The sequence below is a fragment of the Xenia sp. Carnegie-2017 genome, unplaced genomic scaffold, assembly GCF_021976095.1.
Source record: "Xenia sp. Carnegie-2017 unplaced genomic scaffold, XeniaSp_v1 HiC_scaffold_4, whole genome shotgun sequence".
In the NCBI taxonomy this organism is placed as follows: Eukaryota; Metazoa; Cnidaria; class Anthozoa; order Malacalcyonacea; family Xeniidae; genus Xenia; species Xenia sp. Carnegie-2017.
In genome coordinates, this window is record NW_025813504.1 from 2,261,242 (window position 1) to 2,333,330 (window position 72,089).

General features: G+C 34.1%; 1 long non-coding RNA gene across 1 annotated transcript; it reads left to right on the forward strand.

The window, feature by feature from the left end:
* Positions 1-23,360: 23,360 nt before the first annotated feature.
* LOC124455647 lies at positions 23,361-43,852 on the forward strand. Its single transcript, XR_006951957.1, has 3 exons — positions 23,361-23,590; positions 35,552-35,556; positions 43,842-43,852. It is a non-coding gene; the product is annotated as an uncharacterized LOC124455647 (long non-coding RNA).
* Positions 43,853-72,089: the final 28,237 nt, after the last annotated feature.

A 72,089-nucleotide genomic window follows, 5' to 3' on the forward strand; every position in this document is an offset into this window, starting at 1 on the left:
TTTATATTTCTGCTAAAAAACAAGGTTTGTTTTTTTGCAATAAGTTATTTCAAATTAAAATTCACTATATCAATTTGTAAAACAACAGCATACACATTACAAAACGCTTTCTCAGTTATTTGCATCCAAATTATACTTTGTTGAAACAAAGTATTACCTAAAGTCATTAACTTAACGTATGTTTTTAATTAGTGCATAACTCTTAAAACGTCTGCCATTTTACAAACGCACATAATTACATTTATTGATAACAAAGGCAAAGTTAAGTAAAAGTAAATGTTTGTGATAAACATTTAAGACAAAGCCACGCCATTTTTAATTTTAGTCTAAAAGGAAATTTGCGGAAGATGATTTCTTTGTCAGGAGGAAAAACGTACATAAAAATTCATAAGTTGTATCACTAAATTATGCAACTACAACGGTACAGTATTATTATTGCTGTCTTATATTATATATTGTATGCTTATTAGCCACATTGCTTCGTATACTTAGCCTGTAGTCTGCCAGCTGTTGATTCTTAAGTTGCTTTATAGACTTAAAAGACAGTTTTACCCTAACTTACGCATAAATTGGATGTGTTTCTTTTACGTCCATCAAATTTTAAAAAATATCACGTTACTTCAGTGTACTAAGCAAAGAAATTGGACAGAATATAAAAATTTATAAATACTGCGGTGCCCTTGTACTCAAGCATGCATAATTTTTCAGCTTGAACAAAAAAAAAATTGAGTATCTCTTACTCAAAGAAAAATTTAGGACAACACGAAGTGACAAAGAGAAAATGGCCAGCGGTAAAAAAGACCCATGTCTAAAATTTGTAAAAATTTTGTCACACCAACATTTAAATTGATTCTATGTGAGAAAAGATAAACTATCACATTTAAAAACACAAGTGTTTTTAAAATAAAGGTGAAATGAGCATTGCAACCACTGACTTTTAAAAGATGCAATGAGAATATATGACGTGTGAACGTGTTTCAAAACATTGAATGTGTTAATAAAATCTCATATTTTAGCGAACAAAGGTTTCAATTTTGCTAGCAAACCAAAATGCTTTCAAAATCTCAAAAACAGCATCATACACATTGGAAACATTTTCCTGAGTATAGTGTTATTAAACAATACGTCGTTGTACACAAAATATTACGTAAAAGTCATAAAGTTTGCCTATCTTTCTAAATATGGTAATGACTCTTATAACGTTTGTCTTTTTTCCAACGGATAGAAATTAAGTTAAATTTTAACAACAACAAAGTTAAGTAAAAGTAAATATTTGTGATAAAAATTTAAAAGAAATCCAAGCCATGTTTCAATTTTGTTTTAATAAAAATGTACGATAAACGACTTCTTTTGCTGGAAGAAGAACATACCGATACAAATTTAACGTTTTATCACTGAAACATGTTTATAAGCAACTTGCGCTTACATTACACGGCACTAATATGGCATATCATAATTATTGTTAAACTATCTGTCACGCTCATTGCCTACATTACTTTGTATAGTTAGCCCAGCTGTGTCGGCTGTTCTCGCTTATATTTTGACATTTTTAACTTAAATGAAAGCTTTATTCAAACGTATAGGCATAAGATATGTAACGCATTTTTCTTCGCATTCTTAAATCTCAAAAGTATAAGATATATATCAAGTACACACGTCAAGCTTCATATATACTTAATTGCAAGCAGATAAATATATTTTGTAAATGAAAACATTAAGAATCTTCCAAAATGGTGTCTTTTTACAAAAGCATTTCTTATCTCCGAACTCAAACAAAACAAAATCTGCATAACACTCACTCAAACAGAATATATTAAAAGACATTAATTAAAAAACAAAATAACGCTGAGCTATAAAGTGTCTCATCTTGACATGTCTAAACATACCTTATCTTTTGAAATATTCTTTAATCTTCAATTACAATTTACGCATTATTGTCGACAGTGACAAACGATGATAGTAAAAATATAGCTACAGTATTTTAATAAAACAATGGTGAAACTGGAAAGGATTTGAGGTAAACAATCATAATAGAGATCACATTTCCTTTAGATTTCATGTGAAATGAAAAATGTGAAATTTTACAAATCATACAAAAATGCATAATGAATTTATTCAAGTAAATATAGTCTTAACAATAATTTAAAACGTTTCGGTAAGAATAACACATAACTGTTCTACACCGCATATTTTCTCAGCTGTCTTTAGTTCTTTAGCGCTTTTATTTGCTCAAGTCCTTGAAAAGAAAAAACTACTCTTCCCATATCGTGACGCTGAGTTCTTAGCACACACACATCTTGTTTTTAAGTATCGATGCTTTATTGTTGTTGATCGTATAAATAAACCCGAGCTGCACAATAAACGTAATTGTCAACGCTCGACATAGAAGTAGCTACATTGGCGACTGGAAACACGAAGAACACGTTTCTCTTCTTTTGGTTGAAAATATGAAAGTTATTTCAAAAACTGTCACTCTTTTGCTTTTGTTTTGTGTATTTTCGTCTTGCTCTGGAAAACCAAAGTGGTTGTGGATGGATGATGCATTTGTTGAAGAAAAAAACATGTCCGAAATGGAAAAGAAAAAGCAAGACACTAAAGATCTTCTTCAGCCAAAAGGATGTATCCATTCAGACCTTCATCTATGCAAGGACTGAAACTTCCTCAAGTAAAACTATGACCAAAATAATTCTTAAATGATCTAATTTCTGTATGAAAACTTATTAAAATAATATAATAAGATCGAAGTATTGACAAACTATCTTTGTGTGTTGAAGGAGCTCCCGTACATATTGTATGTCATTTTGTGTATACAATAGCGTTTGTCTGAAGCAGTTCGAGCAGTATTACTTTCCAACTTTTGCCTTTTATATCTATTTTAAAATGAAACACTTATTTACAGTCTACATTATATGTGTATTTTCGAGTTTACGATTATCGTTGTTCGTTTAAAGCTTGATAAATGCAATACATTGATGCCGTTGAGCACAAAGAACTTGTTTATATGTTTTGTGATGGAAATGGTGGGGCGGTGAAATGTAATGCATGAAAATATTTTCTTAAACCATATCAGACTCTTTTCTGATTCTTTAATTCTTTTCTGTGTGTTTTCGTCTTGCTGGGCAAAACCAAAATTGTCGAGTGTTGATGATGAATTTGTAGAAGAAGAAAACAGAGCCGATGAGAACCAGTAGCTACTGCGGATTTGTTGTATTTATAAAGTGGAAAAGTAACCACGCAGGGCGCAATTTGATTACCAAGTCTTTTCATTTCGTAAAATATTTATTTTCAATAATACTTTTCATTATTCTGACTTTACCTCATTTTTGGTTGTAAGTTGGCATTTTTCGAAAATATGAGTTCTATGACGTGCAAAACTCTATGTATGAAGCTATTTTCGAAGCAATGATAAATGCAAACAAACTTTAAAATACTACAACTATATGACAAATACAACTTGTATACATGTAATATATGTCATATAATTTAACCTGAAGGCTACTCTCTGCCAAAATTTGTTGCCAGCAATCAAACTATTCGTAGTCTTTCCACGCGCGGCTGAAAAAAGTTCATTTACGACAATAAACACAATGATGTTTGTTGACAAGACAAACATGTGTTTCCTGCGTGGGTCACACGACTGTTCACGAACTCTGATCTATATACTTCTGAACAACAACAAAGTACGAAGACAAAGACGACTCGTTGTAAGATCCGTACTATAACGGAAATTGGGGATAGGGTGTTAATTTAGTTGTGCTCGACTGATTTCGTATGAAAGTGAAGATAAACATCCCCAAATTAACGTTCTAATACACTATTGAGTAGAGTTTTCAAAAAATTAAGGGAATGTTTGAAAAGAAAAGCCAATTTTTGAAGTTATCAGTTCGAATAAAACATATTGTCTCAAACAACGATAACTGGTAAACCTGAGCGCTTTACAACTGAATGGCAAGCAAAATTCAGCAAAACATTGAGCTCGTAGTATTCTCGTGGACTCTTTAAACTGGATTATATATAGCAAGTGCCAAGCGTCACTTTCAGCAAAATGGGGCGCTTTGATTATCTCATTAACATTTTTGGCGGCAAACATTCCCCCGTAGCTAATTGATGGGCGTTCCAATCATTTGCAGTAACAGCGTAAACAAACTTGTGAAGCAAAATGAAAAAAAAAACAAAGACCCATATTCTTGACTTGAAATTCAGCCATGTTTGTGGTATGATACAAAAGAATATTTTATCAGCGCCATTGTCGGCACCAGCTGACGTTGAGAGCAAAACTGTTTGATAAATCTCAAGAGAATGGTTGCAAGTCAACAATACGAATGTGAGACGAAGGAAAACACTAGGAAAGTGTTTTAAATTATTCAGACAACACAATTTATGACGATGTATTTTTTATTGACGAAAACTAAAGAAGCGAAAGTCATCCTCTATACAAAAAAGCGAGGATGAAAAGGAAAGAAAGCCTTGTTTCAAATTAAGTTATGCCACATAATAAAATTAAATCTATTCACCTCTCTTTTTCCGAGTCTTTAGTGAAAAATCTCGGGCTTCTGTTATTGTCACAGATCGAGAACGTTCTCGTAAAGACCTCAAGCTCGGTTATTAATAACTTATAATACATTTATCAAAAAGTCATATTTGTGTATTTAAGATACTCTCGTACATCTTATTACAGCAGATTTTAAGATAACTTTTACTCCTATTCCTACTAGTTACGATTAAATTCCTCATTTTAGTCCGTATATTATGATCGAAGTTTTGTGTTTCAATTCTCAACAAATTAAAATCCTTATTCATTTTATTTACAACATTCTCGTCTTACAAGAAATACATGTGGGCATATTACTTTTAGAAATTGGAAAGCATTTAAACAATGATTTAAGACTGTTACGATAAAGCGTAAGCCTTTGTGCGTATACGATTGGATTGAGAGCAAAATTCAGCAAAGCAACTGGTTCGTAGTGCTCTGCAAAACGTTTTGCATTACTGCCTTGTATTTTCTCTAATCTCTCGATTAATTCCACTTGTTTGGTGAGAAAATGTGGAAAAGCAGTTACGAATAAAAGAACATTCAGAATGACGATTGTCTTTGCAATTTCGAAGTGTTTACTGTTATGTTGTTTCCCATTTATATTTGCATTTCGTCGACTTAGCATTACTTCCTTGATGATAAAACACTTCATGATAATCTGGAGGAAAACAGCAAATTCTAAAACGGCATATTCCTTTATATAGATATGCATCAACTGCTCGAACGAAAGATCGAAAATTTCGTGTGAAATTTCTCCTAAAGCCAGGCTACCAGCCACAAACCATATAGTAACGCACAATATGATAATTTTCTTAGTAGATAATATCTGTCGACTGTGGTGTATTTCTGCTATGTAAGTGATGTCAAAAGATAAAATGATCCTGCCGCTTCAAGCATCCACAAGTAAAAACAGGAAGACATTATTTCATTTGGCACTGTGATTTTAAAGGCACAACCTAAATCAAGACTTAAGAACTTTGAAAGAGAAGTATTAAAATCGGCTATATCTAAATTGAAAATGGTTGCCCATGGTCCACGTCTTATAATAAGGGAAGATCCAAAACAATCACAACGATAAGAAGACTGTTGCTAAGAACGTCAATCGTGGACACTGCCATTGATGTGTACGTTGCCGCCTGACATTCTTTATTACATAACATCCCCTATGATAAAATGTCCAAATATCTAAGCAAATCTTATATATTAATTACAACGTTTTAAAGGAAAAGGCTTGTCTTTGAATATAGATTTATGAACTAGAAGTTAGTATCACAAGGGGAATTGCTGCAAAAAATCATTATTTCATAAATATATATTTCCTAGGTGAAAGTGTGTCAAAAAGCGCTCAAATACTGGCAAATCGCATCGACAAAATATCTATAACAAATTCAACTAAAACATACAAATGAATGTAGTATGAAAGTAAAATACCTTTTCAGCATTTAAATCCATTAAATGGTTGCCCCAAAGTCCACACAAATACAAGGAAAAATAAACGCAAACATCAATGTATTGAAGAAATTGTGTTGTTTCTCATTTGTTGACCAGAAAATAGTCGTATGTCACTCGTATGTACTCGTATGTTACTCGTATGTACTTGTATGTTACTCGTATGTACTCGTATGTCACTCGTATGTACTCGTATGTTACTCGTATGTACTCGTATGTACTCGTGTGGTGTTTTAGTCACGATCATTTAGATACTTATAGTCGTTTGAACAGCCATTTGTGTCATCCAGTACATTTATTGATGTTTTAAATTTGTTCTTCTTAATACTTCTATATATTTCAGGTTTGTCGGTGAAAAGATTCGTCAGGCAAAATTTGGCTAATTGATCCTCTCAAGCTTTTCTGCATGCAGAATATCATCAGCTACATCGCCTACAACATAATACTTTTAAAAAAGCCATCACAATAATAAAATAGAGAAGGATTTATTAATTACGTTTCGTCTTTAACTTAAGACATCTTCAGATTAATGAGTTAATATATATACACGAGGTTTTAAATACAAGCATATAATATGGGGTGTTAAATTACATGTGAGAGGAGTAGGAAGTTTAGATGACGCCTTCTTATATCTAAACTTAAACCCTCTCTTAACACCCAAGGTAACTCAATCCTCTTTCACCTTCTTTAATATACCGCCATTCTCATTTAATTCCGTCATCTAAACTTCCTACTCCTCTCACATGTAATTCAACACCCCATATTATATGCTTGTATTTAAAACCTCGTGTATATATATTAACTCATTAATCTGAAGATGTCTTAAGTTAAAGACGAAACGTAATTAATAAATCCTTCTCTATTTTATTATTGTGATGGCTTTTTTAAAAGTCTTATGTTGGGCTATTATGTTCATATTGAAAATTCGCTTTCCGCCTGGCAAATCTCTGGCCACGATTTTAAATATTTATGAGTTCTACTTGATCCCCATCAATGGATTTGCCATACTTGAAATTGTGCTTGTCACATTATAGACAGATTTCTCATGCCGTTCACATTTACTTACATCCAGATCTTTTCTTTTCATAGCAAGACACGATAAAAGGCACATGAAAACCATTTGATCCCTGGATTTCAAAACAAAAATTAAAAATTGTCAAATTTAAAGCTGTGACCCTACAGATATTTACAATTGATAGCAGACATTGATTTGCAATGTTGGGTAATTGCTGCTCTTTCCGATTGTGAAAGCAGCCATCTATGCACTGCTGCATGGTTCATTGAGAAGCCAGTTGCAGATTAAATGTGGCGGGTAAACTGAAGTAGATTCACACTTTTAAAAGTAGATGTTCCTAGAAAAAAGTTTACTTATGCCGAATTCTCGGAGGTTCGTTTATTTCTGTATATGCACATTTAAATGTGCTCTAGGAATCAACATTCTCTGCTGTTACCACAAAAATATATTCTTAGCGCTGTGAAAATTAATGATTTGCGTTTGCTATACATATATCTTTACCCTAAAGTTCTGTAATTAGCAACCGTCGTATATAGTTCTATAGTTGTCTGCAGTCTGTGAACTCAATTAGCCATTCAATAACTATTTGGACATAACTACATATGTTTTTAACTTGCCACTTACAAGATATTATTGTATAATTTGGTTGAAGAGCGCTGTCTATTGTAAAAAGTATTTGAAAATGACATACTTGAAGTTTGTAAGTTATATTTTGCAATACACCCAGTTGGTCAAAACGTACAATAATAGGCAGCAACTTTGGATTAGCACTTACTGTCAGAATTAAGATATTAGATCAAGTTATGGGTATTTTTATAGAGTAAAGTAATCCGCCAGTATCGTTGAAATTATAATATTCGACTGTTATCATAAATGAAAGAAATACGATGTTAATATAACGAATTATTATTAGCTTAGAGGGCATAAATTTTCAAGCGCTAGAAAATGTAAAGATCCAGTTTATAAATTACAAGACATGCACGTTAAGATAATATACGTAACTTACACTTTCCAACGATCGTAAAGTTGCTTTTCTCCAGTAACCAAGTGTCATAGAAACACAGTCTCGTACAATGTGCGTACATATATTCACAGACATTAACAAATATCAACCATTCAAGATTTCTTTGGACACAACTAATGTATATTTGAATTAAACTATATGTTTCATTTCCACAAATATTATATTAAAATACCTATAACTTGATCGAATATCTTAATTTTGACAGTGAGTGCTGATTCAACAACAATCAACTTTGCAGTTGCTGCCTATTATTGTAGGAACCGACCGACTGTGTACATCATATAGTATAACTTACAATTTCTTACTATTGGAAATGTAAGTATTTCATTTTCAAATGCTTTGGGGAATTTTTACAATAGACAATGCTCTTCAATCTAATCATATCTTGTTTCTGTCAAATTAACAACATCTCCGGTTGTGTCCGAATATTTATTAAATGGTTAATTAAGTTTGCTTGATAACTGTAAGGGTTGGTAAGTATAAAAATATAGGGTTGATGATTATAAAACTAAAGGTTTAGATTGTATGAGAATAAAACTATACCCTGAAACCTGTTAAGCGGTCACCTTTGGGAATTTCTCGTGTGACCTCTTAATACAGGTTGACCGTATAATACATTTCTTTAGTGAGTTAGGTAAATCACCGGACGGACTACGTGTAATTATTTAATACAACTGAAGTTGAACAAATCGCTATTGTTCCTCAGCATACATACCAAGTAACCTGAAACAACACTATCTAAAGCAATTTTTTATTAGTTTAAACTAAAAAATAAAAGAAAGTATTCATAGAAACAATACGGTTGAAACTGCTGAAAATTAATCAATGGCAAGCGTATCAACATAGACGGTGGTTAGAACTTATAAATTCCGTGCGTTTATCCATTTCTTGGAGATACTTTTCCTTGCCAACGGCTTCAAGGACGTAAGAAAAATTCAAATTTCTAAGTTCACACAAACAGAAAATATTGTCGACACTTTCGAGTGATTACGGAAGATATATACACTATAAAGACATGTATACAATATATTTGACATGACCAGAATAAATATTTAAGTACATATTTTATTATGTGGTGTATTTATATTACCTGACCGTTTACTACAGTTTTAAAACAATGAAAAATTAGGTTTGGGACATTGGAAAAGGTGACAGCGTCCGCTTAATGGATTGACCAATTAAAAAAAGTCACTTTTATAGAATTTATACTATGAAATTTTCGGGATTTGCCATATGACCGCTTAACACAGGATGACCTGCTTAATACGGTGCCGCTTCATACAGGCTCTATAAAAATATATTTTAGTGTTAACAGTTGATTCCAAGAGCACATTCAAGTGTGCATGTACAGAAATAAATGAATCCCCGAGAATTCAGCGTAAGTAAACATTTTTTTCTACGAACATCTACTTTTAAAAGTGCGAATCTACTTCACTTTACCCTGCACATTTAACCAGCAACTTGCGACATTATATAGACACGTTTCTGGGTGATGTTTTAAAAATATTTAGGTTTTACTTTCATATAATTTGGCACATGGAACAATTTAAACAAAAGCACACAATGTTGATGCAAAATGCTTTCATGTTAATTTTGGTAAAACTGCCACTTGAAATAGAATAAAATTTCTAAGAAGATCCTTGTTTTACCCCCACATCCGTGTGTTATCCCCTCATCCATGTTTCATACCCTCATCCGTATCCGTATCCGTGCCATCCGCATCCGCGTTTTATCCCAAACAAAACGTGAGTACGCGGTGCACACTTGAGTGGGCTTTATATATAATTTTTATTATTTGCGAATGTCAAATTTGAAAGAGCATGTACTTATAAATTGGCTATAGACAGCAAATCTATTCAAACAAAAAATTTTCAGCAGCTCTAACATGCTAAATACTCAATTTTAAGGTCTGACATTGTTAAATACGAGTGTTGATACCACGTCGTCACAACAGATTATTATATATGTAGACAGCGAAACACAAACATATACTGTGGTAACTAATTCAGACTAATGTCGTTTGATCTTTTCTGTGTTATTTTAACTCATAGAAAATTCCTTAACGTACCTTAGAAGCGCAATGTGAAATGCCAAGCAGCCATAACAATCCGCCCGAATAAACACGTAAGGTCAAGAACCACTCAAACAAAAGTTCCAAATATGATTAGTAGAGGTGTAAACTTTCCATTTCGGCCGTTTTGATTTTTGTGAAAAATCCAGCAATACGATAATTTTATTCTAAGGTACGGAGGGTTGAGTTCATTTCAACCACAAATCACAGCACACAGACGACGTCATGTGAAATTGAACATTTTGAGGATAGAGCTGTATGGTCTGATACAGAAAGCACGTCGACGATGAGCAATAGCAACAATGGATCAGACTCCCCATGTTCAAATGAGTTAAGCGAAAATGAAGAATCCAACAAAGACAATGCGACGTTAGTACCAACTATCCAGTCACCTGACTATTCTTTACATTGCTTTTCTCTGTTATGTTTCTCAGAACGTTACGTTTATCTCTCCCTGATTCTGATGGTGATTTTTATGTTATAGGGAAGACGTTCAAAATGAGAGAAAATACATAGTGTTTGATAGTTGCCTGAAACAGTGAGTCAATGCCCATGTTGTGGTGAAAGTTGTTCCATTGTGACCAAAACGACTGGTAGTATGGTTAACGTACTAGCAAAATGTCATTGTGGTTATGTTCGAGACTGGAATAGCCAACCTCTGCATGGGCGAATGCCTTTGGGTAACTTGGTCCTTGCTGCCAGCATCTTGTTTAGTGGTAGTAGCCCCAGCAAAGTTCTTCAATTCCTTCGTCACTCAGGCATACAATTTCTGTCAGAGCGTACATATAGCTATATTCAAACAGCGTATTTGATACCCAATGTTTCAAATGTTTGGCTTATGCACCAAAAGCATCTTCTAGAATCAATCAGAGAAAGGAGCATTAACCTTGGAGGACATGGAAGATGTGATTCGCCTGGATATTGTGCCAAGTATGGGTCATATAGCTGCATGGATTTGGAATCTAACAACATTTTAGACACACAACTTGTTCAGGTAACAATTCTTCAACAACTGTACATAAAACATGGTTAGAATACTCACATAATTATGTTACACAGTCCAATGAAGCGACGAACTCTGGAGCAATGGAACTTGAAGGATTAAAAAGATGTCTTGCAAAGTTTGATGAAAGTGGGATGAAGGTGAAGTCAATGACCACAGACAGACATGCTCAAATCAAATCCTACATGTCAAAACAAAGACCAAAAATCAAGCACTACTTTGATGTATGGCATGTAGCAAAAGGTATAGATTGTCATAACAAACCAACCTTTTACACATTTTATCAATAATCGAATCCCCACAGGAATCAACAAGAAAATTTTGGCAGCATCAAAAAAAGTGGTTGCAAATTATTGTCAGATTGGGCCCAATCAATTTCCAACCATGTATACTGGTGTGCTGCTTCCAGCAATGGTGATGAATAACTTGTGAAGGCAAAGTGGTTGTCAGTTCTCAACCATATATGTGAGATCCATGAGGGACATAGTGATGTATTCCCAAAATGTGAACATGATATGTTAGAGCCTAGAATTCGGATAAAAAAAGGTATTGTAAGCGAATAAAATTCAAAGTAACATCAACATTCTTTTTTTTTGTTAACTAACTTCTGATCTTAGGTTCAAAAGCTTATGTTGAGCTGTCTTCGATTGTTGAGTCCAAGTATCTCACAAAAGATATTGGAAAACTCAGTTATCAGAAGCAGACTTCATCCATCGAAGGTTTCCACCGAGTGGTTAATTTTTTTTGCACCAAAACATACCCAATTTTTCTACAGATCAATGGAGGCAAGGTAATATAATTATGACTTGTGTATGATTACTTAAAAAAGTCATCATTGCAAAAGCAATAAGTTGCAATAGTTGTAAACATAAACTTAACATTCATTTGTAGATTGTTTATTGCCACTCTTCATTTCAATGAGAATGGAAACAAAGCTCAGAAAACGAAGAATGGTGGCAAACAGAAGAGGCATTGATTTGGAGAGTGGCTTGTTCAAAGTCAAAAGATGGACAAGAGGTCATCAAACCAGTGAAAGTTGACAGCACTTGTGGTTAGCACAGAAAAGTAAACTTACCTTTTCTCAAAGTGCAATGCAAAGCCAACATTAATAATGATTTTCTTTTCAGGATATGCTAAGGACTTGATGAAAGAAGTTTTGTACTGCAGACGCATTAATGCAACACTGTCCAAAGCTCTTGATGTCGCTGGAGTGAAAGAAATACCTGTCCAATTGACTCGCCACAAATCAAAAATCAGCAAAGCTGTAACCATTAAGCAACATAAATCTCGATTTAATAAATAAAATGCAACTAACCATTCAACATTTCCAATTCTGTGAATGTATTCATCTTCGCTTTTCGATGACGAAGAATTGTCATCATTATGACCACCTTGCGCGTTGGCCAAAGGCTCAAACATGTAAGGTTGTACCACATTGTTATTGATGACAATTTTATAATCGGCTTCTTCAGAAGAAGAATCCATTAATTTTTAATAAATAAAAACAATAACTAGCAAACTACCTTAATAGCAAACTACCGAAAGTCGTGCAAGTCGTAGAACGATATAAGAACGATGCTTGTTTATGTCAACTAATACGTCACTCCTTCCCAGTTCCCAGACTTAAACAATCTCACGGCGTTTTAGCAATGGTCATCGAATATCGTGTTTTTACCGATTATAACCCCAAATATCTTTTGAAATATTTTGCGGACGACTTTGAAACTTGGTACGTCTTATTTTCACGCTATAGGCATTACAATAAAATAAAGTTGTCTTCTAGCTTACATGTTTCCTTTAAGAGGTCACACGAGAAATTCCCAAAGGTGACCGCTTAACAGGTTTCCCGGTTTAGTTTTATTCTCATACAACCTAAACCTTTAGTTTTATAATCATCAACCCTATATTTTTATACTTACCAACCCTTACAGTTATCAAGCAAACTCAATTAACCATTCAATAAATATTCGGACACAACCGGAGATGTTGTTAATTTGACACTAACCAGATATGATTAGATTGAAGAGCATTGTCTATTGTATAAATTCCCCAAAGCATTTGAAAATGAGATACTTACATTTCCAATAGTAAGAAATTGTAAGTTATACGATATGATGTACACAGTTTGTCAGTTCCTACAATAATAGGCAGCAACTGCAAGGTTGATTCTTGTTGAATCAGCGCTCACTGTCAAAATTAAGGTATTAGATAAAGTTATGGTATTTTAATATTATATTTGTGGAAATAAAACATATAGTTTAATTCAAATATACATTAGTTGTGTCCAAAGAAATCTTGAATGGTGAATATTTGTTATGTCTGTGAATATATGTACGCACATTGTACGAGACTGTGTATCTATGACACTTAGTTACTGGAGAAAAGCAACTTTACGATCGTTGGAAAGTGTAAGTTACGTATATTATCTTACCATGCATGTCTTGTAATTTATAAACTGGATCTTTACATTTTCTAGGGCTTGAAAATTTTATGCCCTCTAAGCGAATAATAATTCGTTATATTAACATCGTATTTCTTTCATTTATGATAACAGTCAAATATTATAATTTCAACGATACTGGCGGATTACTTTACTCAATAAAAATACCCATAACTTGATCTAATATCTTAATTTTGACAGTAAGCGCTAATCTAAACTTGCTGCCTATTATTGTACGATTTGACCAACTGGGTGTATCGAGAGTTAACTTTATGGCAACTCCAGCGCAAGACTAGGTCGTGACTAAAACACCACACGAGTACATAGGAGTACGTACGAGTACTTACAAGTACATACGACTGACATACGAGTACATACGACTGACAAACGAGTACATACAAGTGACATACGTCTATACATGGTTAGGGTTAGGGTTAGGGTTATATATATATATATATATATATATATATATATACAAAGTGTATAACAATGTGCCCTCCCGGCTATCACCATAGTAAAATGGTGACTCCTGCACTTGGGACACAGGACGTACGGTTACACATTGTATGGATTGTATTGTAGAGTCACCAGAGCGCTCAAACCTATATAGGTGAGCATTGCATATATATATATATATATATAAAAGATATATATATATATATATATATATATATATATAAAAGATAACAGATATAAAAGATATATATATATAAAGATATATATATATATATATATATATATACATATATATATATATAAAGATAACAGTTTCTCTGGATTTTAATTGATTTTTTATTGAGCTTTCGACTCGTTGCTTCGAGCCTTCATCAGAATGAGGATATTTATTTACACGTGCTTTTTAGCTTGGAGACGTTTAGAGCGTCTAATTGGATTAGTGGGTGGATTAATGTGATTGGATGGGGTGAAATGCGTTGCCATGGGTTTTGGTGTGTTGTTAATATGATTGGTGTTAGTAATATTAGAGTGTAGTGTTTTAGTTTTGGTGTTGTTTGTAGTTTTTTTGTCCTTTTTCTTTAGTTGTGAGTATATGATGGGTCTACTCATCTATATGTGTATGGGTCTACTCATCTAGTTGTGAGTATATGATGGGTCTACTCATCTATATGTTTTTGTCCTTTTTCTTTAGTTATGAGTATATGATGGGTCTACTCATCTATATGTATATGTGAGTATATGATGGGTCTACTCTACTTTTTTGTCCTTTTTCTTTAGCTGTGAGTATATGATGGGTCCACTAATCCAATTAGACGCTCTAAACGTCTCCAAGCTAAAAAGCACGTGTAAATAAATATCCTCATTCTGATGAAGGCTCGAAGAAACGAGTCGAAAGCTCAATAAAAAATCAATTAAAATCCGAGAAACTGTTATCTTTTATATATATATATATATATATAATTGAAAATAAAATAAACCACGAATTACTTCATCGAAATTTATTCACTACAGAGCAGTTTAGTATGGCAGTTGTTTAACTTGCCACACTCGTCAGGAGAATAAATATAGCACAATAGCACAACGGAACTTATACACTAAGATGAATAATTAAGTGTTTAGGTGATATAGTATTACATTAATGACGTTAGTAAGTGTTTAATACGATGGCGGCATGCGGAAATGAGTTCGTTTCGTTATTGAGCGAGCTGAGTTCTGGGTGGAAGATGATGAAGAATTTCTCCGAGAGGCATAAATTACAGCGTTTGGTTTTGTTTGAGTAAGGTTGTGATTTCTTTACAATTTTCCAGTTCATGGTGTATGGCGTGTTAGAGTCTTTTAGTTTCCATATGTGTTTGCTAAGTTCTGTGGAGTGTTGTTTTGATTTATTTCGGAATGAGCTGGTGTGGTTCAAGTAGCGTGTTTTAAAAGTATTCTCCGTTAGACCGATGTAGGTTTCTTTGTGTTTGGTTGGTGTGTTGGTGACTGTGGCTTGGTAGACTACCCCTTTGGTTTGGCATTCTCCTTTTAGTGGGCATTCCTCTTTTTTCCGGCAGTTGCATTTTCTGTCTGTGGTGGCGTTTATCATCGTTTCTTCTTTGGTTAAAACGGTCTTATTGTGTGTAGAAATTATCGTATCGATGTTTGGCAGGCAACTGTAACTTAGCTTAAGTGTGTTTCGGTTGAAGATTTTGCTGAGTGGATGGTTTTCACCTAAAAACTTAATTATTCATCTTAGTGTATAAATTCCGTTGTGCTATAGTGCTATATTTATTCTCCTGACGAGTGTGGCAAGTTAAACAACTGCCATACGAAACAGCTCTGTAGTGAATAAATTTCGATGAAGTAATTCGTGGTTTATTATTTTATTTTCAATTATACCGCTCTGCCGTGGCATTGAGCACTCTATCCGTACGATTTTGTTTGCGATAGTTTCTATCACAAAATCCCATTATATTTCGCTCCTTTATTGTTGAGCATTCTACATATCGATATGGAACCCACAAACCTTGGATACTCGACGAAGAACATCCCTATAGCACAGCCAGACGCATACCTGAGATGCCTGATTGAAAAAACTCAAAACTTCCTACAACGCATGAGATGGAAGGCATATCATTTCCTCAACCCAAACGTCGCACCGACGCAAAAAGAGACTTTCGGATTTAAGACCACAAAATCACCACCACCAATTAACGAACTGCGCGGTTCGAAGAAAGAATGTTAACACTTGTTCAGAATACTAACTCCAACCAACCTCACAAAATCTATAAGATATGAACAAAATCAGAAAGACAATATACTATTGTATAATAATCCGAAACAAAAATCCGTTCCTGCTCAACAAAGTCAAAATGCTCAAAACCAAAACCTGAACCATCGAAGTCGATGGGAGAATCAATATGAAAAGACCGATAAACAGAATCGACATCTCCAGGAGAAAATTCGCCATCAAAATAAACCAAACCAACAACAATCGACATCCATCAATCAACAAAATCCGAGATTTTATCATCAGTAGAAAGATCTCGAGGATCAATCAAAATCACTGGCGTAAAGTAATGGCAAACAGCGACTCAGTGATTGAATGGTTCAAAGCATCCCAACAAACGCTCCCAGTCATTCATCAGCTTTGCGTCGTTGATTTCTACCCTCGATATCAAACGACCTTCTACACAAAGCCCTGGAATTTTCTGTTGAAGATTTGTAGAAATCACAGAGAAGACAAGCGTATAATCACACAAGCTAAGAATTCCTATTATTCAACAGATCTGAGCATGGTGCAGAAAGGCAGCATCTCAAATTTCGACGTAACAATGGGTAGCTTGTGGAGCGGAAACATGGCAGTTGGTAGGCTCATTTCTACTCACAACTTCCTACAGACTACAAATAACATTGGTTTATATCGCGACGATGGCCTCCAGTGCATTCAATGCTGCCCCCAAAGACGATAGAAAAATCAAAGATCTACTGTGCCAGATATTCCAGAAAACAACCTGAAATTAACCATTAAAAACAAATGAAAATCCGTGAACTTCTCCAGCATAACCTTTGATTACGATCATCCTTCAAGCCACTGACCGACAACCTGAAACATTCCTCAATACATAAACATTCACAGCAACCATCCTCCATCTATCCTACTACAGAATCCGGAAACCATCAACCAGCGGCTCTCAAGAATCTCATCCAACAAGCAATCATTCAGCTCAAGCATACACCTTGCACTAACAAAAAGCTTTAACTACAAATTACAAATACAGCCCACAAACCACACGAAAGTCAAAAACAGAAACATAAATAGAAACATCACTGGTACAACCCACCATACAACTCAATGTCACACGGGACATCGGACACAAGTTCCTTAGTATAATCAGGTCCTTTCCAAAAACCATCCATTCAGCAAAATCTTCAAGAAACACACTAAGCTAAGTTACAGTTGCCTGCCAAACATCGATACGATAATTTCTACACACAATAAGACCGTTTTAACCAAAGAAGAAACATGATTAAAACCACCACAGACAGAAAATGCAGCTGCCGGAAAGAGGAATGCCCACTAAAAGGAGAATGCCAAACCAAAGGGAGTGAATACAAACCACAGACCAACACACTTAAACACAAAGAAACCATCAGTCTAACAGGAGAATACTTTTAAAACACGCTAATCAGACCACACCAGCTCATTCCGAAATAAATCAAAACAACACTCCACAGAACTTAAACACATATGGAAACTAAAGAAAAGACTTCTAACACGCCATACACACCATGAACTGGAAAATTGTAAAGAAATCACAACCTCAAACAAAACCAAACCTTGTAATTATGCCTCTCGGAGAATTCTTCATCATCTTCCACCCAGAACTCAGCTCGCTCAATAAAACGAAACGAACTCATTTCCGCATGCCGCCATCGTATTAAACACTTACTAACGTCATTAATGTATACTATATCACCTAAACCTTAAACATTAGTGTATAAGTTCCGAACATGCTAAGTATATATTTATTCTCTGACAAAGTGTGACAAGTTAAACAACTGCCATACAATAAACAGCTCTATAGTGAATAAATTCGATGAAATGAATTTGTGGTTTATTTTATTATCAATTATACTTCGCTCTGCCGTGGCATTAGGCACTCTATCCGTGCGATTTTGTTTAAGTTAGTTTATCGCAAACACAAACAGATTAATATATATATATATATATACAAAGTGTATATGAATAATGTTTGTATATACTAAATTATATATATATATATATATAACCCTAACCCTAACAATAACCTAACCTAACCTAACCCTAACCTAACTTCTACCCTATATAGTCGTATGTCATTCGTATGTACTCGTATGTATACTCGTATGTACTCGTGTGGTGTTTTAGTCACGATCCGCAAGACTATCGTCGTTGATACATTTAAACCGTTTAATAGATTAAGACATTGGGCACAACAGACACAAAATTTAACTGAAACATACAAATGAATGTAGTTTGCATATAAAATACCTTTTTAGCATTTAAATTCATCAAATAGTTGCCCCAGAGTCCAGACAAATACAAGAAAATGTGCATGCAAATACAATGTATTATTGAAGAAATTATGCTATCTCTCATTTGTGACCAGGATACAGTCGTATGTCACTCGTATGTACTCGTATGTACTAGTGTGGTGTTTTAGTCACGATCATCTTTTCACCGACAACCCTGATATATTTAGAAGTATTAAGAAGAACAAACTGAGAACATTTTCGTCTCACAAAGTGACGGTAACGAAACGGCATGAGCCGTCAAAGCATTGTTAAGACAAATAGGAATCTTTTTGCTCGATTTCTGGTCATTTCGAAATCTTGAGAGATTAATATAAAAGAGTTATTATCTTACAGTCTAAATGACTATCCACTTTCCATCGCTTTTCTGACAGGAGGACTTGTGAAGACAACGAAAGCCAAGATGTTGCACATCTTAGAGGAAGCAGCCAACATTCCAACTGTAGATATTGCAAACATTGGTGATAATAATGCACTAATGGTTGATGCAATGGCAGTATTGCAAGCTGCATAATAGAGAATAGAGAACATTTGGTGAATTTGCAGATCAAATATTTGATTATTTGGTAAAGCTTGCAGAGCAATGCAAGGCTACTAGACTAGACTTTGTTGCTGACAGATATCCAGCAATAAGTATTGGGAATTCAAAAATGTTCTAAAAGAAATAGTGGAAACAAAACTACAGTTGTATAATGTTGTCTGTTTCTACGTATGTAAACATGCAATTGATTTATCGGTTGAGTGAACAAAGTATCATACTCAATAGACAATATGCTGGAGATATAAACATCTTATCAAAAAATTGTTTTAATTCGAAATTTTAATGAATTTACCTTTAAAATTATTTTTGAAATGTGAAATGAAATAAGATGTAAAGCACGGAAGATATTTTTGCCGGAAATCAACCGTCGGCTTTCAGAGCGCGTGCCTTTGTTTGAACTTACTCCATATAAGGTCAACAGTGCATTGCGTGTGGCACGTTGATTAAAGCCCGCTCACACGATCCGATTTTGTTGGATCCTTAAATCGGCTTGTGTGAACACATATAAAGTTAGCCACCTAATGTCGGATCTGTCAATCTAAAAAATCCGATTGGAAATAGAACTGCGCTGTTTTCATTCGACAACATCAAAGGAAGCCGACCAGTCACATTACATATATTTGAAAAAGACTTGGAAAAAAGAACGAAAATACGAAAAATGTGTCAATAAATATACTGGATAACACAAATGGCTGTTCAAACGACTATAAATATCTAAATGAATATAAATATCAACAAAATTATCGGACTGGTGTGATCAAGCAATCAAGACGGAACCAAAGCAATCGGATCGTGTGAACTGGCCTTATGATAAAAAGAAAGCTCTAAGCATGACGAAATATATCTAGCAAACGCAATGTTAAAAGTTAAAGACCCACATGTAGAATTTCTTTTCTATCATTAAAATCACCTAATCATAACGTACGTATGAAAGCACCTAAATTGCTGTATACGAAGAGGGTTCTAAGGGTGCGACTGTACCGTGCAATTTTTGCCGACAAGGGGACTGGGCAGCAATTCCCCTTGCGACTTCTAGTTCATAAATCTATATTCAAAGACAAGCATTTTCCTTTAAAATGTTGTAATTAATATATAAGTTTTGCTTAGATATTTGAACATTTTATCATAGGGATGTTATGTGATAAAGGATGTCAGGCGGCAACATACACATCAATGGCAGTGTCCGTGATTGGCGTTCTTAGCAACAGTCTTCTTATCGTTGTTATTGTTTTGGATCCTCTGCTTATTATAAGACGTGGACCATGGATAACTATTTTAATTTAGCCATAGCCGATTTTATTGCTTGTCTTTCAATGTTCTTAATTCTTTGTTTGGGATTTGCCTTTAAAATCACAGTGCCAAATGAAATAATGTTTTCCTGTTTTTACTTGTGGATGCTTGGAGCGGCAGGATCATTTTTTCTTTTGACATCACTTACATGGAAGACATACAACACTGCCAAACATCCTATGCACAGTCGACAGATATTATCTACTAAGAAAATTACCATATTGTGCGTTACAATATGGTTTGTGGCTGGTAGCCTGGCTTTAGGAGAAATTTCACATGAAATTATCGATATTTCGTTCGAGCAGGTTAAGCAATATCTATATAACCGAATATGCCGTCTTAGAATTTGCTGTTTTCCTCCAGATTATGATGAAGTGTTTTATCATAAAGGAAGTAATGCTAAGTCGACGAAATGCAAATATGAATGGGCAACAACAGAACAGTAAACACATCGAAATTGCAAAGACAATCGTCATTCTGAATATAGTTTTATTTGTAACTGCCTTTTCATATTTCGTCGCCAAACAAGTGGAAAGCATCGAGAGATTAGGGAAAATACAGAGCAGCTATGCTAGACATTTTGCAGAGCACTATGAACCAGTTGCTTTGTTGAATTTTGCTCTCAATCCAATCTTATACGCGCTTAGGCTTACGAATTATCGTAACAGTCTTAAATCATTGTTTAAATGCTTTCCAATTTCTAAAGGTAATATGCACACAGGTATTTCTTGTAAGACGACAATGTTGTAAATAAAATGAATAATTCAATTTGATTTGTTGAGAATTGAAACACAAAACCTCGATCATAATATACGGACTAAAATGAGGAGTTTAATCGTAACTAGTAGAAATATGAGTGAAAGTTATCTTAAAATCTGTTCTGATAAGATGTACAAGAGTATCTCAATTACACAATTATGACTTTTTGATAAATGTATTATAAGTTCTTAATAACAAGCGTGAGGTCTTTACGAGAACGTTCTCAATCCGTGAAAATAACAGAGGCCCGAGATTTTTCATTAAAGACTCGGAAAAAGAGAGGCGAATAAATTTAATTTTATTATGTGGCCTAACTTAATTGAAACAAGGCTTTCTTTCCTTTTCATCTTCCCTTTTTGTATAGAGGATGGCTTTTGCTTCTTTAGTTTTCGTCAATAAGAAATACATCGTCATAAATTGTGTTGTCTGAATAATTTAAAACACTTTCCTAGTGTTTTCCTTCGTCTCACATTCGTATTCTTGACTTGCAACCATTCTCTTGAGATTTATCAAACAGTTTTGATCGCACACGACGGCTGGTGCCGACAATAGCGCTGATAAAATATTCTTTTGTACCATACCACAAACATGGCTGAATTTCAAGTCAAGAATATGGTTCTTTGTTTTTTTTTTCATTTTGCTTCACGAGTTTGTTTACGATGTTAATGCAAATAATTGGAACGCCCATCAATTAGCTACGGGGAAATGTTTGCCGCCAAAAATGTTAATGAGATAATCAAAGCGCCCCATTTTGCTGAAAGTGACGCTTGGCACTTGCCATATAATAATCCAGTTTAAAAAGTCCACGAGAATACTACGAGCTCAATGTTTTGCTGAATTTTGCTTGCCATTCAATTGTAAAGCGCTCAGGTTTACCAGTTATCGTTGTTTGAGACAATATGTTTTATTCGAAGTGATAACTTCAAAAATTGGCGTTTCTCTTCAAACATTCCCTTGATTTTTCGAAAACTCTACTCAATAGTGTATGAATGGCGGATTTGGAAGTTTATAAAATCAGAAAAAGGATGTTAGAACGTTAACTTGGGGATGTTTATCTTCACTTTCATACGAAATCAGTCGAGCACAACTAATTTCAACGGGATGGGGTCTTACAACGAGATGTCTTTGTCTTCGTACTTTGTTGTTGTTCAGAAGTATATAGATCAGAGTTCGTGAACAATCATGTGACCCACGCAGTAAACACATGTTTGTCTTGTCAACAAACAGCATTGTGTTTATTGTTGTAAATGAACTTTTTTCAGCCGCGCGTGGAAAGACTACGAATAGTTTGATTGCTGGCAGCAAATTTTGGCAGAGAGTAGCCTTCGAGTGATACTATGTGACATATATTACATGTATACAAGTTATATTTGTCATATAGTTGTAGTATTTTAAAGTTTGTTTGCATTTATCATTGCTTCGAAAATAGCTTCATACATAGAGTTTTGCAAGTCATAGAACTCATATTTTCGAAAAATGCCAACTTACAACCAAAAATGAGGTAAAGTCAGAATAATGAAAAGTATTATTGAAAATAAATATTGTACGAAATGAAGAGACTTGGTAACCAAATTGCGCCCTGCGTGGTTACTTTTCCACTTTATAAATACAACAAATCCGCAGTAGCTACTGGTTCTCATCGGTTCTGTTTTCTTCTTCTACAAATTCATCATCAACCCTCGACAATTTTGGTTTTGCCCAGCAAGACGAAAACACACAGAAAAGAATTAAAGAATCAAAAAAGAGTCTGAGATGGTTTAAGAAAATATTTTCATGCATTACATTTCACCGCCCCACCATTTCCATCACAAAACATATAAACAAGTTCTTTGTGCTCAACGGCATCAATAAATTGCAATTATCAAGCTTTGAACGAACAACGATAAACGAAAACTTGAAAATACATATATAATGTAGACTGTAAATAAGTGTTTCATTTTAAAATAGATGTAAAAGGCAAAAGTTGGAAAGTAATACTGCTCGAACTGCTTCAGACAAACGCTATTGTATACACAAAATGACATACAATATGTACGGGAGCTCCTTCAACACACAAAGATAGTTTGTCAATACTTCGATCTTATTATATTATTTTAATAAGTTTTCATACAGAAATTAGATCATTTAAGAATTATTTTGGTCATAGTTTTACTTGAGGAAGTTTCAGTCCTTGCATAGATGAAGGTCTGAATGGATACATCCTTTTGGCTGAAGAAGATCTTTAGTGTCTTGCTTTTTCTTTTCCATTTCGGACATGTTTTTTTCTTCAACAAATTCATCATCCATCCACAACAACTTTGGTTTTCCAGAGCAAGACGAAAATACACAAAACAAAAGCAAAAGAGTGACAGTTTTTGAAATAACTTTCATATTTTCAACCAAAAGAAGAGAAACGTGTTCTTCGTGTTTCCAGTCGCCAATGTAGCTACTTCTATGTCGAGCGTTGACAATTACGTTTATTGTGCAGCTCGGGTCTATTTATACAATCAACAGCAATAAAGCATCGATACTTAAAAAAAAGATGTGTGTGTGCTAAGAACTCAGCGTCACCATATCGGAAGAGTAGTTTTTTCTTTTCAAGGACTTGAGCAAATAAAAGCGCTAATGAACTAAAGACAGCTGAGAAAATATGCGGTGTAGAACAGTTATGTGTTATTCTTTCCGAAAAGTTTTAAATTATTGTTAAGACTATATTTACTTGAATAAATTCATTATGCATTTTTGTATGATTTGTAAAATTTCATATTTATTATTTCACATGAATTCTAAAGGAAATGTGATCTCTTTTATGATTGTTTACCTCAAATCCTTTTCAGTTTCCCATTGTCTTATTAAAATACTGTAGCTATATTTTTACTATTATCGTTTGTCTCTGTCAACAATAATGCGTAAATTAAAATTGAAGATTAAAGAATATTTCAAAAGATTAGACATGTTTGCATACATTTTTCACATATATTTATATTTTAAAATGAACACTTTGTCTGATATTCTTTATAAGGCTTGTATTTTTAAAATATGATATTGTGCTTACCAAGAAGCGATTTGAAAGTTAGTGCAAACAATTATTTTCGGCAAATTTTAGAAACGAGACACTTTATAGCTCAGCGTTTTTCTGTTTTTTAATTAATGTCTTTTAACATATTCTGTTTGAGTGAGTGTTATGCAATTTTTGTTTTGTTTGAGTTCAAAGAAATAAGGAATGCTTTGGTAAAAAGACACCATTTTGGAAAATTCTTAATGTTTTCCCTTAAAAAATTATATTTATCTGCTTGCAATGAAGTATATATGAAGCTTGACGTGTGTACTTGATATATATCTTTATATTTTTAAGCTTTAAGAATGAGAAGAAAAATGCGTTACATATCTTATGTCTATACGTTTTTTTAAAGCTTTCATTTAAATTGAAAAAGTCAAAATATGAGCATGAACAACCGACACAGCTGGGCTAACTATGCAAAGTAATGTAACCAATGAGCGTGACAGATAGTTTAACAATAATTACAATATGCCATATTAGTGCAGTGCAATGTAAGCGCAAGTTGCTTATGAACATGGTTCAGTGATGAAACGTTAAATTTGTATATTTATGTTCTTCTTCCACCCAAAGAAGTCGATTATCGTACATTTTTATTAAAACAAAATTGAAACATGGCTTCGATTTCTTTTAAATTTGTATCACAAATATTTACTTTTACTTAACTTTGTTGTTGTTAAAATTTAACTTAATTTCTATCCGTTAGAAAAAAGACAAAAGTTAAAAGAGACATTGCCATATTTAGAAAGATAGGCAAATTTTATGACTTTTACGTCATATTCTGTGTTCAACGAAGTATTGTTTAGTAACACTATACTCAGGAAAATGTTTCCAATGTGTATGATGTTCTTTTTGAGATTTTCAAAGCATTTTGTTTTGCTAGCAAAATTGAAACCTTTGTTAGCTAAAATATGAGATTTTATTAACACATTCATGGTTTTGAAGCATTTGAATGTTGGTGTGACAAAATTTTGACAATTTTTAGACATGGCTCTTTTTTACCCCTGGCCATTTTATCTTTGTCACTTTGTGTTGTTCTAAATTTTTCTTTGAGTAAGAGATATTCAATTTTTTGTTTTCTTCAAGCAGAAGAATTATGCATGCTTGAGTAAAAGAGCATCGCACAATTTAAAAATTTTAACATTCTGTCCAATTTCTTTGCTTAGTACTCTGAAGTAACGTAATATTTATTAAACATGTTGGACGTAAATGAAACACATTCAATTTATGCGTAAGTTAGGGTAAAACTGTCATTTAAGTCTATAAAGCAACTTAAGTATCAACAGCTGGCAGACTACAGGCTAAGTATATGAAGCATTGTAGCTAATAAACATATATATATATATAGTATAAGACGGCAATAATAATACTTTACCGTTGTAGATGTATAGTTTAGTGATACAACTTTGAATTTTTATGTAAGTTTTACCTCCTGACGAAGAAATCGTTTTCCGAAAATTGCCTTTAAGACTGAAAAAAATGGCATGGCTTTGTTTTAAATGTTTATCACAAACATATACCTTAACTTAACTTTGCCTTTGTTGTATAATTTAGTGATACAACTTTGAATTTTTATGTACGTTTTTCCTCCTTGACCAAGAAATCATCTTCCGCAAATTTTCTTTAAGAGTAAAAATAAAAATGGCGTGGCTTTGTCTTAAATGTTTATCACAAAAATTTACTTTTACTTAACTTTGCCTTTGTTATCACTGAATGTAAGTATGTGCGTTTGTAAAATAGCAGACGTTTTAAGCGTTATACACTAATTGAAAACATATGTTAAGTTAATGAGTTTAGGTAATATTTTGTCTACAACAAAGTATAATTTGGACCTAAATAACTGAAGAAAACGTTTTCTAATGTGCATGGTGTTCTTTTACAAATTGATATAGGGAATTTCAAATTGAAATGATATATTGCAATAAAACAAACATAGTTGTTTGCAAAAATATAAAACTTCATTCATACAATCGATGTTTGAAGCAAGTTCACATTTTACAGGCTCATTAAAATTTATGTTTTATCTTTTGGAAACGGCAGTTTGAAATTTCATAAGGCAGTTGTTGCAAAGATCGTATCATCTAGAACTCCCCAACTTTTTTGATAGATTAGCTCGATGAAATGAATGTCTTCACATCTTCAAACATGTGTATGCTGATTGATTGAAAATATGCAAATAATATGCCGAGCAAAAAGCTAAGAAACATAATAATTCTAACAAACAAATCGAAGTAAATTAATGGGAAGCTTGAAAACCTTGGCTTAACAATACCCATAAACCCTTAAATGAATATACGGAGTTGTTTTTTATGCGTTTCCAAGCCATGCAGAAATTAAAACAATGATTTTTAGTTGCCTCTTCTACAGCCAAAAAAATACTTTATGATGGTATTTCTCTGTGAAGTCATCTGTTCTTTTAATAGCTATAATTAACTAGGAATCCGTTGAAAATGTATGTTTAAATAACAAAGATTACCTAACATAGAGATTGAAAATTGTTCCGATTTGCAGTCTAGTTGTCTAAATTGTTTTAACAGGCTTAATTGTATTTCCGTGACATGAATGCTTTGTTAAAGTTAGGTCAGGATTTTTCATTCTAAAAGTTACTAACTACTTTGAAAGAAGGCCGGCCAGAAGTTACAAAAATACGTTCTCTATTCTTTATTAATTTGATGATGATCTACTTACGGCTAACGTCCTTTTTAAGTTCGTAAAGGTTGGTAAGTGTAAATACGGGGAACATTAGGAAAAACATTCAAGAGTCCAACTCGTGCAGAAATCATTGTCCCCAAGAGCCTTACTTTATTCCTTATTCTTTGTGTGCAAAGAATACAGCTGTGAAAGAAATCTGAAAATTTCAACATTTCCAAATAAAACACCTCTCCAACGGGAAAATCATCTGGATATGTCTCGACAAAGTTTTGTACTTTTGTTGAAAACCTTCACTGTTTAAGGTTGTTAAAAAACTAATTCTGTGGTCAAGTTGGTCATAAGCATTTATCCTGTCTGCAAGTTCTACATGATGCTTGTCAAGAACTGGAAGGAATCTTTGCAGTTCTTGAGAAATCTGGTGTTCGATAAATTCTTTTGGTTTTCTCGTATCTATTGTTTGATCCCCTTTTTAAATATTTAAATGTTCCTTTATCAATGCAGTAGTTTTGTATTTACTGCATCAATAAGACTGCTGTGTTCTTGTTCTCCCATAGAAGAATCATGAACCAGTTACAATGGTGCTCGCTCAGAAGAGATATTAAGAGAAGTCATGAACAGCAGTTTAACGATCATTATCAGGACTGTTTAATTGGTTCTATTGTGGAAGTGACGTTGCTGTAGGTTGGCACGTTAGAAGAGATATTACCTGTGATTTTGCTGGTATTACCAGTACAATCATGAGTGGCCTTAAAATATGAGGTTATAGTTAACGTTTTTGCATCGCAGCTTCATTAGCATCTCGATCTTCTCTCCCCCCACCCCAACCCCCACGCCCACCTTTTTGTTTAGAATTCTACATACAATACTTTAAGGAAATAACAAAAGAGAAATTTTATTTTGAGAGAAATTCAGCAAACATATTAACAAAACGGTTTTTAATGAAAAATTAATGTTTTTTTCATCTCTTTACTTATCCCTATAACAAGCGTGCCTATATTAAAATGAGATAGGCAGATCTTTCAGCTATCTTTATAGTCCTATAAATATTTCTGAGTTCAGAAGAACACACAGCCATCTGGTTGACATGTAGCCTATTATACTCAGAGGAAGATATATATTGATTAACTGTAATAAGAGACAATTGTGGCTCACACATTAGCGATTTACACTTTTGTGCACAGCTATCCTTATCCTTTTTCTGAATAATATATTTTCTGTTAATTTTCTTCTGAGTACAAAACATACAACAGTTTGGTAATGGTCATGTATATTGCCTGGCTCTTCACTGAAGTTTTATATTATCGAAAAATAAATTTAAATATGTCGGTCACTATAAAGGTGAAGAAAGGTAAGCCCAATTGAGAAATTTAGCATAACATATGGTTAGAACAATAGAACGAGTAGTGTTTATTGTCCTAAATTAGTTGTCAGACTAAAGTCATATCGAAATAAGAATTTTTTTCTAAGACTTAGATTACCTGCTGAGGAAACTTCTGTTTCTGGAACTAACGTTTACTTGTCTTGCAGAGAAATAAGCTGTTCGTGTTAATTTTCTTTGGCAATATTATCCTATATGTCGATGACATGGACAATTTAAGAGAGGAAAATTTATCTTACGAAACTGCAGTGTTTTTTACAACTTAATACAAAATACAAATATTTGTAGCTGGATAAAACGAGTCAAAAATTATTCAGTTCGACTTTATTCCTTTCATACGATCAAGTTTAACAGGTTTCCTCGGACATGTAAAAATTACTCAAAATATTGACTTTAAAGCAATAGACCCAAGTGCATATCTACAGTGTATTGTAAATTTTCTTCATAACTCAACAGAACAAAACTGTATGCATGTATGTAGATTTGCTGTGTTACTTTTGGCTGAGTGCCTGATTTATACGACCCAAGTTCTTGCTTAACAGTAATAGCTTAACATTATAAAGCAGATGCAAGTGACAGACACTGGAGAAATTTTTCTGTTTTACCATCAAAGATGAAAGCCTTTTATACGATATGTCAACCAGAAAACGTCTTTGAAACACACAGAAGTAGAACATATCAATATTTCTTTTATTTCTAGTTTATGTTGAATACATAATAACTAATAAGCTATTTAGAAAATACTTTTTTGTCATTAAGGGCATTCATTTACTCTAGGGAAAAGTGCAGTCCTTGCATAACGTAACATCTTCAAATGGACAATCATTGCAATTTTTCGTTTTTGACTCTTCGTCACCAACCTTCTGAATCTTATCTATATTTCTTTCCATTGCTTCATTCATAACAGCATCATTCAGCAAGAGCCACTTTGGTTTGGCCAAGCAGGAATAAAATGCGCAAATCAGCATGACAAAAATTACAGCTTTTGAAGAAGGTCTCATACTTTTCACAAGCAAAAGATAATCAGTACTCCAAAATTCTTCTCAGTCGACAAGCTTTAATAATGGAATTTATCTTGCAGTTTAGGTCTATTTATACAAGCAGACGAAATAAATTATTAAAAATAATTTATAAACGGTCCAATAAATGCTATCCACGCAGCGTTACCACATGAGGGCACTTTGGAAAGACGCTATATTTAAAAAACGCTAATTGTCAAATAAACAACTTACATATTTCATACATGCCAGGGTAAACAATTCTCGCTTTTATAAAATATATTTCTAATAAAATATTTAAATTTAATATTCCATTAATCTTTGATTAATTGAATTTGTATGGCGATACAGGTCTACTTATAGCAAAAAAAGAATAAATTATCAATTACTCGAGAATAAGTGGCATAATGTGGGCCAATGACGCAGCGTTACGCAGTCCTTATTTTGGAAAGACTTGACATAACAAAGCTAAAAATAAACTAAAAAATATAGATTAGGTGTCATGAAAAAATTTCAATAATGAAAGAGGCAGTTGCAGCTTGCAAAGGAGAAGTTTTTTACGTTGAACATACACACATTGGTCTAGATGACTAAAGGGAATTTTCGATAGCTAGAGAAGTTCTAATCGTTTTTGGCAAACATATAAGTAAAAATGTGACTCTAAATAAACCAGACAAGCGATCTGGTGGAGTAATTCCACATAACACTGTGATCGATAACTGTAATTTTAAGGAGACATAGAAAACATTTCTTGATAAGAAGCATTGAGAAAAATAAACAAACAAGCAATCAAACGAACGATCACCAAACACGTCTGCGTTATTTTAGCCTTTATTAAAACTGAGCTATTCTAAAATTCAGCGAGACAGTTCACTGATCCAATTCTTATTAAGCTATCTTCTATTAGCTTAAGATAAATATCACTAAATTATATGATATCATTAGTCAATCATCTACCACTCCAAAATTTTAAATTTTTAGATTTTCCACGACTAAATCAATAAAACAGCGTTAATGGAATCTACTCATTTAACATTGTGAGGCACTCTTCCCTAAAATCATCCTCAACAATTTTGGCATCTGGTAATTACAAATTTTTTCATCTAAGTATTTTGATAAAGAAAACTGAACTGTTAGCTTAAGATTAAGAAATCAATTGTAAAAATTTCAAAAGCAGAAATAACTAGACAGTAACTGTTTCAAATCACCATATGATACATGGTAGCCATTAAATAGCGTTATACCCACAATAAACACAAACTACAGGATTTCTCAATTCTGTATCCTTTCAAAAAAAGAGGCAATTCAAAAACGAGGCAATTCATTTTGCCAAGCTTTATATAGAGTTTCTAGACTCCTTCTCAAGATGCTTACGGAACATTGAACATGTCATTTATCTTATCTTGTTTGAATGGCAGAGAAAACGGAAGGGGAAAATGTAATAATTTTTGAGTTGGTCAAAGTATTAGCTGTCGATTAAGGATAAGAGCCTCATCAGTAATGAAATGCATACATGCCATGCAAGTTTATGAGATCTATTATGCATTTAAAAAGTACTGTGTGAGAAACACATATTAATTGGCAACCAGTGGCGTATCCAGCCCCCAATTTGGTCCTGCGATTCTAATTTTTTGTGTTTACTCACAGTAAAAACAATAGGCTTCTAAAAAAATAAATAATGATGATGTAAAGTTTACATAGCAGAAGCTAACTTGCGGGCTGGCTACGCCACTGGTGGTAAGAGTTTTTAGTATCATACGTAGCTAGAGGGCTTTCTGGGAGGCTGTACATTCAGTAGGGCCTGATTAGTTTCTTTAGAAAGCCAAATCACATTCAAAAGAAGTCTGTCGGACAAAACGGAATAAACACCCCACCCCCAAATTTGACGTTCTAGCTACGGCCGTGAGATTGTTGATATTAAGGACGTCGATTTTGAACAAGCACTGTGTGGGAAAAACGTGACTTAGCAAATTGTTATCCTATTATTAGAGTTATGCATGATAAAGAGTGACACATATGTCACATTATACGCAGTAGCATAGTCAACCTGCAGCTTTCCATCCACACGCTTGAAAAGTTATCATTATTAATTTCTTTAGAAATCTATTGTTACACAGTAACTGAACCCAAAAACGAAATAAAATTTGAAAAAGTTTATGTGTGTTTACTCTTCAAATACAAACCATGAGCACACACGTTTTTAGCTACGTAAAACAAAAAACTGTCTTATAGCGTTGGTTGTTTTGATACTGCACATAAACAGCAAAAGTTGCTCGATAGCAAAACCTAAGTAAAACTTAAATCAAACAAAAGAAAGAATTTCTCCTTGATGAAATAAACATGGGGCTTTGAATTTACTTGACTAGTCCCGTGAATAATATATTTACTATCATTTTCCATCATTCTTTCATATTATTTCATTTCAGAGCTGTGAAAGACATAATAAGGAATGCAATATACTGGAAATATAAGATAAAACATCAAAAGATGGCTTGTAGAAGAAACATGAAAACTGAACTTGATAAGTTAACTTTAAATTTTAAGTAGTAATATATTTTTTTTTATAAGCTGGACCTGTTGTATCAAAGCCATTTAAGTCAAAATTTAAATATGTTTTTCTTTCCTTTATGAATATTTTTCAGTGCACCAATCCAAATATTATAACTAACACATCTTATTTTGAAAAAAATTTAAAAATTTTTTACTTTAATTAAGAAAATTGCCTCAAAATAAGAAACATACTTAGGAAAAGCAGTTCTTATATTAAGAAAAAAGATCTTAATGTTTCTTAAGAAATGTTTTCTTATAATTAGTCCATTTTTTCTTAAAATAAAAAAAAATTTTCTATGTAACAAAGTGATTATATAAGATCGGTATACGATGTAATGTATAAGAGAATTTTTAAACATACAAACGTAATTTTTATTGTTAATAATTGTTGATAGAATTTTTCTGGAGAGAATAATTAACTACAAAGCAGCAATTGCTGATATACTAAGAAAGAAACGGATAATATTCAGTAATTTAAAACAATGTTTAGAAATAAAAATTAGGAATGAAAATAAAGGAAATCGAAAGAACTTTAATGTTCTGCCATTTGGCTACATGTGAACGTGCCTCGTAGAGCAATAACAAGTACGAGAACTTTTTCAACATAAAATTATTAAATTTGTCCATATTCCTTTGTATTTTATTTTAGTGAGTTGACAAGCAGAAATTGTGTCATTTGAAAATTACTCTCAAATGACACAATTTCATAGTTTTAAATTCTTAATTTTGTCATACATGATAGTTTGACTAACGAAAAAATTTTTGATTTTTATTTGTCTTTTAAATTCCTTTTATGACCTATTCTTGTTTTGGCAATTTTTGGCTTGATCATCTTAAATCCATATAGTCATCATTTACCGAAATCAAAAGTGATTTGGCTCATCAAAACGAAAATACACAAAAGAGAAAGAGAAGTAAGGGCAAGTTTTATAAACATGTTCAATGCATAATATCAAGGCTTTTCATGGCAAGCTTTAAGGATAACATTACACTTGCACTATGCACTTTTAATAGTCGACGATTTTTTCTTTGAAAATAGACATGTTCCGACATGTCAAAATCTGTTAAAACTGCGTATGGATGAGAGAAATACGTCGTTCATACGTCGTTCGTACGTCTCTCGTCCACAGTGCGTAGCTAGCGGTCCCGCTACTCCCGCCCGGCGGGAGTAGAAATTTCCCAAAAAAATAATAAATATTCTATTTGGACATAAGATATACATTATTTCACGAACAATTTGTAATATTATGTTTTATTCGTTCATATTTACACTTTTATTAGGTGGTTCGTAATCGTAATACAGCAAAATCCCAAGATTTGTTATGTAACCTAGCAACCGCCTTTTCTCGCACATTGCATACTCGCGCGATTCTCCACGTATTCCGCCCATCTTCAAAGGGCGGAACATACAATATAATTCTATATAAGAAGTTTTGAATTCTGGTTGGCTAAGGGACTTGACGCATGCTCAAATCTGCTGTTTTTATAGTCGAACTCCCGCTATTTTAAATTGGCGGAGGTTGTAATTATTCGACCTTTTAATACGAGTACAGCGATTAGTGATTATCAAATTACGTGTCATTGTCGGTATTAATTTTCCATTGTGTTTACTCTCAAATTGCTATTTTGTATTTGTGTATGACACAATGGCTTCAAGTGCGACTGCGATTTGCTCAAATGATGTTGATTTAGTAAATAGCTTATTAGCTAAACCGTTCTCTGCTCGATCGTCGGTCGAACAGAATGTTATCGTTCATGAACGGCCTACTCCTGATTTAACTATCCAAAATAAGGGAAGAGCATTTCAGAGAGATTGGTATGAGGCGAAGGACTGGCTGTGTGGCAGTACAACCTTGCAGAAAGTGTTTTGTTGGCCATGTCTAATGTTTTCCCCGAAAACATCGCCATCGTGAACTAAGAATGGATAAAACGATATGCGGAGTATTATGTCTGATGCTAAGAAGCATGAAAAATCTAAATCGCATTTGACTGCATTTAAGACATGGAAAACGTATGGAGCTAGTGAACGAATTGATTGTCTTATGTCCCTCGCTAGAAGAAATGAGATTCAGCATCACAGTGAGGAGGTTAGACAAAATAGAGAAATTTTAAAAACTGTTACTGAGGCCGTGCTGTATTTGTCAAAGCAAGAGTTGCCATTTAGAGGTCACAATGAGTCCAAAGGTAGCTTGAACAAAGGTAATTATAGAGAGTTGCTCGAATGTTTTGCTAAGTTTGATTCTGTATTTGAGCGTCGACTGCACAGTAGACTACCAGAATTTGATATAGTTGGTGACAGAAGATTTACTGGAGTCTCCCCAGAAAGTCAAAATGGTCTTATCAGCTGTCTTGATTCAATTATTGAAGATGAAATCAGAAAGGAAATAAATGATTGCACATTTATGAGTATTCAGGTTGATGAAGCATCTGATGTCTCCACCAAAGAGCAGCTAAGTGTTATTGCTCGGTTTGACAAGGCAAGTGAAATTATGGAGAGGCAATTAGGATTTGTGGATGTAAGTATGAACAGAAATGCCACAGCAATATCACAAGTTGTCAAAGATAAACTTGGTGAGTATTCTAATATAAAAGAAAAACTGATTTTACAAACATATGATGGTGCTTCTGTCATGTCTGGCCATATCAATGGTGTTCAAGCATTGGTTCGACAAGAGTATCCTTTTGCTCATTTTGTTCTTTGTGCAGCTCATAGATTGAACGTGGTCCTATGCCAGTCAGCCTCATCAATTTCTCTTGTTAAAATCTTTTTTATTAATATAGCTACATTCAGCACATTTACAAGCAATGCCCCAAAAAGAAAAGCTTTTCTCACATCTAACAACCTTGAGTTTCCTGCCACTGGTGAAACAAGATGGTATTATCGCTCTAGATTAATCAATGTATTGCACAAAACTATGAAAAACTTTTAGATATTTTTGAGGGGTACTTGAACAACCAGCTGGTGGGATGATCATTAAGTAAAATAAGTGGCTTACTGCATTATCTTGATAGCTTTCTCTTTTGTTTTCTAGTGTGTGTTTTTACAGGATTTTAGAACAGTCCACAATTTTGTATTCCATTCTTCAAAATAGGAAACCCATTTTAACTATGGCATAAGCAAGATTGACAATTTCAAGCAGTTTATTGTGTCACTTCGCACAGATCAAGCTTTCACCGAGTTTTACCAAACTGCACTAGAAAAGTAGGCCCACCAGCAACCAGAGCAGATAGTAGATACAATTACAAACAGCTTTATTTTGAGATTATTGATTCCATTAAAGGCATGTTAAGTGAACGATTTCAAGATATTAATCAGTTCGAGTTTTTAGACCTTGTAAATCCTAAACTATTTACTACATGGAAGGGCATAGTTCCACAGGAGAAGATCAATCTTCTCAAAGATAAGTATAGTCCTCTTTTGACATCCAAACTTTGGAGAGTCAACTTTCCTTCATTTACAACGACAAGGACTTTCACAAAGAGTGCAGTAATGAGGTTCTTAAATACATCTTCAAATTTAATCTCCAGTCGAGTTTAGGTCAAGTGGTAAATTTGTTAAAATTGAATGGTGTGTTGGCAGTGGCAAGTGCTTCAGTAGAGAGGTCGTTTTCTTGCTTAAAAGGGTAAAAGCTATTTAAGAAATAGAATGGGTCAAGGTCGGCTTAGCTCTTTGTGTAGAATATCTATTCACAAAGATATCATTGAAAAGAAAGAGGAATCAGAGGTGTTGCATAACGAGGTGGTTGAAAATTTGTAGAAAAACCAGGAGGCTGGCCTTTCTTTATAAATGATGAGTATAGTATGTGTTTTGATATTTGTTCGTATAATACATGGTACTTCATTGAGAAAATTAAGCATAACTTTAAAGAATAAAGCCATCCCTGTCTACTTGCCCCAATCTAAACAAGTTTAAACTAACAAGTAGAATGCTAAGAAAAATCTCTCTCTATGCACTTTAGAAGTGTCGTATACTATATTATTTTTGTGCTAATACAAATTTCTTCTGTTTATGCAGGGGCAGTGATGAGTAAATTATGTTTTAGGGGACAATTGTCTCCTGCGTAACGTTCTCTGAGCCACCTTTAGTACCTTTTAACTAGTTGCAGTTTCAACGATTGCCACATTAAGAATGCTGCTAACAAAAATGGGTTTTTATAAATTATTGTACAACAAATAATTCGCCCTCGAAATCGCAGGAAATGCTGTTTCCAAGGCTCTGGATTTCAAAATTGTCCGGGGGAGCATGCCCCCGGACCCCCCTAGTGGGGTCGCGCCTCCGGTGCGAGATGGATTGGCGGGAGTGACTATTTTTCCTAGCAACGCCACTGCTCGTCCATACGCAGTTTTAAGAGATTTGACAGGTCTCCAATCCCTGTGGGCTTGGTAGCTCAACAGGTAGAGCGGCGGACTAGTATCCCGAAGGGGCGAGTTCAAATCTCGTCCAAGTCACATGTTTTTAATGTGCATAAGAAAAAACCGTGTTAGGATTTATATATTATATGTATTCTCTGATGATGACTTTGGAATAAAGTCAAAACACGGTGCCATCGAGTAAACTACTATAGTGGCGAGAATCTCTCGTAGGATTTTATGAAAAAAACTGCTGCTTTTAAAGGTATTTGGACTACAAATTGTTGCAGTTTTTTAATGGATAATCTCATTCTTTGTGAAACAATTTAATTGAGAAGGCTTCGAAAAAGAAAATTTCTGATGTCGCACAATATAAAGTGGTACTCTAATTGATTGTTCGGAAGTTTTGAATCCTATAACAAACGTAAGAAAAATATGTACTAGCAGCAAATATATATAAAGCAGATAATAAATCTAGCAAAGTAATTATTCAATTATTTAAAGTGATTTGGGTTTCAAAAGAATTCAGTTGAGCGCAACCGATTGTTTGAATATACACCGTTCCACCAAATGATAATCTATTTACGCCTTTGATTATGTCTTGAAAAACTAAACAGCCACTTTATCAAAAGGTATTAGGGAGGAATTTTACAGATGTTAAAGTCCCAAATTATTTCACTTTTTCAAGACATTTTGTGTGATTACCTGCTTCAAATGAGCAAGATTTAAAATTCAACTATAAACATCTTGAAAATTATCGACTCTGTTAAACAACAGACAGAGTCTTTTAGAACTTTGAACATGACTCAAGATCCTCGCTTGTACATTATAATAGGTAGTGGTCGATAAACTTGTGAACTAATTTAGAAGTTAGAACTGGTTTATTACTTATCATGGAAATCTGTAAACAATAAAAAATAAGGAAGATGCTAGTACAATCATTGAGTAACTATAAGACGTGCATCATTAAGGCATTAAAAATAAAATGAAGTGAACTTGTTTACATCTCAATACTTTTTTCCAAAAACTATAAAATATAAAAACTTTTTGTTGGATTATAATAAAAGTTTCTTATTTATTAGATGTTATAAGAAAATAAAAATTCTCAAGCATTTGAACAATACATTAAAGAAAATGAAACAGTCTTTTGGTAACTTCTATGCATTTTTAGCATTGTGATGGTCGCACATCAAACAATAAATATGTGATAAATATAAATTAGGTTGATGACCTTTAAAATGGTGTTTTATGACATAAAACGCAAGGAGTATAGGCGTCCTTAGCATACAAATAAAAAGATGCTTAGTTAATGCTACTCGAGATGTTTGTCTTTAACAGGTACTGTACTCAACAAATAAAGTATTATTCGTTAGTATGTAAAAACATGTACGTAAGATTGATGAGTTTTGCGGTATTTACATTAAACAATTAAATATACATGGTTGAGAGAGGAAAGTGTTTTTAATATATACATTAAAATGTTTAAGTTATGTTGATGTCAATTATTTACAAGTTTTCTTTCCTTCTTTTTATATTCACAATGCATATTCATATGTTAAAAAGCAGTCTTTCGGTGACACTCTCCACTATCCTTGGATGTCTGGATTTAAAATTGACACTAGATTACCAAAATGAAATAAAGTATATTTCTTTGAGGCTTATAGAAAAATATCATTTTGAATAATTCCAATATGTTATTCTAGCGTATACAACTTCCCTATTTTCAACTAATGTTTTCTTTTGGTCAAAAAACACGCATTGATTGTAATGAATAATGCTTTAGTTGACATTTTTAATGCAAAAAAACAAATATAATTTTCTTGATTGATTTGATCTTTTCTAACAGCGTTCTCTGGATTTTTTCGTCGTACTCTGAATCCGCCACTGTGTAGTGCATATCTCAAACAGCTTAATGAGCCTTTAAGTTTAGCCATTTTACACCCACATTCATATATTCAGCTCTTCTATGCTGACTTCTTCTGTTTGCGATTTTAATTGCAAAAGAAATCATCAGGGCAGAGCTGAATATATGAATATTTACCCCCCCCCCTAATTAGCGTTCTAATTTCACCCCTGGATTTGTCATGTAACAATAAAAATGAATACAACTGTTTAGTAGCTATGTTTAACAGCAACTGATCATATCTTGTTTAGTTTTAAATAACAAAATCTTTAATGTTAAAAGAAAGTTGCATTACGTCAAAATTTTGGAAAATCTTTTATTGACAAGACAGTAAAATTTTGTTGTGATGCTCACATTGAGTTTCGCTGCAATCCTGACGCTTTCACAGCTGTCGGTGTAGTTCAAAGTTGTCGAAAACGGCTAGTCTTTTCATAGGATTTTGGGTGATTACTTTGTCTTGTTTACAATGTCTAACATATGTTCGCTTGAAACTATAAAAAATGATATTAGTTCAAATGATTATCTTTTGTGTATATTAGTTACTAAAATATCAAATATTACAATGAACTTTTAGAGAAGAAACAATGGAATAAAAATGATATGTTTTAAAAGAAATAGTTAAGCATCCAGATAAAATTTTGTATGGTACGATCTGTTTACATTTTTATAGAGGCCAGTTCTTACATGGAAAGTTCATGCTACTATGGTACGTACTCTAGTTAAATGAAAGGAATTTTCAATAGCTAGAGAATCTCTAATCGTTTTGGCAAACATATAAGTAATGTGACTCTTCATAAGCCAGATAAGCGATCTGGTTGAGTAATTTCACATAACACTGTGATCTATAATTGTATGTTTAAGGGAACATAGAAAACATTTCTTGATAAGAAACATTGGAAAAAATTACCGAACAAACAAATAAACGAACGACTGCAAAATTAACACATCTGCGTGATTTGAGCTATTCGAAAATTCAGCGAGAAAATTTATTGATCCAATTGGTTCGGAGCTAGCTTCTAATAGTTTAAGATAAATACCTATCACTAAATGCAAGATATCATTAGTCAATTGACTACCACTCTAAAATTTTGATTTTTAGGTTTTCACAAATAAATCAATAAAACAGCGTTATTGGAATCAAAGAGCTTATTCAACATTGTGAGGCATGCGTTACTGAAATCATTCTTCACAGAAGCATATTTAGTTTTTAGTAATTACGAGTTTCTAGACTCCTGCTCAAGATGCTTAGAGCAACATTGAACATGCCTTTTTATCTTTTCTTGTTTGAATGGCGGAAAAAAAACGGGTAGAAAAATGTAATAATTTTTGAGTTGGTCAAAGTATTAGCTATTGATTAAGGATAAAAGCCTCATGAATGTCGAAATGCATACATGCCCTGTTAATGAAATCTATTTTATATTAAGCAAGTGTTATGTGAGACACACATATTAATTAGCCAACAGTAGCGTAGACGGCTCACAAATTTGGTCCTGCTATGCTAATTTTTGTGTGTTCACTCACAGTAAAATCAAAAGATTTCTACAGTAATAAATAATGCTAATGAACTAAAATTTAGATAGCTGGACCATAACTTGCCTGCTGGCTACGCCACTGGTGGTAAGAGTCTTTAGTATCATACTCCAGATTTATAGCCATAGCTAGAAGGCTATTTGCAAACAAACAAACAAACAAACAACATTTGTATACCGGCCAGTATTAATCCACGCCAGGGGGGTTGACCGGTCCATGAATTTTTCTACGCCAAACGTCTCTATCTCTCGCCATATCTCTCGTTATACCCATCGCCTTCATATCACTGTTCACATCATCCATCTCTTTCTCGGTCTACTCGTTTGGACTCCATCAACATTCATATGCAACGTTCTACGAATTTCAGCTTTCTTCATTCCTTTCCACATGCCCAAACCACCTCAAACGCTGGCGCCTTACCCAATTCTCGATACATTCAACACCACTCTTCTCTAATCTCTTCACTGAATCCATCAACGTTACGCCACATCATCTAAGCATCTCCTTTCCGTCGGCCTTAATCTTCTCAGGTCTCTGCTTTCGGCACCCAACACTCTGCTCCATATCCCAAAACACTTCTAATACATGCCTTATACAATTCTCCTTCTGCTTCAACGATTCGACTTTCACATGCATTCCGACAACTCTAAAACTCCACCACGCTGCTTGAACTCTGTTCCTCACCGCTTGCTCGCACCTCCACCATCATTTTTCCTTGAATATTTAAACTCCGATACATCTTCCAAACTCACGTCACCCAGTTCAAACCGTTCAATCGCGACTCGCCCACCACTTGACACGTCCCGCACTCAAAATCAGTTACTCTTCTCAATGCACCACGGACACCTGAACATCTTCCATGAACCCACTTACTGCATTTCCACACATTATCAATTAACTCCAACTCTTTTCCACACACACAAGGCCATTTATCACTGTCCGCCTCCACCTGCCTCGAGCATCTCATGCCCTTCGTCTTTGCATCATTCACTTTCAGTCCCGACTATTGCCGTTTTCCATTCTCGGTACCATTCCATGACTTTCTGCTTCGAGTCCGCCACAAAGACAATGTCATCTGCATACAACAAACACCAGCATCCTTCTTTTCTTCTCACTTCCTCTGTCAGTACATCCATCACACAAGCAAACAGTAACGGCGACAAGACTGAACCTTGATGAACACCAACTTTTAACTCAAAAACACCAGATCTAACACCTTCCTCCGTAACCACCGCCTCTACACCTTCATAAGTCTCCATAACTACCCGAACCATATTCTCTGTCACACCTTTCTTACGCAGCGCGTACTCGATCATCTTTCTCGGAACTCTATCAAACGCCTTCTCCAAATCTGCAAACACCATATACAATTCTCTGTCCTTCTCCAAAAATTTCTCCTGCAGCTGCCTCAGCACAAAACACGCATCCGTCGCTCCTCTCCCCGGTATGAATCCATACTGCTCTTCCCCCATCCGAACAACTTCCCTCAACCTTCTTTCAAACACTCTCTCTACTATCTTCAACGCATGTTCCATCAGCTTAATAGTCCTGTAATTCCCACATACCGTCGCTGCTCCTTTTCCTTGTACAGCGGGACCACTAGACTTTTCTCCATGTACTCGGCATCTTTGAGCCCCTCAAACCTCGTTCGCTACATTACATAACTCTCTCACGCATAGTTCATTGTCCAACATTTCGCTACCCACTTCACTCGGTCCCGTCGCCTTTCCTTTCTTCATCTTGCGCAGAGCCGCCGCCACCTCATCAACAGTCACTGTTTCCCACGGCCCCAAACTTCATCTGCTTCAACTTCTCCATTCCACTCATTCTCTACATTCATCAAACGGTCATAGTACGCCCTCCACACTTCTAACCTGTCTTCCAATACCTTCAACTCCTCATCGTGGTTCTGCACGCCGGGAGCACCAAAATATCGTTCCTCTCCTGCTCCTTCTAGCCGTTCTAAACAACGCTGGTCCATTCTACATTTTTAGCTCTTTCTGATCTTTATCGCTTTAGCCACCTCCTTTCGCGCCTTTTTCTTGAACGGATGTAATCGATCCATCCTGCTTCAGTCCGCGACTTTCTCCACCTTTTTAAATGCCAACTTCTTCGCGCCAATCACTTCGCTGACTGTTGATCCACACCATGCCTGTTTCTTCTACTACACCGTTTTACTTCACAACATACCTTCTCCGCTGTTGTTAAACACTTCTCCAGCACGTCCATCGTTCCTCCACCGTCTCACTCTCAACATTCAATGTCGCAATTTCGTCACGGAAACACTGGCCCTCATTCGATCGTAACCCATAGCTTAAGCCTGCCTTTACCCTCAACCTTTCTCCTCTTCACCTTCCAGATTCTCCAGTCCATGAACAGCAGCTTGTGCTGGGTCACACATTCTTCTCCTGCAATCACTTTTGCATCCTTCACGTTTTTCTTCTCTTCTTCATTCACCAGTATATAATCCACCACCGTCCTACTGTCACCAGATTCATACGTCACAAGCTTGCTTTCTTCCTTTATAAACCACGTATTCACTACCACCGTCCCACAACTCGCTGCTAACTCCAAAATCGCCTCGCCTTCAGCATTCATATCACCAACTCCAAAAACTCCATGCACACAGTATCCTTTTCTTACGCTTCCCACATGACCGTTCCAATCACCAAGCATCACACATCGCCCTCTAATGTCTGCTCTCACGGCATACACGCTGTCGTAGAACTTTTCCTTTTCCTCCGCAATTCGTCCAACCTGCGGAGCCTACACCACAACGAAACTCACAACTTCGGCCTCAATAACTACATCAACTCTCAGGACTCTGTCCGAAACTCTCTTCACTGCTACAACCGACTTCGCCCAGTCCTCTCTTATCGCAAAGCCAACACCATTCGTGCCACTTCCATTTCCCTTCCAAAACCACTTAAATCTCGCTCCATTATCTTCACTCTTTATGACTCTCGTCCCTTCACCTTTAAATCTTACCTCCTGAAACCCACACACATCAACTTTCCTTCTCTTCAACATGTCGGATAGTGTTGGTTGTTTCGATACAGCGGAAGAAACAAAAGTTGCTCGATAGGAAAACCTAAGTAAAACTTGAATCAAACAAAACAAAGCTTTTTCGTTCATTAAATAAAAATGAGACTTTGAATTTCTTTGTCTAGTCCTGTGCATAAAATCTTTACTATCATTTTACATCATTTTTTTATATTAAGTGTTTTATTTTAGATAAAGGTACCTCCCCAGCAATCTGGTTAAGAAAACTTCTGCTTCAAAACCACAGCAAAAATATTTTTGATTTCTATACATGCCAGTATTTGAACAACAAAAGCATTGATGTAGCTTCTTGGTCTAATATTCTACTTTTTTATAAATGACAGCCATTGAAGAGAAAGTCTTATCTTGTTATCTTAATACAGGGTGTCCCAAGAACAATGGGACCCGTATTAAAACATTTTTTGAAAACTCTACTCAACAGTGCATGAATGGCGGTTTGGTAGTCCATAAAATGAGAAAAAAGATGCTAGAACGTTAATTTGGGGATGTTTATCTTCACTTTTATATGAAATCAGTCGAGCACAACTAAATAACTACCCTCTCCACAATTTCCGTTATAGTACGGATCTTACAACGAGATGCCTTTGTTTTCTTCGTACTTTGTTGTTGTTCAGAAGTATATAGATCAGGGTTCGTGAACAATCGGGTGACCCACGCGGGAAACACATGTATGTCTTGTTAACAAATATCATTGTGTTTATTGTCGTAAATGAACTTTTTTAGCCGTGCGTGAAAAGACTAGGAATAGTTTGATTGCTGGCTGCAAATTTTGGCAGAGAGTAGCCTTCCAGTTAAATAAAATGACACATATGTATACCTGTTATATTTGTCATATAGTTGTAGTATTTTAAAGTTTGTTTACATTCGTTATCGCATCGAAAATAGCTTCATGCATAGAGTTTTGCAAGTCGTAGAACTCATATTTTCAAAAAATGCCAACTTACAACCAAAAATAAGGTAAAGTCAGAATAGTCAAAAGTATTAATGAAAAGAAATTTCCTACGAAATGAAAAGAATCCACCGACTTTACTTGCTTTTAACTTTTAAGACTCGGCAATCAAATTGCGCTTGCGTGGTTACCTATCCACTTCATAAATACAACCAATCCGCAGCAGCTACTGGTTCTCATCGGTTCTGTTTTCTTCTTCTACAAGTTCATCATCAATCCTCGACCAATTTGGTTTTGCCCAGCAAGATTAAAATACACAGAAAAGAATTAGATAATCAGAAGAAAAGAATTAGAGACTCTGAGATGGTTTGAGAAAATATTTTCATGCATTCCATTTCATAGTTCCACCATTTCAGCCACAAAACATATAAACAAATTCTTTTTGTTCAACGGCATCAATGTATTGCATTTATCAAGCTTTGAACGAACAACGATAAACGAAAACTTGACAATACATATATAATCTAGACTGTAAATAAGTGTTTCATTTTAAAATAGATGCAAAAGGCAAGAGTTGGAAAGTAATACTGCTCGAACTGATTCAGGCAAACGCTATTATAAACATAAAACGACATATAATATGTACGGAAAGTCCATCAACACACAAATACAGTTTGTCAATACTTCGATCTTATTATATTATTTTATTGAGATTTCCTACAGAAATTAGATCATTTAAGAATTGTTTTGGTCATAGTTTTACTTCAGTAAGTTTCAGTACTTGCATGCACGAAAGTCTGAATAGATACATCCTTTTGCCTGAAGAAGATCTTTAGTGTCTTGCTCTTTCTTTTCCATTTCGGACATGTTTTTTTCTTCCACAAATTCATCATCCATCCACAACCACTTTGGTTTGCCACAGCAAGACGAAAATACACAAAACAAAAGCAAAAGAGTGACAGTTTTTGAAATTACTTTCATATTTTCAACCAAAAGATGAGAAACGTGTTCTTCGTGTTTCCAGGCGCCAATGTAGCTACTTATATGACGAGCGTTGACAATTGCGTTTAAGGTGCAGCTCGGGTCTATTTATACTACAAACAGTAATATATCATCGATACTTTAAATTAAAATGACGTAGTGTGTGCTAACAACTAAGCGTCACCATATGGGAAGAGTAGTTTTTCTTTTAATGGACTTTAATAAATAAAAGCGCTTATGAACTAAAGACAGCTGAGAAAATATGCGTTGTAGAACCGTTATGTGTTATTCTTACCGAAACGTTTTAAATTATTGTTAAGACTATATTTACTTGAATAAATTCATTATGCATTTTTGTATGATTTGTAAACTTTCATATTTATTTTTTCACATGAAATCTAAAGGAAATGTGATCTCTATTATGATTGTTTACCTCAAATCCTTTTCAGTTTCGCCATTGCCTTATTAAAATGCTGTAGCTATATTTTTACTATCATCGTTTTGCTCTGTCGACAAAAATGTGTAAATTGCAATTGAAGATTAAAGAATATTTCAAAAGATTATACATGTTCATATACATTTTTCACATAAGTTTTTATTTTAAAATCAACACTTTGTCTGATCTTGTTTGTGATGCTTGTGTTTTTAAAATATGATATTGTGCTTAACAAGAAATGATTTGACAGTTAGTGCAACCAATTATTTTCGGCAAATTTTAGAAACGAGACACTTTATAGCTCAGCGTCTTTCTGTTTATTAATTAATGTCTTTTAATATATTCTGTTTGAGTGAGTGTTATGCCATTTTTGCTTTGCTTGAGTTCAAAGACATAAGGAATGCTTTGGTAAAAAGACACCATTTTAGAAGATTCTTAATGTTTTCCCTTAAAAAATTATATTTATCTGCTCGCAATAAGTATATATAAAGCTAGACGTGTGTACTTTATATACATCTTTATATTTTTGAGCTTTAAGAATGAGAAGAAAAATGTGATACATATCTTATGCCTATACGTTTGGTTAAAACTTTCATTTAAGTTAAAAATGTCAAAATATGAGCATGTTCATGAAATATAATGTCAAAATATCAGCCGACACAGCTGGGCTAACTGTACGAAGTAATGTAGCCAATGAGCGTGACAGATAGTTTAACAATAATTATAATATGCCATATTAGTGCAGTGTAATGTAAGCGCAAATTGCTTATAAACATGGTTCAGTGATAAAACGTCAAATTTGTATCGGTATTTTCTTCTTCCTGCCAAAAAAGTTGTTTATCATACATTTTTATAAAAACAAAATTGAAACATGGCTTGGATTTCTTTTAAATTTGTATCACAAATATTAACTTTTACTTAACTTTGTTGTTGTTAAAATTTAACTTAATTTCTATCCGTTAGAAAAAAGACAAACGTTATAAGAGTCATTACCATATTTAGAAAGATAGGCAATCTTTATGACTTTTACGAAATATTTTGTGTTCATCGAAGTATTGTTTAAAAACACTATACTCAGGAAAATGTTTCCAATTTGTATGATGCTGTTTTTGAGATTTTCAAAGCATTTTGGCTTGCTAGCAACATTGAAACCTTTGCTCGCTAAAATATGAGATATTATTAAAACATTCAATGTTTTGAAGCACGTTCACACGTCATATATGCTCATTGCATCTTTTAAAAGGCAGTTGTTGCAATGCTCATTTCACCTTTATTTTAAAAACACTTGTGTTTTTAAATGTGATAGTTTATCTGTTCTCACATAGAGTCAATTTAAATGTTGGTGTGACAAAATTTTTACAAATTTTAGACATGGGTCTTTTTTACCGCTGGCCATTTTCTCTTTGTCACTTTGTGATGTCCTAAATTTTTCTTTTAGTAGGAGTTATTCAATTTTTTGTTTTTTTCAAGCTGAAGAATTATGCATGCTTGAGTAGAAAGGCACCGCAGTATTTATAAATTTTATATTCTGTCCAATTTCTTTGCTTAGTACACTGAATTAACGTGATATTTTTTAAACTTGATGACGAAAAAGAAACACATCCAATTTATGCGTAAGTTAGACTAAAACTGTCATTTAAGTCTATAAAGCAACTTAAGTATCAACAGCTGGCAGACTACAGGCTAATTATACGAAGCAATGTGGCTAATAAACATAAAATATGTAATATAAGACGGCAATAATAATACTGTATCCTTGTAGTTGTATAATTTAGTGATACAACTTTGAATTTTTATGTACGTTTTTCCTCCTTGACCAAGAAATCATCTTCCGCAAATTTCCTTTAAGACTAAAAATAAAAATGGCGTGGCTTTGTCTTAAATGTTTATCACAAACATTTACTTTTACTTAACTTTGCCTTTGTTATCACTGAATTTAATTATGTGCGTTTGTAAAATAGCCGATGTTTTAAGCGTTATGCACTAATTAAAAACATAGGTTAAGTTAATGACTTTAGGTAATATTTTGTCTACAACAAAGTATAATTTGGACGCAAATAACTGAAAAAAACGTTTTTTAATGTATATGCTGTTGTTTTACAGATTGATATAGGGAATTTTAAATTGAAATGACTTATTGCAAAGAACAAACCTTGTTTTTTAGCAGAAATATAAAACTTCATTCATACACTCAATGGTTAAAGCAATTTCACATTTTACAGGCTCATTAAAATTTATGTTTTATCTTTTGGAGCCGGCAGTTTAATATTTCATAAGGCAGTTGTTGCAAAGATCGTATCATCAAGAACTCCCCAACTTTTTTGATAGATTAGCTCGACGAAATGAATGTCTCCACATCTTCAAACATATGTATGCTGATTGATTGAAAATATTCAAATAATATGCCAAGCATAAAGCTAAGAAACATGATAACTCCAACAAAACAAATCGAAGTAAATTAATGTAAAGCTTGAAAACCTTGCCTTAACAATACTCATCAACGCTTAAATGACTATTCGGAGTGGTTCATCAAAGTAGCTGCCCAGTTATCCAGTCAAAACTGCTGAAGCCTGAAGAAAACAATATTTTTTATGCGTTTTCAAACTTTGCAGAAATTGAAACAATGATTTTTAGTTGCCTCTTCTACAACCAAAAAAAATACAATATGTTCGTATTTCTCTGTGAAGTCATCTGTCCTTTTAATAAGTATAACTAACTAGGAATCCGTTGAAAAACGCAAGTTTAAAAAACAAATATTATCTAATATAGAGATTGAAAATTATTCCGTTTTGCAGTCTAGTTGTCTAAAATTGTTTGAACAGGCTTAATTGTATTTTCCTGACATGAATGCTTTGTTATAATTAGGCCAGGATATTTCATTCTAAAAGTTACTGGCTACTTGAAAAGAAGTCCGGCCAGAAGGTACGAAAATACCTTCTCTATCCTTTATTAGCGTGATGATGGCTAACGTCATTTTTAAGTTCGTAAAAGTTCGTAAATGTAAATGCGGGAACACTTCAACATTGGGAAAAGCATTCAAGAGTCCAACTCGTACAGAAATCATTGTCCACAAGAGCCTTACTTTATTCCTTGTTCTTTGTGAGCAAAGAATATAGCTGTCAAAGAAATCTGAAAATTTATTATTTCCAAATACAACTCCTCTCCAACCAGAAAATTATCTGGATATGCCTTTATAAAGCTTTGCACTTGTGTTGAAAATCTTCACTGTTCAAGGTTGTTAAAAAACTAAATCTTTGGTCAAGTAGGTCATATGTATTTATCCTGTCTGCAAGTGCTACATGGTGCTTGTCTAGAACTGGAAGGAATCTTTGCACTTCTTGACAATCTTGCGTTCGATAAACTCTTTTGGTTTTCTCGTATCTATTGTTTGATCCCCTTTTTAAACATTTTAATGTTGCTTTATCAATGCAGTAGTTTCATATTTACTGCATCAATAAGACTGCTGTGCTCTTGTTCTCCCATAGAAGGATCATCAACCTGTTACAATGGTGCTCGTTCAGAAAAGATATTAAGAGAAGATATCAACAGCAGTTTAACGATCATTTTCATGACTGTTGAATTGGTTCTATTGTGGAAGCAACGTTGCTGTAGTTTGGCACGTTGGAAGAGATATTACCTGTGATTTTGCTGGTATTACCAGTACAATCATGAGTGGCCTTAAAATATGAGGTTATAGTTAACGTTTTATGCCACTACAGTTTCATTAGCATCTCGATGTTCTTTAACCCGCCACCTTTTTGTTTTAGACATATACATATAATACTTTAAGGAACTAACAAAAGAGAAATTTTATTTTGAGAGAAATTCAGCAAACAGATTAGCAAAACGGTTTTTAATGTAAAATGAATGGTTGTTTCAACTCTTTACATATCCCTATAACAAGCATGCTTATATTAAAATGAGATAGGCAGATCTTTCAGATTTCTTTATAGACCTATCAATATTTTTTAAGCTCAGAAGAACACACGGCCATCTTGTTGACATGAAGCGTATTATACTCAGATGAAGATATTGTATCTTGATAAACAGTATTAAAAGGCAATTGTGGCTCACACATTAGCGATTTACACTTTTGTGTGCACAGGTATCCTTATCCTTTTTCTGAATGATATATTTTCTGTTGCTTCTCTTAAAAACTAGCCCCTGTCTGATGAGGAGCTGGCGAGAATACACAAGCTGCATCGATTAGACGCATATCAAAGATGTTCTATGTGGATATTTCAAATTTTATAGAATAAGCATCGAAGACCATTTCCAGCTTGTGTTTATGCTAGCATACTTGTACATTGTGCACGCAAACACGCACGTAAAACATTACGGATAAACGAAACTCTACAGTCAAGAACAAAACATAGCGGCTTATAGCTTATCACCTATATAAAACTACATAATCTCGCAGAACTATAGAAACACGTTTTTGTTAAAGGTTGTGAGAAACTTGACATTGCTTGGAAACACTCGTACTTCTTCCTCGTTCTTGTCACTTACTTTTCTATTTTTTTCGAAGGAGTTTCTATAACTCTACAGAAACACTTAAATGTTTTCTATATTTCTAGTTCTTTATTAATATATGGAAAACAAAACCGTTAATTTTAAGGAAAAGCCACACACACCATGCAGCCATCTGCTCCATAAGAAAGATCGCTATTCTTTGCAAATTTAAATCAATCACAACTGATGAGCACACCTATTATTGGCCTACATCTTCTCATCCTTAAAAAAATAGTCTGTGTTATTACTTTCAAACTTTTTCGTAAATTTATTAAATTTCATATTTATAAAATGTGAATGATCCCAGAAAATTTTCTAAATGATTCTGTTGGTTAAAATCAATTGTACATCGCTTATAACTTACAAGATATTTTTTTTAAAAAAAGAGCTGCTTGAAAAAATGGCAATTCAAACTGTCTACCTTAGAAGGCAGCTTGAATTGCCATTGCATGCAGAGCGATGAAAGCATGCAGAGCGATGAAAGCATGCAGAGCGATGAATGCAGTCATACATTTCTTTCCACTGGAGATGGCACTGTCATGTCAGGGTCTTTGAAAACTTTTAAAAGTTGCGGCTATCCACTGCTTAGTTACCCGCTCTTTACGAAAATTTCACATTTGATTTCAAAGTGTTTCAATTTCACATAAGTCTCTAATATCATTTCATATATGATTTCAAATGTGAAATTTTTGTAAGGCCTTATGAAATATTCACATTTGATTTCATATATGAAATTGGAATTTCATATATAAAATAGACACATTTATGTATAAAGTGTTTCTATTTCATATAAGTTTCACATATCATTTCATATATGAAATCAAATGTAAAATTTTCGTAAGGGCGCAATAGTTGATCCACAGTAATGTCACTGTTTGACGTTGGTAAATTCGTCTTTGAGTTTTGTTCTTTGACTACAAGGTCTGGTTGATTTGAAAATATTTCACTCTTTTAAATACCCAGCATTCATATGATAAACGCTCAAACAGGAATCAAGCCAAATTTGTGGGTGTAGGGTACCTCCAAAACATATGGGAGTGCATACATCTACTGCCTCCCAAGCTAAATAGCAATCATTAAAATTTAGGATACACAGCCAGTTCAATGGACTACATCGTTTTCAAGTGTTTTCTTTTTTTTTACTTTAATTAACCTATTATAAACACAAGAAGATATCCACTGCATGCACAATGTTTCTTCAAGCTATGTCATGTTCTGAAAAACACACATGCTTGAATGCAATTTATTTAAAGCCTTTATTAATTATTCATATTTGCACTAATGTAAGTTCATGTTTAGGCATTTATATAAAATGATCTGTTCAGGGGGATTTGTTCCAAGTTAGTATACCAACTTTCTAATGTAAGCCGTTGTCTATAGTCAGTACTGTAAGTGATGCATTTTGCCGAGTCTCAGTCAATGTTGTGCTTTGTGATTCGGGGATGTTCGGCAATGTGATTAGTTTTGTCTTGTTTCTTAGTAGCTCGTTTGTGCTCAGTAAGTCTTATGTTTAAGTTCCTGCCAGTTTCCTCGATATAGGAGGCGTGGCAGTTGGAGCAGTTTATTTTGTAAACTGCACCTTGTCGTTCGTTGGGTTGTTCTTTGTCCTTTATGTTCGTTAGTACTTGTCGTAACGTTGTGATTGGTTTATGTGCGACACGTATGTTCAGGGGCGGATCTAGGGGTAGGCACCATAGGCAAGTGCCTATGGTGAAATTACCAAAATATACTTCGACTTAGATTCGATACGAATTTATCGAATTATGAAACTATGAATAGCACTTTATCGCAGTCAAAACATCTGACTTTTGTTTACAAATGTTGTGCAATTAAATGACGTAATTTTGATATGAATCGTAGTCCAGATGCGTTTGATTATCTATAAAGCTCCGTGTCGTTAGGCAAAGCAGCCATTTTGCCTAAGTCAAGAAGGCGATCTAGCCATTTGATTGGTTGTTAGCAATTTGCCTAAACAAGATGAATTTGCCTAACTTGACATCGTGTATAGGTATTCTAATTGGGCAATTTTTTGCAACCGTATGCTTTCATTGGTCAATTTTTTTTGCCTAACTTGAGCAATTCCAACCAATCATTGCTGTTGATAAGCATAGTTGAGCTAGGAAAATTAGGCAATTGAAAATTAACATACACTCGTATTGTTTCTGAACAGCCTCTGTGCTCAGTTTACGGTTTTGTGATATTTTATAATGTCTTCATTGTGTTGTGGTAATTTATACGAGACTGCTCAGTCTGCGTTGGCCAAAAACGATTTAAAATGCCTTAATGAGCTTTATTCTCGTTTATTGGTCGACGTTCGACCTATGTTTACTAACGAGCAGCTGTTAGATAGAATTTATGAAAGGTAAATATATTATAATTATATATATCGTATTGTAGTATTTATATATACGTGTAAAATGGTTAAATCTCAATTTCGCTAGGCTATATCTTTGTCTACAGTCAGCAATTCATTCATACAATGCAATCAATCTACCAAACAAAATATTAATTTCTTTTCTTGAATATTTTTTAAGATCTGAAGCTTCTGGCAATTGCCTCTACAGTTCAGCTTCCCTAGTTCTTATAGGTAACAATGCATTGGTCCCTACTTTGCGAATTTTAACATCGCTTGAGCTATTTATTCATGCTGCTTTTTATGCTCAACACCCATGCTTTTTGTCTGTTATAAGTGAGCACAGTGATTACTTTGCCCAAAGCTTAAACAATCTTGCCTTTGTCAGTGTCTAAAGAATGTTTAGACACTGGATATACAACAGATGAACTGGTAAAACAGGAGGCTATTTTAAATTGTAATGACCAGAAATGGTCATCTTTTCTTTGTATTTTGGGCCTATCTTCTGTTTTAGGTAGAAAAATTCATACTTTTTATCCTGATTCTGGTGAAAGTAGATATAAATTGTTATTTAATCGTATTGTTCAGCCCGGTCATTAAGCCAAAGAGGTTTGGATGCTATTAATATTTTGTTTTGTCATGAAGGATCTGTACAACCAGGTGAGACTTTTCAGTCTAATCATTTTGTGCCTCTCATTTTCCATGCCCACAGGTTGAAGCGAAAATTGTCTAATTCCTGTACACAGTCTAATTCTAGCAGCTCAACAACAGAGAAACGAAAATTTGTCAAAATTTTTCCAAATATTGCACCAAAACAGTTGACATTTCAAATTTTTACTTCAACTAATAGGCCTGCTGCCCAACCAACTTTTAAAAGGATGCCCAATGAGAGTTTTTCTTCTGCTGCAGCTCTTGCTCAGACATTAAATAAAGCCAATAGTCTTTTTGTTTCACATCATCCAGGAACTATTGCCTGGTATTCCAACTTCTGGTGATATGCAACCTGCTGTTTTAACCCATAATTTTGATGTTTCCTTGTATAGAGAGAAAGTTAAGGGTATGGATAATTTGAAATATGTCATTTGATAAAAATGTATATAAACCAGATAAAAGTATCATTTTCCTAAATCTAATGGCAGATCATTTAGGCATGATTGGCTAGACCAGCATGAATGGCTTTGCTATTCACCTTCACAAAATGGTGCGTATTGTCTATCGTGTGTGTTGTTTGGCAATAGATTCCCAGGCAAGGCCAGTAAAGTAAAAAAGTTGTTTACTGAACCTCTTCAAGATTGGAAGAATGCTAAATGCTCTTTCACTCAACATGCTGGAAAAAGTAAAGGAGGGAAGTCGGTTTGCATGCATCCACATCACCAATTTTGATGCTTTGCGTTCCCAAATATCAGGTACTCTGCAGCCTATCGAGATGATCATGGATGCTGGTATCAAGAAAGAAATAGAACAGAATAGAGAAATACTATCTCCAATTATTGATTCTGTCATTTTTTGTGGACGTCTAGGTTTACCTCTTCGTGGGCATCGTGATGATTCCAAGTATCACCCTACTGTTGGTTGTTATTCATCTGAGGGTTGGTAATTTCATTGAAACACTCAATTATGGAGTTAGGAGAGGGGATAAAGTTTTAGAAAATCATTTAAAGAATTGTGGTAAGAATAGAAGTTATATTTCTAAAACAAGTCAAAATAAAATCATTAAATGTTGTGGCCAGGTAATCAGTAATCAGATTATTTCTGATATCAAAAAAAGTAAGTTTTTTTCTGTTATTGCTGATGAAGCATCTGATTCTTCACATAAAAAACAAATGTCTCTTGTGTTGCGCTTTGTTGATACCGATATGAATATCAGGGAAGAATTCATTTCATTTCTTTTTTGTAAGTGGGGACTAAGTGGTGCTCAACTTGCCAAGCTACTTTTAGAGGCTCTAAAGGAACTGACTTTATCAATAGATGATTGTAGGGGGCAAGGTTATGATGGGGCTGGTTCAGTTGCTGGTTGCACTAATGGTCTAGCAGCTCAAATTTTAAAGCTTAACCCAAAGGCTCTTTATACACACTGCTATAGTCATAGGTTAAACTTATCCATTTGCGATTCTTTGAGTATACGTGTTGTCAATGATATGTTGAAACATGTTAACAATGCCACTAATTTTATTAAAATTTCCCAAACTCGCAATATTCCCTTTGAAAAACATATACGTAATTCAGAAACAAACTCGAAAAAGACTAGATTAACAGACGTTTGCAAAACTAGATGGGTAGCACGTATCGAAGGTTTAGATACATTCCAAGAGCTTTTTGTACCTGTATATAACGATACTCCCGGGTTCAAACCATTTACTTTAATACTTTTGCTGTTGGAAATACAAGGCTAAAATTTGCATGAATTTATTCATATCCTAGTTTTTTATTTTGTTGAAATGTCCATATGTTAACCATTTATTGTGCGTTGTACACAATAGTAACGTCAATAGAATTTGCATCAAACTAATAGCTCGCCGATAAAGGCTTTTTCCTATACATTCCAATCTTAAACTGCTGAGTACGTGTATGGTACTCGGCCGTTGTCGACATAAATTACTTTCACACAAAATTGTTAAGCATAAATAGAATAATTTTTCCTTACACCAAATTTTAGTCTTCACAAAGACTCTTTATACAAAGCTCTATTTTGACTATTACATTACATTTACATTCTGCTCATTTGTTGGCAAATGAGAGTGCACATTTTAGGTGGGGGGTAAAGGGTTGGAATTGACTGGGATGGTGTAAGAAACTGAGCAATCTTACATCCATGAAATGTCCCACATAGTCACCCATTTCTAACCAAACTCCTTTTGCTATTTGCTAAAGGTGTGAAAGGCGAGTTTCTGGCGCCTTCAAAAACCAGAGTGCTCATTTTTAGGTGGGGGGTAAAGGGTTGGAATTGACTGGGATGGTGTGAAAATTGAGCAATATCACATCCATGAAATATCCCATATAGTCACCCATTTCTAACCAAACTCCTTTTCAAAGGTGTGTAGGCGAACTTCTGGCGCCATAACCAGTCTGCTTAATTCGGCTCACAGGGCTGTCCATGCCGGATCACGATTTTTTGTTTTGCGTTAAAGTGTTCCTAGGCATGCTGATGAGCCCTGATATGGGGCGAAACAGTCTTGTGTGCATTCAATATTCTGAATAGTGAAAATCAACGACCTTCTGATATGTAAGTATAAATGTACAATGTTTTTATGTATTTATACGATTGAGATCTACAAGATTCTGCATAGCTGAATGATTAGACTGTTTGATTTAAACAATTTATCGAAAGCATAAATAGTGTAGTATGTTTTGCAAAGTATGACGTCATAGGTTTAGCACTGAATGACGTCATAATGTTTTGCCTATGGTATCCAAAATCCTAGATCCACCCCTGCGTATGTTGTATGGTCGTAAGATACGCGAGATAGTCTCAGACGTACCTTTGATGTAAGGTATCGTTGCTGTTGTCACTGAGTTGTTCGTTTCGTTGGGTTCGTTGGGTTTGTAAGTGTTGCGTTTGATAAAGTCAGAGTTATAGTTGTTTTTGTCAAAAACACGTTTGAGATAGTTGTTTTCGTTTTGTAGAGCGTCCGGTGAATCACATATGATTTGTGCACGTCTTGTTAATGTTCTGATTGTGGTGGCTTTGTGTGATGTAGGGTTGTAAGATGATATGTCTAGTAGTCGGTCAGTATGTGTTGGCTTGCGATAAACTGTTGTTCCTAGTTTTTGATTGTCATGTCTTTCCAAACAGTCGAGAAAAGGGAGAGTTCCGTTTTCTTCGACATCTTTGGTAAATTGTATGTGGCTGTTCTGTTTGTTGATGTGAGTATGGAAGTCATCAATCTCGTCTGCATGTAGTGCTGTGATTGTGTCATCTACGCAGCGAAACAAAAAAGGTAGTGCATGTTTGTAAGTCATGAGTGCCCGTTCCTCTATAGATTGCATTACAATTTAAGCAACTACAACAGAAATGGGCGAGCCCATTGCTGTCCCATGAAATTGTTTGTAGTGTGTTCCTTTGTATTGGAAGTAAGTCGAGGTGAGGCAGAGCTCTAGTAACTCCATAATGTCTTCTGTCGGTAATGGCAGTACGTCCGTGGTGTTTGTAATGAGGGTTTTTGTACAAGTAAGTGCCAGATTAAGTGGAATACTGGTGAACAGTGATTTCACATCAAAAGACACTAGTATATAGTTATCCGGTATTTGTATAGTGCACAGTTTTTTAATGAGTTTCAGTGGATTGTAGCTTGTGTTTTGATTTGTTTGTAAGTGGTTGCAGTATGTTAGTCAAGTACATTGAAAGTTCGTAAGTAGGCGAACCACAGAATGATACAATTGGTCGCATGAGTATTTGTGGTTTGTGAAGTTTTGGTAGTCCGTATAGTCTGGGTGGTCGTGGTACTGAACATCTGAGTCGATAGTAAATACGTTCAGATATAATGTTAGATTTTCTCATAGAGAAGATCTTGCTGTTAAGTTTGCGTACTAGTGATGGTGTTGGGTCTCGTTTGAGTTTTTCGTACGTTTGTCTGTCGTTAACAAGTGCGTCCATTTTGTTAAAGTAATCATTCCTGTCCATGACCACAGTCACGCGTCCTTTGTCTGCTGGTAAAATGACGATGTTATTGTCGTGTTTTAGTCGTTTGAGTGCTTGTTGTTCGTCCTTTGTCAAGTTGTTTTCACGTATAGAGGACGATTGTAAAGTGGAGGCTATCCTGCTTCTGATCTCGTCTTTGGTTGTCTCTGACAAGTCCCTGACAAGTCTTTGGTTGTCTCTGACAAGTCTCTGACAAGTCTTTGGTTGTCTCTGACAAGTCTCTCAACAAAAACCCTCATTACAAACACCACGGACGTACTGCCATTACCGACAGAAGACATTATGGAGTTACTAGAGCTCTGCCTCACCTCGACTTACTTCCAATACAAAGGAACACACTACAAACAATTACGTGGGACAGCAATGGGCTCGCCCGTTTCTGTTGTAGTTGCTGAAATTGTAATGCAATCCATAGAGGAACGGGCACTCATGACTTACAAACCGAATCACAAAGCACAACATTGACTGGGTCTCGGCAAAATGCATCACTTACAGTACTGACTATAGACAACGGCTTACATTAGAAAGTTGGTATACCAACTTGGAACAAACCCTCCTGAACAGATCACAGCAATTACCGGCACCTTACAAACGACTTATTCACAATACAAACAAACGATCAACTAAAAACATTACACTTCAAACTAATTCACAATGACAATACACAATTGACACCCATACACTACAACTAAAAACGTCACACCTAAATCACACATCACAACTAAAAATAAAATATTTCACTTCACATTTATCCACAATGACAATACACATTTCCTGCATATTTCCTGTACACACAATACAATGACGTAAGAACCAGACAACAAATACGGCTAACCTGACGTTTACTCCTCGTTTGACTCTGAAGATGACTACCGCTAAGGTTGTCGAAACGTCAGTCGACAACAACAAAAACAGTCCTTCTCAGGACTTTATTAACCTGGACGATCATCATTTACAAACAAATTTTCAAACTTGTCAATAGGTAGTTAATTTTCTTTACGATGGTAAATTTTTTTTAATCTATAGAATCAATTTTATATTTCATTGATCGCCCGGTTCAAGTCGCAGATTCTTCCATTTTGAGAGACGTTTGAAGTGTTCAGCATTATTTGGCCTTGCAACCGGCCATGATAATTCAAACTCGGTATTCTTGATAAGTTTAACTGGCTTTATGATATTTAGGTCTTCAAATAGACCAATTACTTATTATTTAATTCCTCATGCAAGTGATAAATCAAACAAAGGTAAGTTTACAAACTAATCTAATATTTTTTTATATTTCAAAACACTCTTTGTTTCCGAACTTTTTATGCATGATAATCTGTTGTGACGACAATGCATCAACACACGTATTTAACAATGTAAAATCTAAAAATTGAATATTTAGCATGTTAGAGCTGCTGAAAATTTTTTTGTTTGAATAGATTTGCTGTCTATAGCTAATTTATATGTACAAACTCTTTCAAATTTGACATTCCTCACAGAATAAAAATTATACAGAGGGGCCACTTAATAGGTCACACGAGAACTTCCCAAAAGTGACCGCTTAACAGGTTTCACGGTATAGTTTTATTTTCATACAACCTAAACCTTTAGTTTTATAACCATCAACCCTATATTTTTATACTTACAAACCCTTACAGTTATCGAGCGAACTCAATTAACCATTCAATAAATATTCGGACACAACCAGAGATGTTGTTAATTTGACACTAACAAGATATGATTAGATTGAAGAGCATTGTCTATTGTAAAAATTACCCAAAGCATTTGAAAATGAAATACTTACATTTCCAATAATAAGAAATTATAAGTTATGCCATATGATGTACACAGTTGGTCAGTTCCTACAATAATAGGCAGCAACTGCAAGGTTGATTCTTGTTGAATCAGCGCTCACTGTCAAAATTAAGATATTCGATCAAGTTATAGGTATTTTAATATTATATTTGTGGAAATAAAACATATAGTTTAATTCAAATATACATCAGTTATGTCCAAAGAAATCTTGAATGGTGAATATTTGTTATGTCTGTGAATATATGTACGCACATTGTACGAGACTGTGTATCTATGACACTTAGTTACTGGAGAAAAGCAACTTTGCGCTCGTTGGAAAGTGTAAGTTACGTATATTATCTTACCATGCATGTCTTGTAATTCATAAACTGGATCTTTACATTTTCTAGGGCTTGAAAATTTTATGCCCTCTAAGCTAATAATAATTCGTTATATTAACATCGTATTTCTTTCATTTATGATAATAGGCGAATATTATAATTTCAACGATACTGGTGGATTACTTTACCCAATAAAAATACCCATAACTTGATCTAATATCTTAATTTTGACAGTAAGCGCTAATCCAAACTTGCTGCCTATTATTGTACGATTTGACCAACTGGGTGTATCGAGAGTTAACTTTATGGCAACTCCAGCGCAAGACTAGGTCGTGACTAAAACACCACACGAGTACATACGAGTACATACGAGTATATACAAGTACATACGACTGACATACGAGTACATACAACTGACAAACGAGTACGTACGAGTGACATACGACTATATACGGTTAGGGTTAGGGTCAGGTTTGGGTTAGGGTTAGGGTCAGGGTTAGGGTTAGGGTTATATATATATATATTTGAAAATTGGTAATCTAGGCATATTATGATAATAATAAGGATTCACTGGATTTCTATTTTGAAACTTTTATTAAGCTTTCAACTCGGTGCTTCGAGCCTTCGTCAGAATGTAAGAATATAGTATTTAAAAAGATTTTAGATTGACACTAGATTTCCAAAACGGTATAAAAGATATTTATTCGAGGCTTGTAGAAAAAATAACATTTTGGATGATTCCATTATGATATTCTAGCGTATAGAACTTCCCTATTTTTAACTGTTTTTCTTTCGTCACAAAACACGCATTGATTGCAATGAATAATGCTTTAGTTGACACTTTTTAATGCAAAAAAAACAAATTTCATTTTCTTCATTGATTTGATCTTTAACCGCAGCGTTCAATGCTCAGCCATTGCTAATACGTTTTAAATTTCAATTGTTAAATATGTGCATTTTTAATGCACATCAAACATAATAACTTCAGAGACATATAATAGTACAACTTCAGGGAATAACTTGAATGTTGACTGCTTGCGTGCATGCTGTTGGGGTGGAAGAAGCATTTCAGGATTTTCTCAAATGTATAATGTCAGTGGCGGACACACGTCAAAATAAATTATAGCTCTTTAATTTTTAATTAAACGTACATTCAGTAAAACACCATTAGTTTTTAATTTCTAAAGAATATAACTTTACCAATAGTTTTGCCTGTAATGTTTTAGAAATGTAAAATTAAGCCAAAGGAAACTGCAGTAACTTATTTTGACGTACTCTGGATCTGCCATCGTGTTGTGCATATCTCAAACAGCTTATTGAGCCTTAAAGTTTAGCCATTGTACACCTACATCATATATTCAGCTCTTCCATGCTGACTTCTTCTGTTTGTGATTTTAATTTCAAAAGAAATCAGCAGGGCAGAGCTGAATATATGAATATTTACCCCACCTCTCCAATTAGAGTTCTAATTTCACCCCTTGATTTGTCGTGTAACAATAAAAATGATTACAACTGTTTAGTAGCTATGTTTATCGAAAAGCAAAATCATAAATGATCAAAATCTTTAATGTTAAAATAGAAGTGCATTACGTCACAATTTTTTGGAAAATCTTTTATTCACAAGACAGTAAAATTTTATTGTGATGCTCTCTCTGAATTTCGCTGCAATCGTGACTCTTTAACAGGTGTCGGTGTAGTTCAAGGTGCTCGAAAACGGCTAATATTTTCATAGGATTTTGGGTGATTACTTGGTCTTGGTTACAATGTGTAAGATATATCCGTGTGAAACTATATGAAATGATGTTAATTCAAATAATTATCTTTTGTGTATATTAGCAACTAAAATATCAAATATTACAATGAACTTCCAGAGAATAGCATTGTAATAAAAATGATGTGTTTTTGAATAATGAATAGTTGAGCATCCAGATAAAATTTTGTATGGTACGATCTGTTTACATTTTTATATAGGCCAGTTCTAACATGGAAAGTTCGTACTACTATGGTACGTACTCTAGTTGACTGAAAGGAATTTTCAATAGCTAGGGAATCTCTAATCGTTTTGGCAAACATATAAGTAAAAATGTGACTCTACATACACCAAATAAGCGATCTGGTAGAGTAATTTCACATAACACTGCGATCGATAACTGTAAGCTTAAGGGAACATAGACAACATTTCTTGATAAGAAACATTGAAAAAAATAAGCGAACGAACAAATAAATGAACTACTGCAAAAAATTAAAACATCTGCGTGATTTTAGCCTTAAATCTGAGCTATTCAAAAATTCAGCAAGAAAGTTTATTGATCCAATTGGCTCGGAGCTAGCTTCTATCAGTTTAAGATAAATACCTATCACTAAATTGCAAGATATCATTAGTCAATTGACTACCAATCTAAAATTTTAGTTTTTAGGTTTCACAAATAAATCTATAAAACAGTGTTATTGGAATCAAAAAGCTTATTCAACATTGTAAGACGCGTTTCTGAAATCATTCTTCTCAGCAAACATATTTAGTATTTAGTAAATACGAATCTTTTCATCTAAGTATTTTGAATAGAAAAATTAATTGTAAGCTTATGATAAAAAAATCAATTAGACAATAACTGATTCAATTCGCCTTATGATACATGGTAGCCAATAAACAGTGTTATAGCTAGCTACAATAAACACAAATTACGGAATTTCTGAATTAATTATGCTTATAAAAAAAAGCAGTGGATTGTCTGCAATGAGCCAATTCAGTTTCATTATATAGAGTTTCTAGACTGCTGCTGAAGATGCTTAGAGCAACATTGAACATGCCTTTTATCTTTTATTGTTTGAATGGCGGAAAAAAACCAGCAGAAAAATGTAATAGTTTCTTAATTTGGTCAAAGTATTAGCTATTGATTAAGGATAAAGTCCTCATTAATGTCGAAATGCATACATGCCCGGTTAATGAAATCTATTACATGTTAAGCAAGTGTTGTGTGAGACACACATATTAATTGGCCAACTGTAGCGTAGACAGCTTGCAAATTTTGTCCTGCTATGCTAATTCTTCTGTGTTCACTCACAGTAAAATCAAAAGATTTCTACAGAAATATATAATGCTAATGATCTAAAATTTACATAGCTGGACCATAACTTGCCTGCTGGCTACGCCACTGGTGGTAAGAGTCTTTAGTATCATACGCCAGATTGATAGACGTAGTTAGAGGGCTATCTGGGGGGTTGTATATTCAGTCGTGCTTGATTAGTTTCTTTAGAAAGCCAAATCACATTCAAAAAAGTCTGTCAAGCAAAACTGAATTTATAAATAAACACCCCAACCCCACCACAAAAATTGAGGTTCTAGGTACGGCCGTGAGATTGTTGATACTAAGGACGTCGATTTTGAACAAGTCCTGTGTGGGAAAAACGTGACTTAGCAAATTGTTTTCCTATTATTAGAGTTTTGCATGATGAAGAGTGACACCTATGTCACATTACACGCAGTAGCATACTCAACCTGCAGCTTTTCTTCCGCGCGCGTTTATTCTGAAAAATTATCATTATTAATTTCTTTAAGAATCTACTGTTGTCACAGTAACTGAACACAAAAACGAAATAAAGTTTGAAAAAGGTTATGCGTGTTTACTCTTCGATTAAAAACCGTTTTTAGCAACGTAAAACAAAAAACTGTCGTATAGTGTTGGTTGTTTTGATACTGCGGAAGACAACAAAAGTTACTGGATAGCAAAACCTAAGTAAAACTTGAATCAAACAAAATAAAGCTTTCAAATGAAAATGTAAACGTGTGGACGGGGCCTAAATACTTCACAACAAAAAACTTATTTGAGCAATTTCTTTATGCTCCGACTTTGCAAATTCACAAAACCTTATAAAAAAAAATAATTTAGCCTGCTGTGAAAATTGCGACTAAAATCAATATAAACATAAAGATTGAAGACTTTCTGCAACAGACTACATTAACTTCTACTGGACTGTTTACAAAGGTCGTTTCTCCTCCCTATACGTTGTCTTTCACGTGACACTTCTCTTTGATTATTTGTTTTTTTTTTGAGGAGGGTTGGGAGAAGAGCGTCTAGATGGATTTTCAGCTGTATACTAAAAGCTTTTACGATTCATTGAACATTTTTACTATCAACGTTTTATTTTATTTTGTCAGCCATTTAACAAATCATGCGGTTAGACACATTTAAATAATTGTGATCGGTTATATAAACCTTAATAACCATTAAGATGTATTACTCGAACAGGTACTGGATGTGAGAGTGAAGTGGTAAGCGTCCTCATACATGCATGTAACAGGTGTGTATTGCGTGAGAAACTCAAGTAAAGTGGTAAGCGTCTTTTCCGTGTGTTAAAACACTTATGTATAAGCTTAATGACATTAAAAATGTTTACATTGAAAGAATAAATTGTGTTTGACACACAAGTAAAGTGCTAAGAGTCCTAGTCCATATGTATGCTAGGTTGTATGTTCACATCAAGCAAGTATTGTGTGGTACTTACAAGTAATTAAAATAGAGTCGCTAGTATTTTGAAATAAGCAGTTATATCTTCCCAAATTTTCATCCTATATTGAAACGCTTAATGTCTTTGGAGAATGCAATGTGGTAGAGCTGAAAATTGCAATATTTTTCGTAACATTGATAGCAATTTTCACTGGATGTTTTTACTTCGAATATAATGACGACATAACGATTGGGATAAAAAGCAGTCGTATTTTTAATTGCGTTACAACTGTGTATATATTATTTAGTTTTTTAAGGATAATTTTGCTAACACTTTTAATAGGTCTTCAAAATCATTATAATTTTTGCATGCACTCGTTGTATAATACAGCAGCTGCACTACACAATATGCGCATACAAAAATTACTACAACAACTAACAGAAACTAAGCAAAATTTACATGAGATTTTTTACAAATTTCATCACTTGCAAAAGTTCAATAGTCTACCAACAGTTAACAATAGTGTACCCACAGTTAACATGAGATATAGGAGTAAACAAAGTGCACATGCAAGACCTGAAACTGTAAGAAATATAAAACAAACGAGAAGTTTTTCGTTTGACAAAATGATAAAATTCAATCAAAATACTATTTCAATGACAAGTAAATAGCCAGGTTTTCAATTGAAAATTATTGATGTAAAAGTGATGAAATGTAGTAAAGTTCTTTTGAAACAAGTTCAACAGCAACAATGCCTTCGTAGATGATAGCAGATTTTCCATTATACCTAATTTTCTCATTCCAAACATGAAAAATTAGATGTCTTTCGGCTTTAAAAAGTCTGGGCTTTAAAAAGTCTCGGCTTTAAAAAGCCTACATTTTGACCAACGAAGGAGACAAAATAAAACGTAGATTTATTTTGTAGCTCCAACCCTTTTTATGAACAAAATTAACAATCGTAACAACTCTTTTATCGTACGATAGCGTATAAACAAAACAATCAAACCAGCAATGAGGTCATGGCATAACTTCCGCATAACTTTTGGTGGATGTTTGCAACAACTTGGCCAAATTTGACCAATCAGAGAAGCTTAGTTTCAAAGAAATCGTGCTATGTAGTGTGAAGTATAAGGTCATGTTTGATAATAGATATATGAACATAGATTGCTGACGTATGTACATGCTATAAGTGCGCTCGTGGGGCAAATGGTTGGGCCATCATGAGTATCCGTACTGCGGCATAAACAGAGTAAAAGATGTATAAATTGTATTACGATAATGAGGTTTTTGCAGTTCGTACCAATGCATTAAATCGAAATTTTTCCAGTCAAAGATTATACAAACCAGTTCCTAATAATTATATATAGATAGACCTTGCAAGCGTTGCTTCGGGGGTTCGGAAAAGTTGACCTTATTGGTGTATGAATTGGTCGTATTAATTTGATAAACTAGCAGTCGTATTGCAAAAGGCAATAAAGTATGAAAACTCAGTTAACATTTGTCCGTATTCTTAACGCTAATAACTCAAATATTCCGTAATACGAAAAACCAACGTAATAAAAAATTTCACTTGTGGAATCAGGTCTTTATTGATAAATAAAGTGCACATTTTCGAAAAGAAATTAAAACTTTGAAAAGTAAACTGTGCTCAGCATGGCAAGCATGAGCTTTAGCTACACCACTTTGTCACAGAATAGATATCTTAACAGAAGGTCCACTCGTGTCGGAGCATTTGAAGTTAATGTCCCCTATTTTCTGAAGCAAATTCTAAGCAGACACGCCTTCCAGGAAGTAACTTTCGCAAGATTGCAATTGAAAATACAGATGTTTTTACAAATATATCATGTTGCACAAAAAAAGCATTGGACCCTTATCTTCTTCACAAGATGATAACTCTTCGTAAAAATTTCGGCAAACTTTTGCTTTAAACGTGAATTATTAGCAAAATAGCATTTTCGTGCAATACTATTCCATATTGATTTTGCGAAAGTATCTTGGTGGGAAGTCACGCATGCGTAGTGAAAAAATACACCACGATTTTAGCCAAATGGACCTTCTGTTAGTTGTCTATTCTAAAAATTTTTATACAAAATCCAAAATGTAGAAACGATAAAGTCCTAGCTGGAACACCGCCATGCTTGATGAATTGTTATAAGAATAACAATCTGTAAATGGATCTTTTCATTAATTTATTTGTTGCAAGAATTTTTAACTTGAAGGAACCAATTGTTCAATATTGTAAGTCTAGTTTATATTTTCTTAAGTGGGTATATAGCAAATAATTGCAGAAGAAAAAATATTTGCTTGAAAAAAGAAATATCGTAAAGAATCATTAATATCTTCAAGATGAATTCTTATTGCTCATAGAAATACCTACGTTTTTAGCTACGTAAAACAGAAAACTGTCTTATAGCGTTGGTTCTTTTGATACTGCGCATAAAACATCAAAAGATGGCTTGTAGAAGAAACATGAAAATTGAACTTGATAAGTTATCTTTAAATTTTAAGTAGTAATATATTTTTTTTCATAGGCTGGACCTGTTGTATCAAAGCCATTTAAGTCAAAATTTAAGTCTGTTTTTCTTTCCTTTATGGATATTTTTCAGTGCACCAATCCAAATAATATAACTAACACATCTTATTTTGAAAAAAATTAAAAATATTTTGACTTTATTTAAGAATATTGCCTCAACATAATAAACATATATAGGAAAAGCGGTTCTCATATTAAGAAAAAAAGATCTTAATGTTTCTTAAGAAAAGTTTTCTTATACTTAGTCCATTTTTTCTTAAAATAAAAAAATGTTCTATGTAACAAAGTGATTATATAAGATCGGTATAAGATGTTATGTATAAGAGAATTTTTAAACATACAAACGTAATTTCATTGTTAATAATTGTTCATTGAATTTTTCTGGAGAGAATAAGCAACTACAAAGCAGCAATTGTTGATATACTAAGAAAGAAACGCATAATATTCAGTAATTTAAAACAATGTTTAGAAATAAAAATTAAGAATGAAAATAAAGGAAATCGAAAGAACTTTAATGTTCTGCTATTTCGCTACAGGTGAACGTGCCTCGTAGAGCAATAACAAGTACGAGAATTTTTTCAACATGAAATTATTAAATTTGTCCATATTTTTTTGTATTTTATTTTAGTGAGTTGACAAGCAGAAATTGTGTCATTTGAAAATTACTTCTCAAATGACACAATTTCATAGTTTTAAATTCTTAATTTTGGCATTCATGATAGTTTGACTAACGAAATAATTTTTGATTTTTATTTGTCTTTTAAATACCTTTTATGACCTATTCTTGTTTTGGCAATTTTTGGCTTGATCATCTTAAATCCATATAGTCATCATTCACAGAAATCAAAAGTGATTTGGCTCATCAAAACGAAAATACACAAAAGAGAAAGAGAAGTAAGGGCAAGTTTTGTAAACATGCTTTCAGTTCAATGCATAATATCAACGCTTTTTATGGCAAGCTTTAAGGATAACATTACACTTGCACTATGCACTTACAATAGTCGACGATTTTTTCTTTGAAAATAGACATGTTTCGACATGTCAAAATCTGTAAAACTGCGTATGGATGAGAGAAATACGTCGTTCCTACGTCGTTCGTACGTCTCTCGTCCACAGTGGCGTAGCTAGCGGTCCCGCTACTCCCCCGGCGGGGTAGAAATTTCCCCAAAAAATAATAAATATTCTATTTGGACATAAGATATACATTATTTCACGAACAATTTGTAATATTATGTTTTATTCGTTCATATTTACGCTTTTATTAGGTGGTTCGTAATCGTAATTCAGCAAAATCTCAAGATTTGTTATGTAACCTAGCAACCGCCTTTTCTCGCACATTGCATACTCGCGCGATTCTCCACGTATTCCGCCCATCTTCAAAGGGCGGAACATACAATATAATTCTATATAAGAAGTTTTGAATTCTGGTTGGCTAAGGGACTTGACGCATGCTCAAATCTGCTGTTTTTATAGTCGAACTCCCGCTATTTTAAATTGGCGGAGGTTGTAATTATTCGACCTTTAATACGAGTACAGCGATTAGTGATTATCAAATTACGTGTCATTGTCGGTATTAATTTTCCATTGTGTTTACTCTCAAATTGCTATTTTGTATTTGTGTATGACACAATGGCTTCAAGTGCGACTGCGATTTGCTCAACTGATATTGATTTAGTAAATAGCTCATTAGCTAAACCGTTCTCTGCTCGATCGTCGGTCGAACAGAATGTTATCGTTCATGAACGGCCTACTCCTGATTTAACTATCAAAAGAAGGGAAGAGCATTTCAGAGAGATTGGTATGAAGCGAAGGACTGGCTGTGTGGCAGTACAACCTTGCAGAAAGTGTTTTGTCGGCCATGTCTAATGTTTTCCCCAAAAACATCGCCATCGTGGACTAAGAAAGGCTACAACGATATGCGGAGTATTATGTCTAATGCTAAGAAGCATGAAAAATCTAAATCGCATTTGACTGCATTTAAGACATGGAAAACGTATGGAGCTAGTAAACGAATTGATTATCTTATGTCCCTCGCTAGAAGAAATGAGATTCAGCATCACAATGAGGAGGTAAGACAATTAGGATATGCGGATGTAAGTATGAACAGAAATGCCACAGCAATATCACAAGTTGTCAAAGATAAACTTGGTGAGTATTCTAATATAAAAGAAAAACTGGCTTTACAAACATATGATGGTGCTTCTGTCATGTCTGGCCATATCAATGGTGTTCAAGTATTGGTTCGACAAGAGTATCCTTTTGCTCATTTTGTTCATTGTGCAGCTCATAGATTGAACCTGGTCCTATGCCAGTCAGCCTCATCAATTTCTCCTGTTAAAATCTTTTTTATTAATATAGCTACATTCAGCACATTTACAAGCAATGCCCCAAATAGAAAAGCTTTTCTCACATCTAACAACCTTGAGTTTCCTGCCCCTGGTGAAACAAGATGGTATTATCGCTCTAGATTAATCAATGTATTGCACAAAATCTATGAAAACTTTTAGATATTTTTGAGGGGTACTTGAACAACCAGCTGGGTGGGATGATGAGTCATTAAGTAAAATAAGTGGCTTACTGCATTTTCTTGATAGCTTTGTTTTCTAGTGTGTGTTTTTACAGGATTTTAGAACAGTCCACAATTTTGTATTCCATTCTTCAAAATAGGGAAACCCATTTTAACTATGGCATAAGCAAGATTGACAATTTCAAGCAGTTTATTGTGTCACTTCGCACAGATCAAGCTTTCACCGAGTTTTACCAAACTGCACTAGAAAAGGTAGGACCACCACCAACCAGAGCAGATAGTAGATACAATTACAAACAGCTTTATTTTGAGATTATTGATTCCATTAAAGGCATGTTAAGTGAACGATTTCAAGATATTAATCAGTTCGAGTTTTTGACCTTGTAAATTGTAAACTATTTACTAAGAAGTAGTTAAATCATTGTAAAATAGAAGACGTTGAACAATAGATGTGATCGTATAGTTATCTGTAACATTTGTTGCTGTAAGTCAAATTATGCTAAAGAAGGTACATGCCTACATCACAAAACCTAACAGGTACCTCCCAGCAATCTGGTTAAGAAAACTTCTGCTTCAAACCCATAGCAAATTATTTTTAATTTCTAAACATGCCAGTTTTTGAACAACAAAAGCATTGATGTAGCTTTTTGGTCTAATATTCTACTTTTTTATAAATAACAGCCATTGAAGAGAAAGTCTTATCTTGTTATCTTAATACAGGTTGTCCCAAGAACAATGGGACCCGTATTAAAAAAGTATGCTTTGAAATTTTTATGCATAACAATTTAATTAGCATACACAACATTGTACTTTATAGTTCCGTGTCTCTGGAATTTGATAGAGTTAGGATTTGTGCGGTATTAGTAAAAGCAAAGCAAAATTAAAGTAACATCATCATAAACGAGTTTTTGTCTCATATATATCGTGCAAGACCATTGTAAAATCAAAGCCACATGATAGAGTTATATTAGCATTAAAACTTGATTGTAAACATGTTTTTCACTTGCCATGTATCGCAACGTATCGTAGCAAAACGTGAAATGGCGCATGCGTGCTTATGAATTCAATGGTCAATTGGCACAAGCACGCATGCGTCATGTTACGTTTTGCTACGATACAATACGTGGCTAGTAGAAAACAGGCTTAAGAAACGTGGACAAATTAGCCTTTTGCTAAATTAACCAGGCCGAACAAATAGCTAATGCAGACGAAATTACCTTATGAAGATTTCATTTCATGCACACATAATTATTTTTTTGAGTCTAACAAAGTGGATCGTAACTAAAATACCACACGAGTACATACGAGTACATACGAGTACATACGACTGACATACGAGTACATACGACTGAGATACGACTGAGATATATAGGGTTAGCGTTAGGGTTAGGGTTAGGGTTAGGGTTAGGGTTATAAATATATATATATTTGTGACCAGTATGTAGTCGTATGTCACTCGTATCTACTCGTATGTCACTCGTATGTACTCGTATGTCAGTCGTATGTACTTGTATGTACTCGTATGTACTCGTATGTACTCGTGTGGTGATTTAGTCACGATCAACAAAGTAACGGTAACGAAACGGCAAGGGCCGTAAAAACATTGTTAAGACAAATCTTTTTGTCAAATTTCTGGTGATTTCGAAATCTCGTGAGATTAATCTAAAGGAGTTTTTATCTTACAGTGTAAGTGACTTCCATTTTTAATCGCTTTTCCAACAGGGGGACTTGTGAAGACAACGAAAGCCAAGATGTTACACATCTTAGAGGAAGCAGCCAAAATTCCAACTGTAGATATCGCAAACATTGGTGATAATAATGCACTAATTGTTGATGCAATGGCAGTATTGAAAGCTGCATAACGAAATTAGAGAACATTTGGTGAATTTGCAGATCAAATATTTGATTATTTGGTAGAGCTTGCAGAGCAATGCAAGGCTACAAGACTAGACTTTGTTTCCGACAAATATCCAGCAATAAGTATTGGGAATTCAAAAATGTTCTAAAAGAAGTAGTGGAAACAAAACTACAGTTGTATAATGTTGTCTGTTTCTATGTATGTGAACATGCAATTGATTTATCGGTTGAGTGAACAAAGTATCATAGTCAATTGACAATATGCTGGAGATATAAGCATCTTATCAAAATTTGTTTTAATTCGAAATTTTAATGAATTTACCTTAAAAATTAATTTGAAATATGAAATGAAATAAGCTTTAAAGCACGGAAGATATTTTGCCGGAAATCAACCTTTGGCTTTCATAACGCGTGCCTTTGTTTGCACTAACTCCATATAAAGTCAGCAGTGCATTGCGTGTGGCACGTTGATTAAGGCCCGTTCACACGATCCGATTTTGTTGCGTCCTAAAACGGCTTGTGTGAACATATATAAAGTTAGTCTCCGACTGCTGAATCGGTCAATCTAAAAAATCGTATGGAAATAAAACTCTCTTTCATTCGACATACTTAAAGGAAGTCGACCAGTCACATTACATAGATCTACAAAAGACTTAGAAACAAGAACGAAAATACGAAAAATATGTCAATAAATGTACTGAATGGCACAAATGGCTGTTCAAACGACTATAAGTATCTAAATGAATATAAAAATCAACAAAATTATTGGACCGTCTGACCAAGCAATCAAAAGACGGAACCAAAACAATCGGATCCGACAAATCGGAACGTGTGAACTGGCCTTAAAATAGAAAGAAAGCTCTAAACATGGCGAAATATATCTATCAAACGCAATGTTAAAAGTTAAAAAGACCCACATGTAGAATTTCTTTTTCTATCATTAAAATCACCTAATCATAACGTAAGTATGAAGGCACCTAAATTGCTGTATACGAAGAGGTGGTTCTAAGGGGTGCGACTGTACCGTGCAATTTTTTTGCCGACAAAGGGGACTGGGCAGCAATTCCCTTTGCGATAGTAACTTCTAGTTCATAAATCTATATTCAAAGACAAGCATTTTCCTTTAAATTGTTGTAATTAATATATAAGTTTTGCTTAGATATATGAGCATTTTATCATAGGGGATGTTATGTGATAAAGGATGTCAGGCGGCAACCTACACATCAATGGCAGTGTCCGTGATTGGCGTTCTTAGCAACAGTCTTCTTATCGTTGTTATTGTTTTGGATCTTCTGCTTATTATAAGACGTGGACCATGGATAACTATTTTTAATTTAGCTATAGCCGATATTATTGCTTCTCTTTCAAAGATAACTCTTGGTTTGGGATTTGCCTTTAAAATCACAGTGCCAAATGAAACAATGTTTTCCTGTTTTTACTTGTGGATGCTTGGAGCGGCAGGATCATTTTTCTTTGACATCACTTACATGGCAGACATACACTACTGCCAAACATACACCACTGCACAGTCGACAGATATTATCTACTAAGAAAATTACCATATTGTGCGTTACAATATGGTTTGTGGCTGGTATCCTGGCTTTAGGAGAAATTTCACATAAAATTTTCGATATTTCATTCGAGCAGGTGATGCATATCTATATAACGGAATATGCCGTCTTAGAATTTGCTGTTTTCCTCCAAATTATCATGAAGTGTTTTGTCATCAAGGAAGTAATGCTAAGTCGACGAAATGCAAATATGAATGGGCAACAACAGAACTGTAAACACCTCGAAATTGCAAAGACAATCGTTATTCTGAATATAGTTTTATTTGTAACTGCCTTTCCATATTTTGTTGCCAAACAAGTAGAATTCATCGAGAGATTAGGAAAATAGAGAGCAGCCATGCTAAACACTTTGCAGAGCACTATGAACCAGTTGCTTTGTTGAATTTCGCTCTTAATCCAATCGTATACGCACTTAGGCTTGAGAATTATCGCGATAGTCTTAAATCATTTTTTAGATGTTTTCAAAATTCGAAATCTAATCTCAATAGTCGGAACTATATATCTGTTTCTAGAAAAACGCAGAGATGTGTAGATAAAATGCAAGATGGCCCATGGTAACGACTTTTTTCGGTAAACGGCAATAATTGCCTATTGATTCTTTATTCAACATTTATAAACTTGTGTGACT